The 72,089-nt window shown below is 44.0% G+C and overlaps 2 protein-coding genes across 8 annotated transcripts; both read right to left on the bottom strand.

The window, feature by feature from the left end:
• Positions 1-14,606: 14,606 nt before the first annotated feature.
• Positions 14,607-69,267, bottom strand: ERCC1 (ERCC excision repair 1, endonuclease non-catalytic subunit). Of its 7 annotated transcripts, none has more exons than XM_069232904.1 (11): positions 69,175-69,267; positions 36,379-36,453; positions 36,152-36,282; positions 33,376-33,822; positions 32,708-32,811; positions 31,572-31,671; positions 30,845-30,921; positions 29,159-29,258; positions 24,319-24,390; positions 17,640-17,708; positions 14,607-16,625 (listed from the first exon to the last, which is right to left on the bottom strand). In XM_069232904.1, exons 3-11 carry the CDS (start codon positions 36,224-36,226, stop codon positions 16,572-16,574), a joined length of 1,098 nt encoding a protein of 365 aa, XP_069089005.1. In that variant the 5' UTR covers positions 36,227-36,282; positions 36,379-36,453; positions 69,175-69,267; the 3' UTR covers positions 14,607-16,571. The 7 variants fall into 7 exon arrangements, with proteins under 7 accessions (XP_069089005.1, XP_069089004.1, XP_069089006.1 ...); XM_069232903.1 differs by having other exon boundaries at positions 36,152-36,261; XM_069232905.1 differs by having other exon boundaries at positions 36,152-36,261; positions 36,379-36,450; positions 69,175-69,248.
• Positions 59,156-69,275, bottom strand: MRPL50 (mitochondrial ribosomal protein L50). Its single transcript, XM_069232906.1, has 2 exons — positions 69,175-69,275; positions 59,156-59,800 (listed from the first exon to the last, which is right to left on the bottom strand). The coding sequence occupies exons 1-2, from the start codon at positions 69,246-69,248 to the stop codon at positions 59,401-59,403; spliced, it is 474 nt and encodes a 157-aa protein (XP_069089007.1). The 5' UTR covers positions 69,249-69,275; the 3' UTR covers positions 59,156-59,400.
• Positions 69,276-72,089: the final 2,814 nt, after the last annotated feature.

The following is a 72,089-nucleotide window of genomic DNA, read 5'->3' as shown; positions in this document are numbered from 1 at the left end:
TGTATTAGAACATTGGAATGGCTGGTAGAAGCCCAGAGCTTCAACAGTCCAATGTTTGTCCTCACGTTTCTCCCTTTTTAATTTAGAACATTCTACCCTTAGTCCAGAAAGCCAAATCTAGATGTGGAAAATGTGTCAACCAGCGGCCATGTTAATGTCATTCAGCTCCTTGGACGCTCACCGGCCACTAGCAAGATGAAATCAAAAGTAATGGATATAAAAAGTATCACACAAAACTACAGAACCTATTAAAATCCTGGTTAACTACCCCTACATGTTGCATAGTCAGACAACTCTGAATAAAACTGATTTGGTTATTAAGGAATAATTCCTAAGATCAAACAGGAATGTGAAAATGCGTATCCGTCTCTACTCATAAGTGCACTTCTTGTGGTATCCTTGAAGTTTTGTGTGCTCCTACTTCACACCCATAAATCAACTTCAAACTCGCATAGTTCTAGCTACTGGGGAAGCCACCACCCATAAAAATCACTTCTAAAAGTATCAACACATGAAAACATATAACAACCAAGTACTGGCAAAGCCAATAGGTCTCGTCTATGCGAGGTTGAGTGAGCAGTGGACAGACGCACGTAAATAGGCAATCCTCCAGGGAAGGGACAGGCACCAAGTGGACATGGCAAGCTATTGCATGAAAAGAGGGGAAATGATAGCGACAGTAAAGCCAACCAATGGTAAGCAAAGGGCAGGCTGCAAGCCCTTCTCTGTTCTGCGTAAGACCCCAATATGTCTTTCACAACCAGACAGCGGTACTGTCTGGCAGGCTCAACGTAAAAAGCACTTCTGTGCTACTTTTTTTTATTTTTGTCAATTTACTGATCAATCTCATATCAGTATATTTTTTTAAAAAATGGTACTCACCTAATTCTGTAGACCCACGTGCAATTATGTGTACACATGCATACATCACACGTGTGCACCTACGAAATGATTCAGCCGAGTCATCGCCCCCCCTTTTTCTTTTTTTACTTTTTTTTTTATTTACATTTGGCTAAGCTGCACAGCATACTGCAAGGCAAGACCTGTTGCCTTTACCAATGCCTGTTTTTGAAGGATGATGTTCAAGAAAAGAATCTGCATGAAGCTCAACGCCCATTTAACTTTAAGCGTAAATGAGAATGCCCAGTTTTTAGGTTGAGCATGCAAGCGCTCTGATGTGTTGTAATCTATCAGTGGGCTTTTAACCACGCCCATCACTATCACTCATTCGTGAGCTTGCCTTTCAAAAATCCTTTAATGCTTTATGTTTGTCCCACCATGGGACAGTTTTGTTACTGCCTTGGCCATCGACCCTCTTACATGGATAATTGCATGTTTGCCGATCTGTTTGACTGCGGGCTTCTTTTTCCTTTTGTGTGTCTCCTTCGCACTCATGCTCATCGCTGCTGTGGCGTTTTGAATCGGCTCGCTTATGTCAACTGTTTTACTTTTTGTTTTCAATTTATGTGGCAAGAAAAGCCCAGTTAGGAATTTACAACACTAATGGCTCTAACTCGAGCAAACGCAAGACCCATTGCATTGAAAATGCTTGTTATGTATGCTTAACACAAGCCTTTTACCCATTTTGAAGATGTACTACTTTTGTTGCAAAATGCAAGGATCACACGTCAGTCAGGCTGGGGTCAGATATTTTGTGTCCTGTTTCCAAAACTGACAAAGTTACTAGCTCTCCTACCATTCACTTGGTAATTATACAGGTTACTAAAAAGCACGTGTATGCTGGCACTGTAGTTCAAACACCATAACCATTTCTTGGAGAAAAGCCTTCAGTGCCTATGGCTTGCGTTTTCACACGTTGGCTATTAAAGTCGTCAACATGCGCCATTTCAAATGGAAATGGTGCTGCAGCTCTACACAGCCTTAAGACTAACAGTGTGATAGTGAAACTGACCATCCTTTGAGATTACACAAGGCTTAATAACTATAGCACAAGATCCTCTGGGTTGGATTCATGGATGGGTATATGTGTTTGTGAAAACAGGGACCCAAGCAACACTTGTGCACACTTGGTAAATAAGTTCAACACAGTAACAAAACAAAAAATGAATAAAAAAAATATAAAATAGTAAACTAGGGGTAAAAGTTTGTATATGGTACAAATCTCACACGTGTTGTCTATCAGCACGCGTACCCCTATCATTCCTACAACGCAGTGATGGCGAATTTCCACTTAGCACAAAATTGTTTATGCTAAACTTGAAGACTATAAAAAAATATACAAGGTAACCCGTGAAGGCTAAAAAAAATATGCCATGTGATGGGACGACACTTAATCCCCTGCCAACTGAAGCGATGCAGTGAAGACGACGTGCATTGCAGAGCTCCCAAAACGGCTGCTATAATCTGTCGTAAACACTCACCATGCAAAATAAAAGACGCAACAAAACAATTCTAGTATTGTCATTGAAGAGGATGCAGCAATGAAAAGGAGTAAAAAAAACACCGACATCACCAGCAGATCTCCCAGAAACCAGAGCACAACATGGCAAATAGGACTGCGGGGAAAATCAAGTGAAATGCGACCGCTCAACTCATGGGAGTAGTGACAAGATGAACAAGCACTTGAGGGAGCAGTGGACAGGTGGCGTGGGAGGGGGAAGAAGTAGTACCTCAATCACATCTAGAGCAGCGGACTGGCATGGATTAGCTTGAATCAATCTGTGCTTGGTCCCTGCTCCACAGAAAGGAACGGACATGATGTTTCACCTGCACTGGCCAATTAGGAAGGCTGCTAAGAAAGGTGATGTGAAGCCAGCAAATAGAAGGTAAAGGGTGCGCTCCAAACCCTTTTTTTTTGTATACAATAGGGTCTCGCTAGTACATGCTCTTGCAGACTCGACCCTAAAAAAAAAAAAAAAAAAAGGACTATGACACGGGCAGTGCTGACTGTATTATATCACTTTTTTTTTATTACTGGAAGAAAGGGCGGGAGGCAACATGTACGGTGGGTGGGGAAACAGGCGATATAATGCAACCAACAGTGTCAGAGTACTTTTTCTGTTACTGGGTGGAGGGCAAGGTGGTTAGTGAGTGGGTGGGGGCAAGCAACACAAACGGTAATGGAGAGAGGGAGGACAGTTTGGGGGCGAGAAAGACAGTGTAGGTAGAATAAGGACACGAGGGAGCCAGGTGAAAAAGAACTGCTAACAGTGTGCTAATATATAAACAAACAAGTAACAGGCAGAAATGAGCAGAAGGACACAAGTTCATGCTTCCGGGGTGGGGCAAACACTCTTGAAATTCAATACTAAGCCAAAGTACTCCGAGAATAAGTTACAGCATAATCTTTTGGGAGCAGGCCCAGGCATCATTTCCGGTTAACTACAGGGCCCCGAGTTCCATCCCTCGGCTTGCAGAATGATTGACAGTAGGCCCCGTGTGTTGCTGCACCACATTGAAACACACCCCCAATCTCTATGGTCTTTTCCAAAAGTAATAGTTGTAACTGTGTGATATCTGAGACTTTTGCGCATCACTAAAACCTAGGATGCCCTTTAGGCCTCGCCTTCAGAGAAGCTCACGCAACCCGGCTTTACAAACAATGAAACAGCAATGACCTCTGCTGCAAGGAGCCTAATAAAAAACGCTTACTGAGCTATAAAACATGATGCAAGGCTGCAGCTCGAGCGGCCTGAGGTTTTATGGATGCTCTCAAGATCTTGTGCACTGTAACCAACATGTCTGCTCGGAAATCATGCTGCGGGTTATGGACAGAAAGTTACCAACTCCACTATCTGCAGTGCTTAATTTGTAAATAAAAACGTTCCGGTGCCCAAAGCCCTCTTCTTAAACAGGCAGCTACTGGATTTTAATGTGCAAACACGCGTAATCCTGAAGCCATCTCGGGCCTCTTCAATCCATTTACTGCCACTCCCTGCCCCTTCAGCTCACTCTTGCAGCTTTCTGCTTTCTCCCTTTGTAACGCTTTTCCGTTTTTCTTTTCCTCCGTCTTTCCCATGTGTCTTTTGCTCGCAGTGTGAGGCAGAAAAATAAGCGCCGGCCCTCAAAAATAAGTGGCGGAGTTCCACACCGGAAACAACAAGCACAAAATAAGCACTGACTATCTGGTACCATCAAACATTGCCTCTATTTGCCATCACGGCCGTTTTGTTATTAAAATAAAAACAATAAACATAGTCCGTGCGAACAGAAATGGCAACAATTTGAATCAGAACCGTAATCTTCATGGGTTTAACCGGTACTTCCATCTTGTGTCAAAATGTAAGATTATGGGGCATTTCGAGCCTGTATCCTGACATACCTGCTGCTTTGAAAGCACAATATTAGTAGAACTCACCGCATCACCGATAAATCAAAATCAGGTGAAACCGGCATCCACAACGTGTATTTGCAAAGCGCATGTTCACCTCTTCTAGGCGCTGGATAAGAGATGTTCACGTTCCCAACTAACTGGTACCTATTACAAACATACGGAAGATGAGCAGGACCCTTCGGGATTCTAACACACAACGTGCTAAGTATGGTTAAAACTGTGGTAAGCAATACTTTTTGGGCACCCCGCTTTATGTAATGTTAGCACGTGGGGGTATTGCCCACTAGGCGGCGCTCATACCCGTATCTAAGGCACAAGCCCCGCACGTGTTATTTATTACACGAGATGTATAACTCGTTTCATAAAGTGGTCTCGAATTAAAAAATGTCGGCGAAAAAAAAAACACACAAAAAAAATATATATATCACATTTTAAACACAACGTACCCTTGCTTTTGTATGAAAGACAACATTGTGAAGCAGAATAGACCAAACGGGCTTTTAGCGCTGACCCTATAAGGCTCTTCAGAAAACGCACGTGCTGACGTCACGGAGAGGTTACATTCACATTAAAAATTGAAGTTTTATCAAAATCTATTCAGACAAAAGTATTTTCAGACATTTCAAACCAAGAGGACATACAAGCTGGCGTGTGTGCTCGAAAGGCTCGGGCCACAAACAATGACCAAGAGGTGCCATCCTTGGAAGGGGTAGGGGACTTCACTTAGAGGTCGCAGCTGTGACCCCTGCCTTGCCCCCTTGCCTCCCCTGGCACTGCCAGCAACAGGGGCAAGCTTACAGACGATGGCAGGGACTCACTTTCCTTGTTTTCTGTCAGTGTTTTATTACACTAATAGTGAATAGGATGAATAACACAATGCTTAATTTGAGCCGGTGGGGGGCACTGGCACTTATTTATCTGCATAAGATTTTTACTGAAATCAACACACGGAAAAAAAAAAAATGTGGAAAGACGGAGGAAGCTAAAGATATAACAGGCATTTGCAATGCAATGGGTCTCGCGTTTGCTCAAGTTAGAGCTATTAGTGTTGTCAATTCTTAACTGGAGTTTTCTTGCCATATACATTGAAAATGAAAAGTAAAACAGTTGACATAAACAAGCCATTTCAAAGTGCCACGGCCGCCGTGAGTGCGAAGGAGAAACACAAAAGGAAAAAGAAGTTCGTTGGCAGACAAACGTATCAGCAATCGTGCAATTATCCACGTAACAAAGCAGTAACAGTACGTAGGAGGGACAAAAGTAAAGCATTTACCAATGATGATAAAGGATTTATGAAAGGCAAGCCCCTGAACGAGTGATAGTGATGGGCCTGCGGTAGGCGTGGTTAAAACTCCACAGATAGATTACAACGCGTCAGAGCACTTGCGCTCGACCTGAAAACCATCACACGGGGAGAAAGCAGGCACCTGCAGAAGTGCGATAAAGGCGAATGTGATGTCTGTTACTAAATTAAATATGAATGAGGTGGCTGTAGGGCTACGCAGCTTTGTAGTTCCGCGTGCGCACATCAGCAGCATGTTTCAGGGCAGAGCTTTGGGCACCTGCACTATTTAATTTACAAATTAAGCAGTGGAATAATGTATGATTCACTGTTAGTGTAATAACAAATGTAGTACAATTAGCTGTAATGTGACCCCCACAGTCCGCTATGTAAAAAATACTTTTAAATGTATGGTGTGTGCATGTTTGTGGGTGAGAACCTTTTTATGTGAGAGACATTGTGTGTATGTTTGAGTAAATGTGTATGTTCAAGTGTGAGTAAAGGTCAAATGGTGTGTGATGTCACTTCCACTACCCCTGGAATTTTCGTGAATCGACATTCATGGGATTTAATTTCCACGTCATCCTGTTGTTTGTGAAACATCACCCTTCATGACATACACCAGCAAGGTCACATGCCTTGATAAAGGGATGTGGTATCACCTCACAAAATCCAAGCAGTGCAGAGATGTTTGTTAGTAGTTCATTCTTTAACAAATTACTCCATTGATCGTTCCATCGCACCAGTAAAAGAAAGACTGCTGTTTTTATCTTTCTTAGATATTTTTTAAATCGAAATGTCCTTTTTATCTGATATGGTTTGCCAGGCTTGTATTTTATTCTTTTACCTATAATGCGTTTTTACACAACTATAAGGTGCGATTTTCCATGAGGGAACTGCTTATGTGTAAATATTTCTCTTTTCTTTTCCTTCTCCTTTTCAATCTTTTATGACTTAAATTGTTTATTATGTAGCTTGCCGTTTCTTTTTTGTGTGATGCGCTTTTATGGTATTTATATTTACCGAAATAAAGCTAATGAATGAAAAGAAAGACTGTATCCCTACAATCTCCACCTCTTTCAGAGTAAAAATTGTCAGAACAAACATGACACTATTCCACCATCATTATTACAGACACAAAAGACCACACACCTTCCCCACCCAGAAAAAAATGAACACACACAAACTAGGACAAACCAGACAAACTAACTAAACATAGGTTAAGGAAACAAACAAGCAACGACACAAAGAAATGAACAATAACTGCTTAACAATTAATGTGTGGTTTAAATTCCTTGAGCGAAGAAAAACGAGCAACACCACCAGAATGGGTACGATAACTGAATAATGACAAATGCGATTTAAATTCCAACGTAAAATCCAGTGTGCCACTGTCTTAATTCTTCATTTTCATCTAAACCCACAGTGGAGATACTATTGCACATGGTTTCCTTTCCCTAAAAAATTCACAATGTGTGACCCTGGTTGTTGAATGCGGTGGGCTCCTAAAAACCTCCTCACGTAACTGAATTTCTTTTCTCCAATCTTTTCTTACACTCCTAACAAACTGAATACTCTCTTTCACGGTCCTATTAAACCTTTCCAGCATACCATTAGTCTGGGGGCGGTAAAGAGGGCATTTTTTTAAATGTGTTATGCCTCTTTATTCCCCCCCAAAAAAAACAAGCTCATGTGAAGTCAGTTGACCGCCATTATCAGCAATAATACTTTTGGGATGGCTTTCCATTCCAAAACAAAACCTTTCTCCGAGAACCTAATAATTGAACTGGTGGTCACATCTCTGACCACATCCACCTCCGGCCAATGGGAGACCGTACCTAATAATACTAATAGATAGGTACGCAAATTCCCTGGTATAGGTCCTACATTATCAAATGATATCTCTTCCCAGGGACTGGTCGGCAACCATCTCCATACTGTTGGCAGTGTCCTAATCTTCTTCACTTTAATCGCTTTTAATGCACTTAATACTGTTTATCACTCTTTCGACATCCACGTCTAATCCTGGCCATCAATAGCTAATCCTCAACAAATCCTTAGTCGTACAAATGCCTTGATCTCAAAGTAGCTGGAGGAATCAGCCTTGCACCACGAAGAAATTCATCTTTTACTCTTTCAAACACTTTTAGGTGATCACCATCGTTTCCCTCTACTAGCCAAGACATTTTTTTCAAATAACTTTCAGGAATTGAAATGACACAATCTTTTGAGACATTGATATTTAGTGCATAGATCGATTTAGTTTGGAGAAGCAAATTTAGGAGTCTCTATTGTTAATGTAACCTGACACTTTAGTCTGAGGATGGTCTTGAGTACTATTTAGATGCTATGAGATCGAAACGCATTGACCACTACAAGTTATCTGGAATGGACATTCAAACCCTCCTACAAGGAAAAGGACCCTGAGCAGGGTTGCTAAAACCACTGTGGTTATGCTGAGTGGTCGCCACACTGTTCAGGGTGAATTAATATATTTCACATTGGTTTTGGATATCTTCCCTACCAATCCTTTAACAGTGTTATTTCTGGTACATTACTCTTTCAAGAGCCCTTGTGTTTTTCAGACTATGGTACCCCACCTCCATATGGTTTATTGCGTTGTCCTTTCATGTGTAACTGATTTGGAAACTTCCTACAACAAAAGATCCCTGATTAACTCACTTGACACACTTCTGGGATACTCCAGTAAGAAATAACACACACCTTAACGGTGTCATCCGACTGCCATTCCAGAGTTAATTAGCCCCTGACATTCTGTGACTAATCCAGAAAGACAGTCGGCAGTCTTGTTTAGAACACCTGGTAAATATTTGACAGTAAATTGAAAATCATGTAACACCACGATCCACCTACGAATTCTGGATGAAACAGAGTTGAGCCCTTGGTTTCCAAATATTGCTTGAAGCGGCTTATGGTGTAAGTGCACTTTTAAGCTGACACCCCATAAAACGTTTTTTAATTTTCTGATAGCCCCACACTCTGCCAATGACTCAATAGTGGCATATTTATGTCCCACTCCTCGTAATACTCTAGATGCAAACGCAATAGTGGACTCCCAGACTCAAAATTGCTTAACTTAGGAGCTTCTTAAGACTTAGCCCATTGGAACTCTGCCTCTCAATCTTTAGTCTAAACAAGAGACAAACCTTCCCTTGCTAAATGATAGATGGCAACTGTTCCACTATCAAACTTAGAAATTAACTGAGTGTAGAATTTCCTCCATGCCTAAGAACTTCTGCACTTCCTCTTTCTTGGTTGGACTATGTAGATGCTGAAACTCTGTTTTAGATTTAACACCTTCACTAGAGAGAACATGTCTCAGATAGTTTATATCAGTCTTGACAACTTTATATTTGCTAACCTTGAGAGTCAAGCCTAACTCAGAAAGAATTTCTAACACATTCCTGACTTTGTCCACATGCTGTTCCAAGTGCGGTAGAAACAAAATGAGAAAAACTTGGACCCTTGTCAGTCTTTCAAACAGATAAGCCATAAGCCTCTGAAAATAAAACCGGCCAAACATTACCCAAAAGACATCCAATTTAATCTATAAGTGCCAAACAGGGTTATAAAAGCTGACACGTCTTTAGACTCCTCACATAGTCTGACTGGATGGTAGGCCGATGTCGGGTCTAATGTACTGAAATACTTTTTCCCCATCAAGTATGCTAACCATTTCTACAATACTTCCTAGAGGGTACCTATCAGCAAAAACCTCCTTTATTGAATGCCCTGGGGTCCACACAGAGTCTCACATCACCATTGGACTTGTGTGCTACCACCACCAGTGCCAACCACTGAGACAACTCAACTGGCTCAATAATTCCTTCATCACATAGCTTGTTTATCTCTGTTTTCACGGCTTCCCTGGCACTAAAGGGAATACTCCTGACTTTACTTGCTACAGGAGCAGCATCTTTTAACCTAATGCGACAAATGTACCCTTTAAGTCATCCAATATTATCTAAAAAATACCTTGGGAAATGAATTTACAACTTCACTTGCAAGTCATTTACACAATTCATTGCACCTGAGGTTTAGCACTGGGGTTGAGACAAATACCCAGCAGTTTTTGGCGAGGCCAACTTAGCACAGTGTTCCGTACTATAGGAACACAGACGTTTGCTTCAATGACCTTCACTTTCATTGCAATGAGGTCATAAAAATATCCCCACAACTCAATAGGATTACCACCATAGATGTGCAGCCTCACATCTGGATGTTTTAGCAAAGCTGTATCTTTAGATTTCTCTTTATAATCCTTGTCCAATAGTAGAGAACGTTTTGCGCCTGAATCCATCATCAGGCTAACTTCTATTCCATTAAGACTAATTAGGTTAGTGGGGTAAACACAACTTTTGTCATTGACACTACTCACATCAACCTTTACTTGCAAGACAAATTCATCTGAATCATTAACAATATCAGTCACGTTATCAATATTTCTTGTACTCCAACTGCATTTTGTCGAATGTCACTGCTTTCCACATTTTTTTGCAAAACAATTTGAGAGCTAAACTCCTTTGGGTAGGCAAATGACCTAGATTGCCACAATAGTAGCGCACACCTTTGAACTTAAGGTTTTGTTTATAATTGAAATAGGACTTGAGTTTGTACCAATAGCATGCACACTCACACTTAGCAGTCTTTCCTTGTGTAATTTGGCTATACACGCAAGTGTATGCTCAAATTGTTTTGCTACTATTAAAAAGCCTGACAGGGATGGATTATCTTTCAACTACAATTCTTCTCTGACCCCGTCATTGCTGCATAACTACATAAATTGATCGTGTATCATTACATCAGTAATGTCATCAAAATTGGAAGTGGCAGCTAATTTAAGGGGAGAAGTAACATTTTATACTGATTCAATTTCTCTTTGCACACGTCTGCCGAAGTGGTACCTCTCTAAGACTCTAGGAATTTTATGAATGTAACGTCTGTCTAGTTTTTCTTTTTTTTTAATGCAAGCAGTACATTTGTTTGGATTAGTAGAAACACGCATCTTCATCTGTGAGGTCCGGAAGGTTATCAAATATTTCCTGACCTTCTGAACCTAGACAGTAAATCAACATAGATAACTTTTTTTCCCCTCAGCTGATAAATGGGCCCCAATACACATAAATATTCTATTTTGACCACTTAGGTGTTGGTTACCTAGGCAAAAGGAGGCACAATGGAGGTGGATTTATGTTTAGCATTTTTGTGAGCACACAGTTTTTTAATACACAATGGACACAAAATTGATATGATAACAAACCAGTACTCGACGTCTTAACCAAAAGCTGCCTATAAGTAGAAATGAAATTAGAAATATAGAAAGTGTCTTTCCTTTATTTTATCCTTTTTTGCTTTTACTGCAGTACTGAAATAATCGTCACTAGATGAGGGTATGAAACTGAGTCTTCCTGAAATTTTCGAGTGCCTGTTTAAAAAGAACTTCCCACATGAGAATATATTTGACAGGAAATGCAGTATGAGAAAGAGCAGGAGTTTCATGAGCAGTCAGGGTGAGAAGTCTTTATATTTTCCTCACATTGACATCAGTTACATTCTCCCTTTGTATTCCATAAATGCCATTAGAGGATTTCAGCGAGTACTAGCTTAAACAGCACGAGGTTTAGTTAAACATGCTCTAGGACACGGGTGAGGGGGCACAGGCTAACAACAAAGATGGGAGGACAAGCAACAACAACAGAAGGGGACAAGGAACAACAATGGGAGGTGAAATCAAGGAGCAACAAGAACATAAAGAGAGGCTATAACAGATTGCAAGGCTGCAAGATAGGGGACAAGTGCTATCAGAGACAACAATGGTGGGAGAAACAAAAAAAAAAAAGTACCTTAATCCCAGCACAAGCAGTGGAAGGGCACCTAGAAAGAAATCAATAAGTACTTGGTCCATGCAGCATCGAAGGGACAAACACACAAAGAGGAAGAGAACACGGGACCCAGTGACCAATGAGAAGCCTGTAGGAAAGTAGGATCTTTCTGACATGGTTACCCCCACTTTTTCTGGTGTCAGTGTGTTTTTGACTGCAGTACACTGGGATCCTGCTAATCAGGACCCCAGTGTCAGTGTTCTCTCCCCTAAATGTGATCAGTATGTATTTGTTACACCCCACAATTGGCATAGTTGTGTACCCCTGTAAGTCCCTGGTATATGGTACTTAGCTTCCCAGGGCTTTGGTACACTGTTCTACCCATGGGAGCCCATGCAAACTGTGTCTACAGGTCTGCCATTGCAACCTGTGTGAAATGGTGCATCGCCCTTTCATCCTAGATATAAGGCTCCCCTTATATCACGGTCACTGCACTTTGACCCTACAAGTCACCCTTCAGCCCAAGGGCAAGGTGCATGTGTCTATAAGTGAGGGTACCACAGCACAAGCAGAGGTATCCCTAGAAACCCCAGACGCCACTTTCTGGGCTTTGGTAGTGTGGGGAAAACATTTTAAGGTATGTAGTAGACACTGGTCATCACGAGATGTCCAACTACCTAATAGTTTCTCGAAACCTAGTCACGTTTAGTATCAAACGTGTTGGAGTCATGCAACTACAACCGTTCCAGTATTAGTTGCATGATACCATTTACTTTGGGGGTTCCTTACAGGATCCCCCATGTCTGTCAGTTCAGCCTTGCAGGGTCTGCGTACAAGCCAGTGCTGCTGCCGACACCAGACACAGTTTTGCCCTCCTGCTGTTGAGCTTAACTCGGGCAGGTGAAGGCAGAACAAAGGACTTCCTTTAGAGATGTCTTAACCCCTTTCCTTTTATAGGTGCCTGTGGTCTCGGGTGGGGGGTGGGTGTGATCCAGAGCACAACCAGACGGCCTTAAAGAGCACATTTGGTGCCCTCCTTGCAAAACCGTTTTTTTCAGTGCAGGAGCCCCCAGGCTCCCGTCCTGACACGAAACACACAAAGGAAAGGGGAGTGACCACCCCCCTGCCCAGCTCCTCCCCTACGGCGGTGCCCAGAGCTCTGCTAGGTGGCCATTTGATTTTGGCATCTTGGAAACAGGATGAACAGAGACCCCTGGGATCAGCTGACTGGTCAGCCCAGTGGAGGAGCATCCCTGACCCCTCCTGATATGTGGGTCACAACAGCAGTTGTCCAACCCCCTTCTTGGGTTACTTAAGGGCTCCCCTTAGGATGGGACCCCAGATTCATCTTCATGACTTCTTCTACAACCTGGACACCAAATTCTGCTGCTGGACTTCTCCGGGAACCAAGACAAGACTGCAGTTGGTAGGAGGGCTTCTACTGCAAGTTTGTCCCCGGGTATTGCAAGAACCCTGCAATCTCTGTGCATCCTCCAGAGTTACAAGGACTCTGCCTGCACTAAGGATATCCAGAAGGAATGTCCCTTGGTGTGGAGGAGTCACTCCCCTGCAACCGCAGGCACCTCTATGTTGATGACTGGTTTGTTGATCATGCTGTCCCACAGGCTCTTCGAAGTTCTGCAACACAGATGGAGGTTCTGTGGCTCTCTGGAGGTCTGACCTGACTTATTTGCAACTGGGAAGACGGTGGTCTCTCGTTGGAGCTGCTGGGAGGGAAACTCCTGGGCACTGAGTCTGTTGTCGTTACCAAAGGTTGTTGGCTCTTCAGCCCAAACACCCTCTAGCACCAAGAAGCTTAAGCCTCAAGCATCACAAAGGTTAAAGACCAATGTCCTCCCTGCAGCATGGGCATCCACCTTCTCTGTGCTACTTAGGCCTCCTCGCAACTCCCTGCTGCCAGAGGGTTCTCCTGGGGCCTCTTTCGATTCCTGCTGGCTCTCCCCACTGCTAACGGCTGGCCAGGCCTTACCCATAAAGGATGAGTCCCTCGGACCTTGCTGGTCCCCACTACAGCAACTCTTTTTGCATCACTCCTTTTGCATTTTTCAAGGCTTGTTGGCAGTCCTGCTCGCCACTGACCCCTCTGCACTCGACAACCGGCATGGGACAGATTGTGGATGATTTGTGGGATTCCTCTGCATTGCCTGGATGCCGCAGCTGCATCTTCACGACAACCGTCCAACAGAAAAGCCTCCCTCCTGCATCCCCTGGACGACTGAGTGTTTTGGACTCTGTCCCCTCTCTTCCTAGGTGCTCCTTGTCCGAAATCCATACCTGGGTTCCACCGACCTGCTCGACAGGTCACTGCAGTAGCTGGAAAGCCGAGGTCACCACTGACTTCAAAGGGAGGTTCCGACACAAATTCACACCTATGCACCTGGGCTCCCTGGATTAGGTACTCCACTTCTCTGGGTATCCATGGGTGGGGGCACTCTTGAACCTTCTTTGTCCAAATGGGTTACCTCTGGGAAGGATCTATCTCCAACCTTTTCCTACTGCGACAACCAAATGTTATCCTATAGGACACCCAACACTAGGTAACACCTCTGCACACGGGCTCTTGGGGAACACCTGCTACTTACCTCTGGTGTCCTAATACTTCCCCAGTTCGTAGGAGCCTTGAGTGTTAGTCTTAGTTAGATGTGTCTTTATTAACCAATTTTTTAGCATATGGTTTTCTCCCCCATAAGAGCCCAGGTTATTTTATGCTGTTACCTACCTGTTTCGAAGTATATTTTTTGGTGTACATATCTCCGGATAGGAGATACTAGCTTAGTGCATGAGTGTTAATAAATAATATTCAATTTTTCTAACACTTGGTGTAGTTTTTTTCCTTGTATGTGAATCATTGACTGACTATGTGGTTATTGAAATTGCTTTTCACTCTCTCTGATAAGCCTTAGCTGTTCTCCACAGCTACCCTTTGAGAGCTTTGGTTATTAGAAACCTCTAACACCATCACTAAGGGTTGCCTGGACTCAGTGCAGGGCACATCATCTATAGGTGTACTCCATATGCTGAGCAACCCCCCTACAAAGCCAACCAATGGCAACAGACGATTTGTAAGCTCTTTTAAATTTTTCTTTCCTTTTTTTTTTTTTTTAAAGAGCAATAGAGACAGCGCATATGCTGTCTAGGGCAAGATATTACAAAAAAAAAAAAAAACTAAACAAGAAGTATAATTTTATTACAAAGAAAGAACAGATCTGGTATGGAAGGTAGAACTACCGGGGAACACAAATACATCACTGACATTTTCACCCGCTTATCTGTAGTGAGAAGCTAGAGCCCTCATTTCTTAGGTCAAGACTTCAGGTAAAGCTATATATAAATAAACAAGCTGTAGTAAGTAGTACAAAATACACCTGAATGGTAGTTTTTCCACACAAGATTCTTGGATGTGCATCTGAATTATTTGGAGTAAATCCTAGGTCTGCGGAGCCATAAATGGCAGAGTGCAGATTCAGAAAGCATGGTCATATAAAATACAAAACATTTATAAATTCTACAACTAAAATAGGACAATAAGACTTTGGTTTCTGTTCTCTATTCTGAAAGCTTAGGAGACATCTGCCATGGCCCGAAAAATGTTGGCAGCCACCACCGGGCACAGGGTGCCCTCTGGTCAATATCTACTGTCTGGCAGCCCCCTCCCCCCATGAGCTCTGTGTGACCTTTAAACAGCAGCCACTGGCTTCCAGTGCGTTGTATGTGGCTATCCTAAGTTGCCATTCCAGTATATCAAGATGAGACCAGGGTTTCCCATTGTAAGAAATGTTTTTGCAGTCTCTACAGTTTATTGTAAGATTTTATTGTCATAGTACCGCTGATGGTCACCTCCTCTGTATGGAGTCATATGCAAACAAAGCTATCAAACGGGCCTTGCTGCAGTACCCATTAGATTGACTATTCGAGCTTTGATTTAGCAATATTTGTCTTCATTTCCAATCATAAAGTTCGCCTTCTGTCTAGAAATGCAGGTAGCAGTAATCCTCCTGGATATGGTAGCATCTTCTCAGCAGATGGTTGTCTGGTAGGCACTGGTAGCTTCACAGACTACCTTACCGTGGATGCTCCTCAGAAGGATGATGAAAGAGGTATCAAGTAAACTGAGCGAATAAGGAAACACGCAGAGCGATGGCATCATGTACAGAGCAGAGCATTTGGTCCAATTGGTGATGGGATTGAGATTTTAGGCTATTTCAATTGAGAGCTTTCAGTCTATAGAGCGACAACCCTCGCACTCTGGCAGCAAAACCAATCTGTCTGCACACAGACTGCAAAACTGGGTTTTGTTTGCATTCCTGTTCTTGTCGAGCAACACACTTGCACTGGTCAATTTGTGCTAACCTCTCCATCACGAACAGTGCAGCTGGATACGTTATGGATCTCGGCAAGTCAACTCTCAATCCATGAACATGCGGTTGTGGGATCAACCCTCATCCCCAAACATAACTTTTGTAGGTTATTTTGAGGTACTCATGGCTTACATCTCAAGCTGGCGCAACACAAACGTGCATATTTCTCGGCTCTGCACTGGTCACCTCTCAATCCATTTGCCACCAATATTGACTACTTCATTGTTCTCCAGTAGTTATACCTCAAGCCGCTAAACGCATCCCGTGCTGGTTGTTTAGTGGCAGCCTCAGGGTTCATCCACAGAAATGGAATACGCCGAAAGGCACTTGAGTAAAGTTATTTTGGGAGTGGAGGCTGCCACTGGGGATCCCTCACTCCGCTGATTGGCTCTCATGTTGGGTTGCTTAGTGCACCTTCGTCAATTACCTCTCAGTCTGCTGAAAGGGGTTGGTTATCTCACAGATCTTTTCCCATGAACTGATTTCACTGATCGCCATATTGGGTGGGTAAATTCAAGAATCTCCAGATTAAATTATTGGCATACTAGTTGACTAGGTGGATGGTCTCAATTGTATCTCTGTCAGTTATTTAATAACTTATTAAACTGGTTGGTTGCATCATAAAACTGTCTAACTATCCCTCGGTTAGAAATCCAGATGAAGGCTACAACCAGTCTGTTGTGCATAGTTCATTTATTGGGTCTCGCGTTTCGTTTCATGATCCGCTGATCATCGATTAGCTGCCCTGGTCATTCATCGGTTCCGCCTGTTGGCTACTTCTTGGTCTTCTGGAACGGTTCATGGAGGACATCGAACAGCCTCTTTGCCTATCAAGAAAATACACAAGTTGAGCTGGGGGGGGGGAGAAAACAGGTAAAAATTCAAAGACGACATCTAATCTGCGCTTTTGAGCATCTTGTGTTCCATAACAGTGATTTATAATTAATAAACTAAGCACTCACGCTCTGCACATGAGTAGGGTAGATGGGGATGAGGTGTATATTACACCCAGTAAATACAGACGTGCAAGGTAAGGCCATTTACTGGATGCAACAAACACCCCCTATTCCTTGTTTTCCCTCAGAAATGTGGGGATTACATGCAACACCAAATTGCACATGTAGTGGCATTTTTCCCCAGCAAATTTCAGGTTTGACCTGCCGAAATGTACCCGTGGAAAAGTATGGGAAGAGTTTAGGAAGGGCAGGCAGGGGATAGTTACCGCTGAGATGGAGTAACCTCTCCGCAAAACTAAATCAACCCCTTAGTCCCTTTAAATTGTCAAATCTCCAGTTTGAGCTTTACCTATGGGAGCGGACTCTCTTCCATTCCAGAGCACTACCCCCACCGAGCTCAGAAATGCCCCTTATGAAGCTACACACGTAATATTTTCTTTCGAGGTCACCATCAGAGACTTCACAGGCCTGGCAGATGGATCCCGATTCTATATATCGAAGTATAGCAGCGCAGTTTAGATCAGGCGCGTTCAGATGTGTTTTTGTTTCAGTTTCACATTCACAGCCTTTACCTAATAAGGTTTAAATGTTGCAATACATTTGCTTTAAATGCGAAAACACAAAAAATATATATTTTAACTTTAATCGGTGATTGGGTGGGAGGGTCAAGTGAGAAAGAACTTTGCAGCTTTTAAGATGGCGGCCTCTCTTGCTCTCAGTGTCACGTGCTCCTGCCCACCCTCCTCTGCGTGCCTGCTCTTGTGCAGTTACCAATACTCCCCCCTCAGACTGCTTCTTGCCTCAAGCCTTCAGCAATCTCTTGTCGCATCTTCAATCATCTTTCTTCTCCTCCTGCTTCCTGTTCTAGACTCTTGAACAACTCACCTTCTGAGGGCCCAGGCCAGGGCACAGAGAGAGCTCTTCACGCGCTGCTTTCGAGAGATCTGCCAGGGACTGCAGAGGAAAGAAGAGAAAACAGTGAACAATAACCAGAACAAAGTAAGAAGCTGGTGCTCAACCTCTGAAAAACCTGGAAGGGGAATTCTGAACTCCACCCTTGGATGGCTGGGGCCTGTGGAGTGGCATCTCCAGTGAACACCTACAGGGACCGGAGCAAACTATGGTGGTTCATCTTTATGGTGAGAGACTGGGAGGAGGGCGTCTACAGGGACAACGGCGAGGAGCTGGAGCAGACTGGCAACACTGTGTGATCTTCATAGTAAGAGTGACAGTCTGGTGGACACGAACATCTGCTGACATGCACAGAGGCCAGGGAAGGCATTACTGACCTTCTCATCCTCACAGAGAGGGAGAGAGAGAGAAGGACATCTATAGCGTGTATGCAGAGGACAGGGCAGGCTATGGTGGCCTTCTCATCCTCACAGAAAGGGAGGGGGGGCATTTATAGGGTCTATGCAGAGGACAGGGCATGCTTTGGCGACCTTCTCATCCTCACAGAAAGGGAGAGAGAGAGAAGGGCATCTATAGGGTCTATGCAGTGGGCAGTCTATGGTGACCTTCTTATCCTCACAGAAAGGGAGACAGGGACATCTATAGGGTCTATGCAGAGGACAGGACAGGCTATGGTGACCTTCTCATCCTCACAGAAAGGGAGGAGGGGCATTTATAGGGTCTATGCAGAGGCCAGGGCAGGCATTAGTGGCCTTCTCATCCTCACAGAAAGGGAGACAAGGACATCTATAGGGTCTATGCAGAGGCCAGGGCAGGCTATGGTGACCTTCTCATCCTCACAGAAAGGGAGGGGGGACATTTATAGGGTCTATGCAGAGGCCAGGTCAGGCATTAGTGGCCTTCTCATCCTCACAGAAAGGGAGAGAGAGAGGGGCATCTATAGGGTCTATGCACAGAGAACAAGGCAGGCTTTGGTGACCTTCTCATCCTCACAGAAACGGAGACAGGAACATCTATAGGGTCTATGCAGAGGACAGGGCAGGCATTAGTGACCTTCTCATCCTCACAGAAAGGGAGACAGAGACATCTATAGGGTCTATGCAGAGGACAGGGGAGGCATTAGTGACCTTCTCATCCTCACAGAAAGGGAGACAGAGACATCTATAGGGTCTATGCAGAGGACAGAGGAGGCATTAGTGACCTTCTCATCCTCACAGAAAGGGGGAGAGAGAGGGACATCTATAGGGTCTATGTAGAGGACAGGGCAGGCTATGGTGACCTTCTCATCCTCACAGAAAGGGAGACAGAGACATCTATAGGGTCTATGCAGAGGACAGGGGAGGCATTAGTGACCTTCTCATCCTCACAGAAAGGGGGAGAGAGAGGGACATCTATAGGGTCTATGTAGAGGACAGGGCAGGCTATGGTGACCTTCTCATCCTCACAGAAAGGGAGACCGGGACATCTATAGGGTCTATGCAGAGGACAGGGCAGGCATTAGTGACCTTCTCATCCTCACAGAAAGGGAGAGAGAGGGACATCTACAGGGTCTATGCAGAGGACAGGGCAGGCTACAGTGACCTTCCCATCCTCACAGAAAGGGAGACAGGGACATCTATAGGTTCTATGCAGAGGACAGGACAGGCTATGGTGACCTTCTCATACTCACAGAAGGGGAGAGAGAGGGACATCTATAGGGTCTATGCAGAGGACAGAGCAGGCATTAGTTGCCTTCTCATCCTCACAGAAAGGGAGACAGGGACATCTATAGGGTCTACGCAGAGGACATTGCAGGCTATGGTGACCTTCTCATCCTCAGAGAAAGGGAGAGAGAGGGACATCTATAGGGTCTACGCAGAGGAGAGAGCAGGCTTTGGTGACCTTCTCATCCTCACAGAAAGGGAGAGAGGGGGACATTTATAGGGTCTATGCAGAGGACAGGGCAGGCATTAGTGGCCTTCTCATCCTCACAGAAAGGGAGAGGGACATCTATAGGGTCTATGCAGAGGAGAGGGCAGGCTATGGTGACCTTCTCATCCTCACAGAAAGGGAGGCAGGGACATCTATAGGTTCTATGCAGAGGACAGGACAGGCTATGGTGACCTTCTCATACTCACAGAAGGGGAGTGAGAGGGACATCTATAGGGTCTATGCAGAGGACAGAGCAGGCATTAGTGGCCTTCTCATCCTCACAGAGAAGGAGACAGGGACATCTATAGGGTCTATGCAGAGGACAGGGCAGGCATTAGTGACCTTCTCATCCTCACAGAAATGGAGAGAGAGGGACATCTACAGGGTCTATGCAGAGGACAGGGCAGGCTACAGTAACCTTCCCATCCTCACAGAAAGGGAGGCAGGGACATCTATAGGGTCTATGCAGAGGACATTGCAGGCTATGGTGACCTTCTCATCCTCAGAGAAAGGGAGAGAGAGGGACATCTATAGGGTCTATGCAGAGGAGAGAGCAGGCTTTGGTGACCTTCTCATCCTCACAGAAAGGGAGAGAGGGGGATATTTATAGGGTCTATGCAGAGGACCGGGCAGGCATTAGTGGCCTTCTCATCCTCACAGAAAGGGAGAGAGAGAGAGGGGGGGGACATCTATAGGGTCTATGGAGAGGGGAGGCATTAGTGACCTTCTCATCCTCACAGAAAGGGGGAGAGAGAGGGACGTCTATAGGGTCTATGTAGAGGACAGGGCAGGCTATGGTGACCTTCTCATCCTCACAGAAAGGGAGACAGGGACATCTATAGGGTCTATGCAGAGGACAGGGCAGGCATTAGTGACCTTCTCATCCTCACAGAAAGGGAGAGAGAGGGACATCTATAGGGTCTATGCAGAGGACAGAGCAGGCATTAGTTGCCTTCTCATCCTCACAGAAAGGGAGACAGGGACATCTATAGGGTCTATGCAGAGGACATTGCAGGCTATGGTGACCTTCTCATCCTCAGAGAAAGGGAGAGAGAGGGACATCTATAGGGTCTATGCAGAGGAGAGAGCAGGCTTTGGTGACCTTCTCATCCTCACAGAAAGGGAGAGAGGGGGACATTTATAGGGTCTATGCAGAGGGCAGGGCAGGCATTAGTGGCATTCTCATCCTCACAGAAAGGGAGAGAGAGAGGGGGACATCTATAGGGTCTATGCAGAGGAGAGGGCAGGCTATGGTGACCTTGTCATACTCACAGAAAGGGAGACAGGGACAAATATAGGGTCTATGCAGAGGACAGGGCAGGCATTAGTGGCCTTCTCATCCTCACAGAGAAGGAGACAGGGACATCTATAGGGTCTATGCAGAGGACATTGCAGGCTATGGTGACCTTCTCATCCTCACAGAAAGGGAGAGAGAGGGACATCTATAGGGTCTATGCAGAGGAGAGAGCAGGCTTTGGTGACCTTCTCATCCTCAGAGAAAGGGAGAGAGAGGGACATCTATAGGGTTTATGCAGAGGAGAGAGCAGGCTTTGGTGACCTTCTCATCCTCACAGAAAGGGAGAGAGGGGGATATTTATAGGGTCTATGCAGAGGACCGGGCAGGCATTAGTGGCCTTCTCATCCTCACAGAAAGGGAGAGAGAGAGAGGGGGGGGACATCTATAGGGTCTATGGAGAGGGGAGGCATTAGTGACCTTCTCATCCTCACAGAAAGGGGGAGAGAGAGGGACGTCTATAGGGTCTATGTAGAGGACAGGGCAGGCTATGGTGACCTTCTCATCCTCACAGAAAGGGAGACAGGGACATCTATAGGGTCTATGCAGAGGACAGGGCAGGCATTAGTGACCTTCTCATCCTCACAGAAAGGGAGAGAGAGAGGGACATCTATAGGGTCTATGCAGAGGACAGAGCAGGCATTAGTTGCCTTCTCATCCTCACAGAAAGGGAGACAGGGACATCTATAGGGTCTATGCAGAGGACATTGCAGGCTATGGTGACCTTCTCATCCTCAGAGAAAGTGAGAGAGAGGGACATCTATAGGGTCTATGCAGAGGAGAGAGCAGGCTTTGGTGACCTTCTCATCCTCACAGAAAGGGAGAGAGGGGGACATTTATAGGGTCTATGCAGAGGGCAGGGCAGGCATTAGTGGCATTCTCATCCTCACAGAAAGGGAGAGAGAGAGGGGGACATCTATAGGGTCTATGCAGAGGAGAGGGCAGGCTATGGTGACCTTGTCATACTCACAGAAAGGGAGACAGGGACAAATATAGGGTCTATGCAGAGGACAGGGCAGGCATTAGTGGCCTTCTCATCCTCACAGAGAAGGAGACAGGGACATCTATAGGGTCTATGCAGAGGACATTGCAGGCTATGGTGACCTTCTCATCCTCACAGAAAGGGAGAGAGAGGGACATCTATAGGGTCTATGCAGAGGAGAGAGCAGGCTTTGGTGACCTTCTCATCCTCACAGAAAGGGATAGAGAGGGACATCTATAGGGTCTATGCAGAGGACAGGGCAGGCTTCGGTGACCTTCTCATCCTCACAGAAAGGGAGAGAGATGGACATTTATAGGGTCTATGCACAGAGGCCAAGGCAGGCATTAGTGACCTTCTCATCCTCACAGAAAGGGAGAGAGAGGGACATCTATAGGGTCTATGCAGAGGACAGAGCAGGCATTAGTTGCCTTCTCATCCTCACAGAAAGGGAGACAGGGACATCTATAGGGTCTATGCAGAGGACATTGCAGGCTATGGTGACCTTCTCATCCTCAGAGAAAGGGAGAGAGAGGGACATCTATAGGGTCTATGCAGAGGAGAGAGCAGGCTTTGGTGACCTTCTCATCCTCACAGAAAGGGATAGAGAGGGACATCTATAGGGTCTATGCAGAGGGCAGGGCAGGCATTAGTGGCATTCTCATCCTCACAGAAAGGGAGAGAGAGAGGGGGACATCTATAGGGTCTATGCAGAGGAGAGGGCAGGCTATGGTGACCTTGTCATACTCACAGAAAGGGAGACAGGGACAAATATAGGGTCTATGCAGAGGACAGGGCAGGCATTAGTGGCCTTCTCATCCTCACAGAGAAGGAGACAGGGACATCTATAGGGTCTATGCAGAGGACATTGCAGGCTATGGTGACCTTCTCATCCTCAGAGAAAGGGAGAGAGAGGGACATCTATAGGGTCTATGCAGAGGAGAGAGCAGGCTTTGGTGACCTTCTCATCCTCACAGAAAGGGAGAGAGGGGGACATTTATAGGGTCTATGCAGAGGGCAGGGCAGGCATTAGTGGCATTCTCATCCTCACAGAAAGGGAGAGAGAGAGGGGGACATCTATAGGGTCTATGCAGAGGAGAGGGCAGGCTATGGTGACCTTGTCATACTCACAGAAAGGGAGACAGGGACAAATATAGGGTCTATGCAGAGGACAGGGCAGGCATTAGTGGCCTTCTCATCCTCACAGAGAAGGAGACAGGGACATCTATAGGGTCTATGCAGAGGACATTGCAGGCTATGGTGACCTTCTCATCCTCACAGAAAGGGAGAGAGAGGGACATCTATAGGGTCTATGCACAGAGGCCAAGGCAGGCTATGGTGACCTCATCCTCACAGAGAAGGAGACAAGAACATCTACAGGGTATACGAACTGGAGCCTGGGTGGGCGTAACGACTGCCTCTGCAGGAAGAATGAGCCACGGAGGTACAGAAAGGTGTCTACAGCAGCACCCTGGGAGCTGAGAAGGGGCAGGGCCCTGCACTGCCCAGACTTGTGAATTCATTTTTCTTAGTAGGTATTTATAAGGAGATAATGTGATTAGCATTCAATTGCTATCTTTGGACATGGAAACCTAGATACCAACAGAACTCTAAGCAAGCAAATAATGCTTGGCAAAGCACTACATTCTGGTGTCTGAAATTGTAACTATGGGTAATCTAAGTACAAAAAAACAATCTTGCAGTGCATTCACTAGACCTAGTTACACTGACTACATAAAAATGGAGAGAGGGCACAAGAGAGGAAGAGACTAAAAGAAAAAAAAACAGATCACAAGAGATAGAGAACAAGAAAGAGGGTGCTAGGAAGGGAAACACAGGCTTGCAGGAAGAGCACCGTCCAGAGAAGCTACAAGAGATGGAAAGAAGCTAAAAGGGAGGGAGCGATGACTCCGGGAGGAAGGAATAGAGCGAGGCTGTGAGGGAGGTGTGTGAAGGCTACAAGAGAGACTGAGGATACAAGCTATGAAATGAAAAAGGAAACAGGAGAAGAGGAGATGTTACAAGACAGAGAGAGGATAGAGGAGAGAGAGAGGGGGGGATATGTAATACAGAGAGGATACAAGAGAGGGGTGAGAAAGTATCCATGAGGCTACCAGATGGGGAAAAGAGGAAGGAGGTAAAGTGAGGTTGCAGGAGAGGGACAAGGATCACCAGAGAGAGAGAGACACTACCAGAGTTAGACATGCTAACATAAGAGGTGACCTGTTAACATAAAATGCGAGAGAGGCTAGATGAAAGGGAGAAATGTCCTGAGACTGTAAGAACTGAAAAAGTAAATGATGCTGACAAACTGAATGTCCATCCACGAAAACGAGACAAGATGTGAAGAAATGATACGTCCAGGAAATGCGATGGCAGCGGCGCTGTGCTGAGAATGCCAGGCAGGGCAGGGGTGTACTCCAGTTTCACAGTGCCACAAAACACAGATACTCAGAGTGAAATCTTACCCCAAAGGTGGAGAGGAGTGTGGTGCAGTCGGTTTTGTTGACCGATTTCACGGTTGTCAAACAGTCAGTAACCTGCAATAAGAAACAGTAAATAAAAAATGAGTCCAATTTAAACCCGAAAATGAAATTCGTGCTGCCTTTTCAAGGAAATTCACTACTTTCCACAAAAATACATCTGATGTGTACAGGGAGTGCAGAATTATTAGGTAAATGAGTATTTTGACCACATCATCCTCTTTATGCATGTTGTCTTACTCCAAGCTGTATAGGCTCGAAAGCCTACTACCAATTAAGCATATTAGGTGATGTGCATCTCTGTAATGAGAAGGGGTGAGGTCTAATGACAACACCTTATATCAGGTGTGCATAATTATTAGGCAACTTCCTTTCCTTTGGCAAAATGGGTCAAAAGAAGGACTTGACAGGCTCAGAAAAGTCAAAAATAGTGAGAGATCTTGCAGAGGGATGCAGCACTCTTAAAATTGCAAAGCTTCTGAAGCGTGATCATCGAACAATCAAGCGTTTCATTCAAAATAGTCAACAGGGTCGCAAGAAGCGTGTGGAAAAACCAAGGCGCAAAATAACTGCCCATGAACTGAGAAAAGTCAAGCGTGCAGCTGCCACGATGCCACTTGCCACCAGTTTGGCCATATTTCAGAGCTGCAACATCACTGGAGTGCCCAAAAGCACAAGGTGTGCAATACTCAGAGACATGGCCAAGGTAAGAAAGGCTGAAAGACGACCACCACTGAACAAGACACACAAGCTGAAACGTCAAGACTGGGCCAAGAAATATCTCAAGACTGATTTTTCTAAGGTTTTATGGACTGATGAAATGAGAGTGAGTCTTGATGGGCCAGATGGATGGGCCCGTGGCTGGATTGGTAAAGGGCAGAGAGCTCCAGTCCGACTCAGACGCCAGCAAGGTGGAGGTGGAGTACTGGTTTGGGCTGGTATCATCAAAGATGAGCTTGTGGGGCCTTTTCGGGTTGAGGATGGAGTCAAGCTCAACTCCCAGTCCTACTGCCAGTTCCTGGAAGACACCTTCTTCAAGCAGTGGTACAGGAAGAAGTCTGCATCCTTCAAGAAAAACATGATTTTCATGCAGGACAATGCTCCATCACACGCGTCCAAGTACTCCACAGCGTGGCTGGCAAGAAAGGGTATAAAAGAAGGAAATCTAATGACATGGCCTCCTTGTTCACCTGATCTGAACCCCATTGAGAACCTGTGGTCCATCATCAAATGTGAGATTTACAAGGAGGGAAAACAGTACACCTCTCTGAACAGTGTCTGGGAGGCTGTGGTTGCTGCTGCACGCAATGTTGATGGTGAACAGATCAAAACACTGACAGAATCCATGGATGGCAGGCTTTTGAGTGTCCTTGCAAAGAAAGGTGGCTATATTGGTCACTGATTTGTTTTTGTTTTGTTTTTGAATGTCAGAAATGTATATTTGTGAATGTTGAGATGTTATATTGGTTTCACTGGTAATAATAAATAATTGAAATGGGTATATATTTTTTTTTGTTAAGTTGCCTAATAATTATGCACAGTAATAGTCACCTGCACACACAGATATCCCCCTAACATAGCTAAAACTAAAAACAAACTAAAAACTACTTCCAAAAATATTCAGCTTTGATATTAATGAGTTTTTTGGGTTCATTGAGAACATGGTTGTTGTTCAATAATAAAATTAATCCTCAAAAATACAACTTGCCTAATAATTCTGCACTCCCTGTATTTAGAAGGAAGTCTATCATCATACTGATGTGATTCTAGATTCATGCCCCCACCCAGACACCAGATCTGAGTCTACCCTGCACTGAAAGCACATGCCCCTGCTTAAAGGAGGTGGGATATTGGGCACCAAGTTCAGATCTGAATGCAGTGGTAAACACAGTCCGCGTACTCTGAGAATAGCAAGCCTGGGAAAGACGGGATTTGGAAGTCAAGTGGTGTGGAGCTCTCTTGGTGGTGCATAGCCAAAGAGTCTACTCTTCTTCCAGCTCCATCTTTACACATCGGGCTTCAGGAAGCAACTGAAAACACATCTATTCTAATATCAAGCAGGCACACAACATCTTGGAGTGGAGGTTTACCAGCGGGGGGAAGCCCGTTGGGTAAGCATGAGCTACATAAATCCCAATAACAGAACAGTTCCCAGACCTCCTTCTGGTTGCTAGTACTTTGTAACCTATGTCCTCACCTACTCAGAGCACAGGTTCAAGCCTTCGATGTCTTCTACACCTATGATGACAGCACCTGGGGTCTGATAACACTTCATGGAGGCTAGGTGTGGTAACCTATGAGGATAAGTCCAGGCCTCTCAGGGCTCAGCCAGTGGTAGGTGCTGAACCATCTTAAAGTGGGACACCGGTGAAAAGATCCCGTCCTGCATCCTCAACAATTCCTTTTTACTGAGGTTCATTTGGGTTTTCAGGCTCACCTTTAGGAAGCATTCACTGATATTGCTTCTCCAAAATTAATGCTGGAAGAACCTTAGTCACCTAGCATATGTCCTTTAAAACTGCAACTTGTGTAACTCATGCACTAGAGTTAAAGAAATGTGGATCCCACACTGACCCAAGTCAGCAATGTCAATGCACTCTTGTCTTCCTCATAGCAGGTATGGAAAGGGTTTCAGTTGTCCAGACTGACACCACACCTTGTGTGCTTGTGACTGATCACTTCTACAGGGTTACTTGGAGCTCTTTTTGTATCTTATCTGTCAGTGAACAGTACTGTGACTGAACAATAGCCCATCACATTTGCAGTCCTACAAAATATTTTTGTTCTTCTGTTTCAAGCAGCTAGGCGCCCAGGACTATTTTAAATGAATGAAGGCTGGGAAGTTCGCAGATAAGTGCGCCAAGAGTTCACTATTGAACTTCAACTTAATTTCCCAAGGATGGAAGAAATTCTGTCTGCCTGTTTATTCTGTCCATTAATTACTTCCTCAGACAAGTATGCACACCGATTCCACCTTCAGTGAAATTCGAACTTTCCATGAAGGACTTTTAACCTTGGGCAAGGGCTATTGATGTATATAATGCACTCATCCCTCTGTACTTATCGTGCTCTGTTCATGAGTTCCCTGCATGCATTTCGCTGTCTTCAGACACTGCACAGACCAACTACTTTCTTGTGATTTCAGCGGTATTAGTTTAGGGTGGATTGTCTATCACACTTGTCAACCCCATCCACATCACCCCCTATACATCTGGGCACGACGTGTCACTAACATTCAAGCCAGACTTCTGCACTCCTGGGCCTTACTTTAGACACCGCATTCAAACCCAACGTCTGCACTCCTGGACCATACTTAGCATTCAAGCCCAACGTCTGCACTCCTGGACCGTACTTTAGACTTAGCATTCAAGTCCAACATCTGCACTCCTGAACCTTACTTAGCATTCAAGCCCAACGTCTGCACTCCTGAACCTTACTTAGCATTCAAGCCCAAAGTCTGCACTCCTGGACCTTACTTTAGACATAGCATTCAAGCCCAACGTCTGCACTCCTGAACCTTACTTAGCATTCAAGCCCAACGTCTGCACTCCTGAACCTTACTTAGCATTCAAGCCCAAAGTCTGCACTCCTGGACCTTACTTAGCATTCAAGCCCAAAGTCTGCACTCCTGTACCTTACTTTAGACATAGCATTCAAGCCAAACGTCTGCACTCCTGGACCTTACTTTAGACATAGCATTCGAGCCCAACATCTGCACTCCTGAACCTTACTTAGCATTCAAGCCCAAAGTCTGCACTCCTGGACCTTACTTAGCATTCAAACCCAACATCTGCACTCCTGAACCTTACTTAGCATTCAAGCCCAAAGTCTGCACTCCTGGACCTTACTTAGCATTCAAGCCCAACATCTGCACTCCTGGACCTTACTTTAGACATAGCATTTGAGCCTAACATCTGCACTCCTGGACCTTAATTTAGACATAGCATTCAAGCCCAACGTCTGCACTCCTGATCCTTACTTTAGACATAGCATTCAAGCCCAACATCTGCACTCCTGGACCATACTTTAGACTTAGCATTCAAGCCCAATATCTGCACTCCTGAACCTTACTTTAGACACAGCATTCAAGCCCAACGTCTGCACTCCTGGACCATACTTTAGACATAGCATTCAAGCCCAATGTCTGCACTCCTGGACCTTACTTAGCATTCAAGCCAGACATCTGCCTTCCTGGACCTTACTTAGCATTCAAGCCTAACGTCTGCACTCCTGGAGCTTACTTTAGACATAGCATTCAAGCCCAACGTCTGCACTCCTGGACCTTACTTTAGACATAGCATTCGAGCCCAACATCTGCACTCCTTTACCTTACTTAGCATTCCAGCCCAACGTCTGCACTCCTGGACCTTACTTAGCATTCAAGCCCAACGTCTCCACTCCTGATCCTTACTTTAGACATAGCATTCCAGCCCAACATCTGCACTCCTGGACCTTACTTTAGACATAGCATTCGAGCCCAACATCTGAACTCCTGAACCTTACTTTAGACATAGCATTCGAGCCCAACATCTGCATTCCTGGACCTTACTTTAGACATAGCATTCGAGCCCAGCATCTGCATTCCTGGACCTTACTTTAGACATAGCATTCGAGCCCAGTATCTGCACTCCTGGACCTTACTTTAGACATAGCATTCAAGCCCAACATCTGCACTCCTGGACCTTACTTTAGACATAGCATTCAAGCCCAACATCTGCACTCCTGGACCTTACTTTAGACATAGCATTCAAGCCCAACATCTGCACTCCTGGACCTTACTTTAGACATAGCATTCAAGCCCAACATCTGCACCCCTGGACCTTACTTTAGACATAAAGTCCTGATCCACTTTTTCCTTCAAGACATCTGCTGGCTTCTGCTCATAGGATTTATATGTCTCAAGGTATCTCCCGGCCTCTTCTGCACTGGAGAAGAAAGAGAGGGGTTAGGGTGAGGCAGCAATAGGACATAGCTCATTTCCATCATGCATTAAGGTTAAGTTTGCAGTTCCATTCTTCAGAGAAGATGTTCAGTTCCTGGCTGAAACATCACACACAGCTTGCAGAAACTCCATGAGCTGCAAAACCCCACCGTGTGAAACGTTGCGAAACACAACAGGGAACAAGTGGAGCACTAAAAACCAATCAAAATGCATTTATTTTAAAGAGTAAAAAGAAACCAATTTTGGACATTTTCTTCTGGCCAGTAATGCATCTCTTGTTGTTAAAAGCAAGACAAAGAGAAACCTTGTGGTGGCCATTTCTACTTTTCTGCCACATATCAAACACATGGAAATTCTGAGCAGAGTAAAACTTATGACCCTCTATACTTGCATCTCTTTTTATTCTTTTACGATGTACGTTCTACGCTGTATTCTATTTACTGAGTATGTTGTTAATAGTATTGTATATAGTTTTAATTTCTGTTTTCTCTTTGCCTACTCTTTTTCTACCTTCTCTATCTCTTTTTTGTCGTTTGTTGCACTTAAAATACGATAAATCAGTTCCCATTAAACATTATAAATCAGTATTTCAATATACTGTGATCCATCTTATTACTTTTTGATACTGTGTTTTCTAAGTGCATTACTTTCAACAACATCATTCTTAAAATAGAAAAAGTACTCACAGCAAGCGCAGCTTTTTCACAAGTACAATTAACTTCTTTGATGCAATGCCTAAAATTTCACCCGTGAGCTGACGTTTTATGTCGAAGGGTAATGATTCTGCGTAAAACTAAAATGACTGCCATGGCCGTTCTCGCTGTTTTTAGTGAAAATAGCCAAGATTTGTTTCTTACAGAATTGTCATCTTCAAAATGATGGAAAGAAGGCTTGAATTAACCTCAGCCACTGGTGATCCCAGGCCTAGGTAGGCCAAACCCAGCCTGATGTTGCTAATGTTCCCACCTGTAAGGGTCATGGTCTGTGAGTTGGAATTGGACAGTTGTTATTGAGGAGGGACTAAGGAATATTTGCATTTGGCTGGTCTCTGTCTACAGTGACACAATGGGCGAAAAAAAACTGGAAAGCAGCAAAGAACAAGTACGAGCGCCAGTGGCTGATGCTAATTCAAGCATGTTTTTCATCATTTTGTTGTTCGGTTCCCTGAACCCCCTAAATGCACCAGGTATGCCCCAAATTGGTTCCTGTGCTCACTGTGGCTCAGACCTCAAGCTACACCTCACTGACGATCCCTACATAGGCCAAAACAGTCTGTAGTTGCTTATGTTCCCATTTTTAGTGAACATGGTTTGGAAATTTAGGCTGAACTGTTCCGACTGGAGCAGGACCAAGGATGCTTTGCATATGGCTGGTCTCTGTCTAGAGTGGCAGAGTGGGTGGGGCATCTCCAATGCAACTCCCAGCGATCACCGAGGCTGACATTTATTCAAGCTCTCCTTCCATCAAACTGGTGCTTTGTCTCTTGTCCATCAGGTGAGCCAAGCAACAAACTCTAGTTCACATTTCATTGGACCCATAGTGACTCTCTTTAGCGCCTCTGTTTCTTACGTCCAAGCCAGGATGAGGGTACAGTCTGCTAGGATGCAAATTTTCGCCAACTCCTTGAGCGCAAAGTGAGGATCTTTCTATTGGTGTAAAGAAAAGAGCAGAGATATTTTTCTAGTTATTTCATTATTAATGCACCAGATGTCAGTGAGTTGTACAAAAAGATGTATATCTCATGTATTCAAAACATGCAAATAGAAAACCCTCCAAAACTTGATTCACAGTAAGAAATAGCGTCACACAGATATCTTTACAGTACAAATGCTTTCAGTTTTTTTTTTTTTTTTTGGATCTCAAGAACTCTCATCGCTTCCAGATCTATAGGATGAGAGATACTACTTTTGTTTGGTATTTTAGTGAAAAAGGAAGCCTGACCTCCAAACATTCCTAATCCCACGGATTACTTAATTTTGCTTACTACATATTAATGAAATGCCTAGGAGCTATGGATACACCTGTAAAATGAAACCTCTCTCTGGGGGAGGGAAGGGGACAAGTTCAGGTTTTCCAAGATGGGACTATCATGGTGTAACTAATTAGTGGATGATGCTGATCTATATGCACCAAGAGAATGGATTTCATATGGGAATGATCACAGTAAGTAGTCTTGAGCATGCCAAAATTCATTATTGCAAAAAAATTCTGGATTTTCCCTCCATCACACGCAAATCACAGCGCTCCAGGGAACCCCGCAGACAACCCCAGAGAACTTCAAGTGCTGTCCACTTACCACATCGACCAGCACCAGGAGGACTCTTAGTGCGAACGACTGTCCCAGCACCTTCAACCGCTCGTGGATGTAGTTTGGGTTCAGGTTGTGATACCGAAGGCTGCACCAAAGAGATAAATGTCAGAATATGTGCCGGCACAGCTCAAAGGCGACATCGACGACACTACCAGTGCGCCTCAATCCTGCAATCTTACACACCTAACTCTCCACGTGCTGGAATCTCACATACTGTTCTGGCAATGCCCACAGTTCTGATGTGCAGCACCCCTACTATTCCAACACTGGACGCCACACCCTTTTGCCCTTGCACCTAGATCCTTGCTGGGGCCTAAAACAGCTTTGATAACACCTATTTCCCTGGAACTGCAGTAACCGCTGCTAATCTAATTTAATGCACACAAATCATGCTACCAAGGCACCTTCTTCCTCTCATACATTCCTTACAGATCCCCTTGCAGTTCTGACAACACATTTCAATCATCTACATTATGATACACCCCTAACACACACTAAGGTCAGGAGACATTTAAATACAAATAAACCTAAATAAAACAAACGTATACAGCTGATGGTCTGGCCCATGTCTGGCTGTCCTGGAGCTATGATGTAGACAGGCTGGCCAACCTGTTAATACATTGCACTGTGTGAGGAGGGGACGAGGCCCCATGCCGGAAGCTACCACCAAGCCCACCACCCACTCCCCACCTCCAAAAAAAAAACCCCACAAAGGGTCGCTGAGGGCGTCGCCGGTGCCCTGGGGTGTTTTTACGGTGTTTAATGGACATCAGCTGCATACAGCTGCAAAAGCCGAGCTGGAAATCTACTATGTGCAGTGGTTTTCAGCTGGCCTTGCCTGCCATTGTATGGTTTGGGCTCCTCACCTAGTGACCGTGTGAAGGGAGCTGAAATCATGTGACAAATGGTGACACCGTGTGAGTTGGCAGGTCTATGCAGATCGCACTCTAAAACATTAGTTGTAGGACCCAGTACACACCACTATGCATCAGGGCACCTGGCCCCGAGTGGCAGCATCATGCTAATCCTATTTTCCTATATGTGGATCTCCACAACCATTCAGAGTGCAGGATTGATGGAATAATAACAAGCGGACCATTCGTCTTTACAGTCTCACTCGCCTGAGAAAGAGGGCACATGTTGTGGGACCCATGACATAGTCAGGGACGATATCGTCAAACTCCCATGGAACATTGCGGACAAACTTCAGGATTGGGTTTCCTCTCTGAGGGAACAGAAGTTTGAAAGTTATTTCTGTTACAGAAATCTGTACAGTGAAACAAAATGGTGACCCCAAGAAAGTGTGAACAACATGAAAGGAGGGTCAGACAGCAAAAAAAAAAAAAGCAGCAGTGGAAAATGGAAAGGGGGAGACAACGTAAGAGTAAATGAAAAAGACAGGAAGTGGTAAAAAAAAAAAAAAAAATGCAAACAAAAGACATGGAGCAAAACAATATAGAAAGGAGGCCTTTATAAAATCCACTATTAACAGGAAAAAACTAATCAGAAAGTGGACTTACTAGAATGAGATACTGAAAAAGAAAGGAAAAACAAGAAAAAACATCAAAATAATAGAGGCGAAAGAGAGGGATAAATAAATTGAGAGAACTAAAGATGAGGTGGGGAAAAGGCACTGGAAGGCACAAGATGAGGAAGACAAGGGATGGAATATGGCATTAGTGTACAGAAACAGTGAAAAGGAGTGTGTGTTAAAGAGGACAGAGCTGGAAGACAACGACTGGTGGACAGAGGTCAAGGACACAAAGGGACAATACGCGTCTCGGCTCACCTGACGCGGGCTCACCACCAGACAGTTTCCTTTTCCAATGGCTTTGGTTGGGACAGTTGCCTTTACTTCTTCTGATGTAGTTCCGGCCTGTGCTACGGTCTCTTCTGCTGCATCCAGAGTGGGGTCTTCCACCATCTGACCTTCAGCACCAGTACGTGGCAGTGGCACAGGCCCAGCCTCCTGCACAGGTGCGGTTATGGTAGACACAGCCTCAACAGGGGCTGCTTCCCTCCCAGCTCCTGATTTGGGTACACCGCGTGTAGGTCCTGCTGTGGGCTTGGAGGTTCTCGATGGCCTCTGTCCTCCACCAACTGGGCGAACAGGTGCTGACACACCTGCTGCTTGCTTGAAGACATAGTCTGCATATGTCCCGGTATTCTGTGGCACCACCGATCCATCCCGTGCTGACGAATCACCTCCCGCCATGGACCTGAAGAGGGGTTTCACCTGGGGAAGAGAGAGAAAAAGCACAAATATTACCGCTTAACAAGTTGTAGAATAGAATTTTCATGGTGGTCCAGAGAAACTGAATTCAACGGAGGCTAAAAGTTGAGCCATAGGCGTCAGAGGTGCATTAAACGATTGTGCGGTAAGGATTCTGTGACACAATAATCATTAGCTCGGGTTGAATGAGCAGTAGCAACTTGAAATTTGGGGCTTTCATAAATAGAGATGATGGTATAATAAAAGTACTATTTGCTAAAGAAAATAAAAACAACATGAGTGTGTAATGGGTAGTAACAATTATCAGCTTTTATCCACCAGGAAGTGGGATGTAATGCTATTGTTAAAAAATAAATAAAAAAAAGGACTGGTGAGCATTGATCATCTATTAGATTCCACAATACTAAATCTATTAACATTATAAACAAGTACAAATACCCTTAAAAGGTGGCGATATGAATTTTAAAATAAAATCACACCAACATGAGCTGCATTGGATGGATAAACTGAGTACAGTAAGCCCAGAAGGATTGAATGATGAACAAAATTTCTCATGTTTTGTTTGATGGGAACGTGTTCTTAGTCCTTAACCTACTAGGCCAGGCATTCCACAGGAGGGGAAACTGATCATGAAGAGGTCTTCAAGAACTCAATACATCAATTATAATATGGAAGTAATAAATCAAGACATATTGATTACGGGCTCTTACTGAACTGCCACATGATATGTGCTCGCTGACAGCGAGGGCCTTTAACCAGGGAGCAGGACTTTAATGGCCGATAGAGCCTAGCCTGGAAGAGCTATAAGGCTATTAGAACATTCTGCCACTATAGAGCACAAAGTTCCAATAAATTAAACAAAGTCCTCACAGAGCCCGAGGGGATTATGATCCCCTCAGGCTTCGTGAGGCTTTTTTCCACAGCTGTTGCAGTGAAGAAAGAACATTGAAATGTAGACGCTCCGGGCTTTTACCGGCCATTATAAGTCCAGAGCAATCCAATGTCTCCAATGGAGCTCGCAACATTCCAATGTTCTAAAATTATTTGCACTCTTCAAAAAGTGGGCGATATTGTGAAAGGCTCTATAACCCTCCTCACCTTACACTTAGAAAACGTTCTATCGCTATATGGTCAATGGAGTATAAAGAGGTAGGAATTAACTCCACATGTACCTATCTTGATTCTGTACACCTGTATATGCTTAGATTAGTGTTATTCAATATTCCAGACAATATTTCTGTAGGTCAATAGAAAAAGTAAACTGCTAGAGTGGTGGAACACAGTATAAGGCAAGATGTATTTAACTTATAAAAAAGGCCCAACACCAAGAGAAGGGTAGGTGGAGAACTGTACAGTGCATTTTCAGAACACATTAATAGCTTTTTAATATTTTCGGGAAGGTGTTTAGGGAAGGAACAGCGAAAGCTTTATTAAGTATTTATTTTTTTGTAGAATGAATCTACAAGATAAACTTTTATAGCCTTAGAGCCCGCCATAGCGGGCTATACTGGCCATTAAAGGCCAGAGCCAAGGCAAGGGCCTTTAACAAGGGAGCGGGACTTTAATTGCCGGTATAGCCCAGCTACGAAGGGCTATAAGGCTACTAGAACATTCTGCCACCACAAGACAGAATGCTCTAATAAATACATTTTAAAAAAAGCCCTCACGACGCCCGAGGGGATTGAAATCCCCTCCAGCTCCATGAGGCCTCTGTTCACAGCTGTTGCTGTAAACAAAGAACATTGGACTGTTCACGCTCCGGTCTTTTACCGGCCATTATAAGTCCAGAGCACTCCATTGTTTCCAATGGAGCTCGCAACATTCCAATGTTCTAATGTAGATTATGTCACTGATAGCAATACGAATACCAGCATAATTCAAGCCTAGACCTATAAATCCGAGAAGTATGGTTCTTGTTTGAATATGGGAAGGTAACATTTACTTGTTCGATGGAGGATCCTGCTAAACTCTATATGGATTCTCACTGCGATGCAACTCATCATTGACAGTTGGACTCCTTTCATTCCATCAGTGCAGGGGCTTCTTCCTCAATATAAGGGACCACTCTCAGAGATCAGGTCTGTAATTTCGATTAGGTCTCGACACCTTGAAGTCAACCATGGAGGGAACAAAAACTAGGGGATGCTTTTCACTCCAAACCTAGACAAAGTGGCCCAAAACACGGCAGCACAACCGTCTTTCAATCACATTTCTCATGAAGCTCTACAAACAAGACACAACTAAAAGCAATATCCAGGTGCTGCTACACCCTGCCCACACAGACATTGCAGTGGCAGGTCTGAGACATGTAAGTGGGACTCTTCCGTCTCACCGGGGCAATGTCGACATCCTGGGATAGAACCACAAAGCGCTTCTTCCTCTCCGCCGGGCCATCGTCTTCATTCATGGTGGCAATGCTGGGGCAGGTCTCAACAGCAGATCCTATGAAGGAACAGAGAACAACTTCAAAGGCTGTAAATTTACAGTGGAACTACTTAAAAATAGAGCATTAGTACATTTTGTGATGGCCTAGCACACTCTGACAACACACATGCTCACCACTGGTTTTGCAGAAGTCTTTGGCTGAGTTGCTGCTTCCTCTTCTTTGTTGGTTTGCTGATGAATCAGGCACTGCTGAAAAAAGGAAAGCAAAACCACATTAAAGAGTGAATATAATCTCAACAAAGGCATGTTGTATCATAATTTGACAGTTTCTGTTTTTAGCTTCACATAGGATCATGTGTTTTTTCTGCAAATCTTTTGCTTTTAGGCTTTGAGCTAAAAGTGACCATCTGTGCAATGCGAATAACTCATGCTTTCACCAGCTAACTCGAAACCCTTTCCATTCACCCTCAAATGATCTGCTCGGCGGACACTCTCTCAAACGCATTTGTGGCAACTCCTTGTTGCCTGGTGGGCTTTATTGTTTCCAGGGACAAAGAAAACCAGCGTTGTCCTTCCTGCTCGAGGAGTTTTGGAGAAATGAGTTTAATGCACAAACCTCGGAATGACCAGCACTGATTTATAGGAAGGAGCACTGGAATATGCAGATCTGTAGCCGCTACATGTTCCACGTAGATGTGGATTTGCTGCCCCGCCACGTGCTACACTACTTGGTGCATAATTTGAAGATTTCAACAAAAACATGTTTCTGTTTCAAACCGATTAGAAGTTACTTGGTGGAGGTTTGCGGGTCTCCTTTGAGTTGCTGACATCTTTGCTCCACTAGTAATAATGGGTGTTGTAATTACAGAATAGTGAGGTCATTCTGCTACAGGAGGTGTCGCATTTTGCTGCTTTGTGTGTTTTTCCTTGCTGCATCATTTAATCAACCCTGACAAATGAGTTGGTCCCACACTGCCGCATATTTCAAGTGGCCCTGTTTACTGGACCTCTGCAGAGCACTGTTGAGCGCCTTGGTCTTCGGACTTCCCATTGTCTACCTGTCTACATTCACTGTGTTAAGAAGAAGGGTGGATCCCTGAAGCAAGAGATACACCTGATTGCCTCGCTACAAGATGACGGTGGCTTGTAGGATCATGAAGGTTAGGTGATTAAAGATAAGTTCCTGAACAGGTTACAAACAAGCAGTCTTGACCTTGCAGGAAATCCTCCTCTGGGTAGTGGGTAGTCCAGTTAACCCACCAGAGCTGCTTGCTGCCCAGCACTTGTCGTCAGAAGTTAGTGGTCTGAAGATGGATCTCTGGGGCATCTGATTGGAGTTTACGTTGTGTGTATAGAGTCTTCCCTCGTGGGAGGTGGTTCTGTGAGTGTGTCCCACCAGGAAACCGTGGTACAGATAATACGAGGCCGTCTGAGGTTGGGAGAACAGTGGCTACTAGTAGGAGGTTTGCATTGACAACTTCAGAAAAAATGATGTGCCTGTAAATAGTTGTTAAAGAAGCATAAATATGTAGTGACAGAATATCTGATTTGTGTTTTTGCAACAAGAATGACAGAATAGAAACCTAATTAGGAAATGCACACCCTTGCAGGTCCTGGAGAAAGCAGTATAAACAAGGGAAAAGCAAAGAGAAGGCACACAAAAAAATGGGAGGAAAAGCAAGGAGAAAGCAGTGAAAACGAGGGAAAAGCAAGGAGAAGGAACAAAAAAAAACGGGGAAAAGCAAGGCGAAAGCAGTGAAAATTAGGGAAAAGCAAGGAGAAAGCACAGAAAATGGAGGGGGGGACCAAGGAAAAAGCAGTAAAAACGATCAAAAAGCAAGGAAAAAGCAGTGAACAGGGGAAAAGCAAAGAGAAGGCACAAAAACGGGAGGGGGGGGAGCAAGAAGAAAGCGGTGAAAAACAAGGAGAGCAAGAAGGCACTAAAAACAAAATGGAGGAAAATCCAAGAAGAAGACAGAAGCAAGAGTGATGCAGCAGCACGGGGCTGCTGAACCACAGCTCACAAACGATAATCTTGCCTCACCAAATATTTATCATTTGCAGATCACAGAGTAAAGCGTCTTGATTCTTTTGCACTCTATTTTAATATTTGCATCCATTACCCTTCTAAATTACAAAAAGTGTGCTTCATTTGTGCTTTCGAACCGATTTATTTTGAATATTTGTTCAGTGGTTCATTCACAGGTATTTACATTTTGGTGAGTATTAGAAAGAAACGAACATCCCACGGCATTTCCTTTCCCACTCCCTGTACCCCAGCAAGTCTGCCAGATAGTAGTGAAAGAAGCATAAATATGTAGCAATGCTCTGACTTCGAAGTTAGAAGCACGCATCACCATGTTAAAAGAATAAGCAGCAAATTGTCAGAAGACAAAGACTGACATTTGACCTCTGTCTCTGCATGCACCAGGAAAGTGTCAAGATAAAAACAAAATGTAAAGGGATTTAAATTGGTGGTGAGAGAGCGTAGCTTATATATTCTATATTAACATGAAGTGCTTATGAATTAATGTGTGGTAATGCCGCATAGTAACTGTGATAATGAATTTTCGCTTAAAGGTGCACCTGAATGTGACCACGGGGAGTGGCCGCCAATATATACGTGGACTAATAAAAATGACTAATGTTATAAATTATTATAAATTGAATACGTTTTATACTAATTATTAATGACTGTATCATTGAAATTGTGCTAAAATCCTTGTAGGCCTTAAGTTAGCATGAGCCAAAGCTTAGCTGCCTGGCTCTCATATTAAAATGTGTTTCTCTAACGTGCAGTGTGCTGACTCACAAAAGGACATGACCTCTTGTTTTTTCTTCAAACTAGAAGCTGAATGTAACCATAGCAGATCCGTTCACACGAAATTCACATTGCTTGTAGAAAATATTAGACAAAATGAAACAGTGTAGATTAATGTAATGTACAAGGTCGTTCAAAGCGGTGAAGACAATTGAGTTACTGACCAAAAGATGTGCAAAGAATTACAGAAGGATGAAATCATACCGGACGTGCTACCTCTGATGGACCAATAAAAAGCCTGTAAACTAATATGGAGTGAAAGATTAATGACATAATCTGTTTTCTAATTGGGTAAAGATAGTGGAGTATAACCAAGGACTAATGAAATTTTAGGGGAATGTACTACGAAAAAGGGATAAAAACCCATGACACAGAGAACCATTAGAGGTGGGTTAGGGAATGCTATTAATTTTATCCAGAAACTTTGTCACTCTGTTTGGTGACGTACTTTGGTTTGATTAAACCATCCTTTTCTTAGATTGCCCATTTTACACTTTACCTCCTTATGAGGGAAGTGCCCCTTTTTGCCTCAGAGCTGAGCTTTGACTGATGGCGAATCAACTGATGTCCTGAAGACGAAGACTGAACCTGTGCGCCGACCTAAACCTTGGAGGATAACTATGACAATGAAATTGTGATTTGTCTGTTTGCTTTTCCTTTCTAGGTACCAACTCCTTCCTTTGACAGGGACCCTAGTTTAGATGTTTTCCAAATTGGTGTTCTAAATCATTTTGCATGAAGCCCAACATGCCAATGCTAATCAGTGGTTAGGGTAGGTGTTCACTAAACTGACGCAAATAGACAAACAACTGAATCTATGCTTTGTTGAAACTGACGCGCTAATGACATTCTGCTAAAATTGATCTATGTTCACGCTGTGTTATGTTCTGATGTTCGTGATCTTTGCTTTGATGAAATCCTATCAGAGTTCCCATATTGTGACTATGCTACTTTGTTTCTTGGTTTTAAGATTAACGCATTTGCTCTTAGAATTGTAACTAATAGGGAATAAAACTCATAAAATTCTACTAAACTGGTGTGGTTATTCATGACTGCCAGGTCATGGTGGTGTCTTGAATTGATTAATGTCTTTGACCAAAGTGAAATGCATTGTTGCCATAAATCTTAATGACATTATTGACGTATTGATTGACATATTGATTAGCTATCTCGTCCTAAGGTGTCTCTCAACTGGGTCAAAAGATTCATTGGCCTAAAACGAGTCCTGATGTGTAATAAATTATCATAAAGGGACGCGTTAGCAGTGGATTACCTTCTGAACTCTAGCAGAGTAATTCTGTGGGTACTGCAGCACCCCGGTACTCCTCAGACACAGGGGAGGCAGGGACCCTCTGGGGCCTTGTAAGAAGCCCTTGAGTGCCTCATGTGACAAAGAAAGGAGCACTGAGAGGTACAGGCACAGAGGGAAATGTACTGGTCAGGTGCACTCTCTGGCCTCCCCCTGCCATATTGAATTGCCTGAGAACTGTTTTGCTTTTACAGCATGCTGACTTGTTCTGGTGCTGTGGACCTGCTAACTGCACAAGTATAATTTTTACTTTCTCTGTAGCCCAGCAGTGGACTGGTGGTTTTGATAAGATGTCAAGCTAACAAGAGGATCACACGATGTCACTCAAGTGGGAGATCCGGACTGCCCCATGAGCACCATGTTAGGGATGTGACGATAAAAAGTCTGGCACCATGAAGAGCTGAAAGGGAAGGAGGCTGCTTGGTGGCCAGTTCTGAACACTGTGCTGGGTGTGCTTGGCCTGCTTTGTACCATGGTCATAATCTGTTCTTTCTGTACCCCATTCAATCTTTACTGCTAGCCCTTCCCCTGCCGGTAACCCCGACTCTGTCACAGAGTGACTGCTAGAAGGTGGAACATTATATGATAATAGGAGATGCTGGCATGACTTGTAACAATGCAAAGAACACCACTGTGATATCCTGGCGGGGGAAGCAGAATCCCACAGAGACAATAAGAAACTCTTAAATCACATGAGCCTCAGCTTTTCAAATGCAACCTAAGTGACATTATTAGCATTTACAGTGTATTCTTTCAAACAATTAAAACCATAAAGTAAAGAGTGTCATGACAATAAAAAAATGCCCAAGGCACAGAGCTTACAAGAAAAGGTGATAAAGCATTCTTTGGAGCTGAAGTATCATCCAGTTCTAAAACTTAGACACCACACCCAAATCCCCCTCGCCCTCCCACCTGTTTTTTTTTTTTTTTTTAATTAAGATGTACTCGAGTTGCAGAGCTGGTGACCAGCGCCTAGGGGCCCCGTTGGTGAGAAGGCCAATGACAAACATGCAACTGAGAGATGTGAAACCCCACCTCGAATGGGACTTTAAGGGACTTTTCTTGAACATTAATATAATCTGGCCTCAATGTTAGCTTCACTTAAACTGCAATATTGGGTTGGCTTAATCTTATAAATAATGTGATGCACTGTATAATATGCAAGATAGATCACTAAAGGTATATTTAAAAAAAGAACCAATGGTTGTTTCACTGAAGTGGGTGCAGTTTCAAACTCTTATTCGAGCACAAGCCGAGGGCTGCCCGGTGAGAGGAGCCTGTCTGGGAACATTTGAGTGAGAAACCTTCATTTGGATATCCCTGCAGGGGAGGACCAAACCATATACTAAGAAAGTGGAATGGTGAGAGAAGTCCCCCCACCCAAGGATGTGGAGTCGTTAGAGGGGAGCTAGAAGAACTAGGGACCCCAAGAGGTGAGTACCTGAGTGACCCCCAGAGACCAGCAGAGCAGAGGTAAGTACCTGGTCTTCCCAAAGACTAACAGGAGAACTTAGAAAAAGGATTGTGCAAGACCCAGACCAAACTGGGAGAAACCAAAAGGTGGATTCTGGCAGAAGAGGACCTGCAAAGGAAGGAGACAGAGTCCAGTTCCTGATGGAGTGTCCGGTCGTGGCAAGAGCGACTACTCACCCTTGTGTTGAAGTAGGATTAGGTCGACGGAGGAAGAAAATGACCAACTGTGCAGCGCAGGAGCTGAAGAGGAGTCCCTGGGGCAGTGCAGATGCCAGTTGTCAGGTTGCAGATGGTCAGTGGTGCAGGAGAACCACCAACAAGCCTTGGCAAATGCAAGAGTAGCAAAAGAAGAGCTGCAAGGCTGAAGAGGACCAGCAAGGCCCAGAGGAGACTCGACCCTTGGAAGGTAGTCCGAGGTGACCCTCAGCAGTCGGAAGAGCCAACAGAAGCAGTCACAGCCCGCACCGGCAACCCACTGACAGTAGGCACAGTAAGTCACAGTGAGGCCCAGTCAGCACACCTGGAGAGGAGTCCCATGTCGCTGGAGCAGCAGAGAGGAGACTGTTCTTGGCAGGATGATATGCTGGGGGCCAGGGCTACATGGAGCCTGAAGATTCCTTGCAGCAGAAGCAAACAAGCCTTGTTAGCTACAAGAGTCACGGTGCACAGGGGTACTGTTCTGAAAGGAGAAGCAAGGGCTTACCATCTCCCAAAATGGACAGTGGGCAGAGAGGACCATGGGGACCACTCCAGACCACCACCTGTGATGCACGATCCACGTAGTTCCAGCGAAGAGCAGGCCCACGCAGCAGGACGTTGCTGCAGTTGGTGCCTGCAGATGCAGGGAAGCAACTCCTTCACTCAAAGGAAGATCCCTTCTTGCTGCAGGCTGAAGTCTTGCCCACCTCAGAGGATACACAGCCAGGGAAATGTGGCAGTTGCTGGAAAGAGCCAGACAAACAATATTGCAAAGCATAGTTGTCGCCGGAGTTGCAGCTTGTCAGTTCCTGAAGAATCCAGGTGCGGTTCCAGTGGCCAGAAGATGAAGTAAATGATGCAGAGGAGTCCTGGTGGAGTCTTGCACGTCAAATCTGAGGACCCACCAGCAAGGGAGTCCCTAAGTAGCCCTAAAAGGGGGATTGGTCACCTAGCAAGGTGACCACCTATCAGGAGGGGGCTGTGACATCACCTGCCTGACCTGGCCACTCAGATGCTCCCAGAGGCCTCTGCACATCTTGGTTTCAAGATGGCAAAATCATGTGGCCACCTAGGAGCTCTGGGCACCAGCCCTGGGGTGGTGATTGACAGGTGAGTGGTCTCTCCCCTTTCCTTTGTCCAGTTTCACGTCATAGCAAGGACCAGGGGTCCCTAGACTGGTTCAAACGGGTTTATGCAAGGAGGTCAGCAAATATGCCCTTTAAAGCATACCAGTGGCTTAGGGAGGCTACCCTTCGCAAGCCTTGTAACACCTATTTCCAAGGGAGAGGATGTTGCCTCCCTCTCCCACAGGAAATCCTTTGTTCTGCCTTCCTCTCCTTGAGATGGTCAAGCAGCAGGAGGGCAGAAACCTGTCTGGAGGGTGGCAGCAGCACTGGCTGCCTGGAAAACCCTAGAAGACTGGTAGGTCCTCTAAGGAGCCTCCAGAGTGCATGGAATCATACAACCAATACTGGCAACAGTATTGGGGTAGGATTCCAACATATTTGATACCAAACATGCCTAGGTTTGGAGTTACCATAATGTAGTTGGACACAGTACACTGGTAAAATGGCTTCCCTGCACTTATGAAGTCCAGTGCAATGGAACTGGAGTTCGCAGGGGCACCTCTGCTCATGCACGGGTGCCGTCACACACAGGGACCTGCACCCTGCCTTCTGGACTAGGAAGGCCTACCATAGGTATGCCCTGGTGCAGTGATCTGTAGTGAAAGGGTGCATGCACGTTTTCGTGCAGGCTGCAATGGCAGGTCTGCAGACACATTTTGCATGGGCTCCCATGGGTGGCACAATACATGCTACAGCCCATGGAGAACCCCTGGTACCCCAATGCCCTAGGTACCCAAGTACAATATACTAGGGACTTATAAGGGGGCACCAGTATGCCTATTGCAGGGTGTGAAAAAATCTAGGCATTCAAATTTAGTGGGAGTGGGGGTAACCATGCCAAAAAGAGGGTACTTTCCTACACTTGGCAAATCTAATTTCCAAACTTTTTCTTGCTTCTGCATAGATGTCTTCAATGGGATCACCATTATGTGCAGTTGCTATTGGTAAATATTTAAAAATATGCTGACCCTCATTACCTAACGCATTTCATAGAAGTACTTTTTTCCTTGATGCTTTAAATTCTTGATCTCCTAAAACAGTGGTTCCCAACCTGTGGTCCGGGGGCCCCTGGGGGTCCGCGAAGCCTTCTCAGGGGGTCAGCGACTGATCAGAAAATTAAATAATATTAACAGTTTAGGTCCCCAATGAGTCATTAGGGGGGTCCCAAGATTCCAATAATGATTCAGTGGGGGTCCCCGGGTTCCAGTAAAGATAAAATGGGGATACACAGAAGTCAAAAGGTTGGGAACCACTGTCCTAAAGCTTCAATATAGGTTTCAAACATACACACCCAAGCTTCCCATACCATGGAAAGTCTGCCTGGCTGTGCAAGAAACTGTGGAGGAGCATTAAAGTTATTGAAGGATTGCATGTTACCACTACCAGATCAGATTTAAAAAAGAAAATTGTATTGCGCAAATTTGTGGTGAGAAGTAAAATAATATTATGCGTATCAGCGTATTAATACTGTATACATCACAGTTTTTGGGGAAACATCCTGAGCAACTAGGTCCTAAACAACTACTTGCCTAAACCACCACTACTAAACAACTAAAAAGTCTCTACATCGAAGTACTGAACAACTACTGTCTAAACAATGATTTTGCCTGAATAACGACTGCCTGGACAACAAATTTTATGGTACGTTTTTCATGTTTTTAAATGGTTTATTAGTTGTTTAGAATATATATATATATATATATATATATATATATATATATATATATATATATATATATATATATATATATATATATAAATATATAAAAACTTCTAAAAAACTAATAAACCATTAAAAAAAAAAAATGAAAAAAACTTACCATAAAATTCGTTGTTCAGCGCATCACAGTTTTTCTCCCAACATGTTATTGACGCAATGCACACAAAGCGTTATAATTATGGTGTGCTCATCACCGTGTTTTGTTTTGCCTTCAAAATACTACATGAGTTTTTGTGCCGATGTGCATATCACTGATATGAGCCCAATATAGCATGGCGCTCATGTACAACGTGATGTTCTTCCGCTGCGTATCAGTGTATGAATGGGGTGCACATCACCTTTTTTTAGCATAACTTGCCATTCGGTAGCGTGGTGCACTTGATAGTACAATAATAAGGTGTGCGCATTACTGGGTTTTTTCGAATGTGTTGTCAACGTGATGTACACACAAAGAGTTATATTAATGGTGTGCGCATCACTGTGTTTTGCCTTAAAAAAAAATTGAAGAGTTGTAATGCTGATGTACATATCACCGATGGGAGCCCAATCCAATATGGAGCTCACGTTCCTGTACAACGTGGTGACATATTCCCACTACAATCCTGTAGCCGTGGCGAGCGCGTGTCCTTAGAGACAGAGTCGTCTATCGCCACCTTTCTCTTGCACCGCTCATCTCACGCGTTGGGGGTTCATAAGGCTGATTACATGTGCTGCTTGACGGTTAATTAATTAGAGCTGGTCAGAAGGAAAAGGTAGCAGGGTTGACCTCATCATCAATGTCTACGTTCGTGTCGACTTGATCTGAGCTATCACATTCCTTTGACGCCGATGTCCTTAAAAACGGGTGAAGGGCCACCTCGAATGGTTGTAGATGCTGGCTACCACTGTCGCCAAATCATGGGTCGGTAAGGCAGAGACCAAGTCAGAGACCACCACCAGAGGTAAATTAGTTTCTAATTTATTAAAGTATAGTCCCTACGCCCTGAGCTTGGCCATCCCTCAGCCAGTCAGCTGCCAACTGACATCCCTGGAATGCTCGCTCTAGAGCTGGAACTCCATGCACAGCAGCGCTCTAACTTCCAGGTTTTTACATACAATGCACACCTTGTAAGCTTACAACAGGGACCTTCTTCAGATTCAAATTCAGCTCTTTCACGCCCTTTTTGGCCAGGTCACTACAAATTCTAAATGTGTCTACATCTAATATTCAGGGATACTGTCTGCGGTTTCAATATTGCGGCAAATATTATGAATATTAAAAAAAAGTTAAATATTTGTTTTTAATTGTATATATGTATATATATGAACTATTGTAGCGGCTCACTAATATTACTGCAAATCTCTATGACACTCCCATTTCTCATATGCGGGGTCCTATTGTGATCTAAAAGAAACCTTTTCTAATGGATGCTGCATGAGAATTAAAAACAGTCTGCAAAATGTTTGTAACAGACTCACACATCACCCACATTAAAAATAAATGAAAGGAAAACGGTATTTAAATCAATCTGTTTAAGAATGATTCAGGGCCATCAGGGCAAGATTCTCTGCAGTGCAGAGCTGGCTCTATCATGGAGACCAACCCCCCCCCCCCCCCCCCCCCCCCCCGAGTGGCTGGGGGCAGGTGGTGGTGCTTCTGAGAACTGATTTTGTTTCCATGGCTGCTTTGATGTTCCAGGGTTCAAAAGTGTTATCTCTTCTCAAGTATTTTTTATGTTTCAGTTTGAATGTTCATTCCTTTCCTCAATCGCCTTCATCTCAGTTCATGGTCTTGATTTTACATTCCCACTTTCCGCACACCCTTGCTTTTCTTTACTCTTCAGGGTGGAAGAGACCCCTCTGTTCTTGATGGTAAGAACTCGGGGCACAAAGTAGCAAATTCGTGCTAAAATAGCATTCCTGCAAAACTTGTATACAGAGCAGCAACGCTTATATCGAGGAAAAATACTATTTAATAGGAAGAAATGTGGCTGATGCTGCAACAAATAGAACTGGCTCTAAAACCCCGAGTTTTGACTAAAATCCCTCCGACCAGGGTGTGAGAGATTTGAGGACTCGAGCCTGCTCCTCCCCCAGAAGTCTGGCTGCACTAGCATAGGGCAGTTGTTCTGACCCTTTTGGCTCATGTGGACCCCAGATTAATCATTACCTGAACTCAAGTATTTCCCCCCCCCCCCACCACCTTCCCCCCCCCCCCCCATAAATAAAGATTACAATCCGGGGAACCGCACTGAGTCATTACTTGAAGCAGGACCCCCCCCTCCCCCCCAGCCTAAGCATTTTCGATGATCTGAACCACAAAACATCACATAAAAAATTCAGAAAAGAACATTTAGCAAACAATACACAAAAATGTAATTATTTATTTAATTCACAAACAAATAAAAATGTTAATGGAAAGGCTGGACCTTGCCTTAATTCAATTGAGGCCACTAGTCGTTCATACTACATTATGTTTGATGCACGTGCACTGTTTTTACAAAACAAAATGAGGGTACTAACTTAATTTTTTGCTTCCAATTTTAAATTCCTTTACATTTATAGAAAATTTTAAGTGTTCAGATTTACATTTTGCTTTTTTTTTAAAATGTATATACCCTTTATTAATCTGGTAATTTTCTAAGCAGTCGCAGACCCCCTGAGGATGCTTCGCGGACCCCCAAGTGTCTCTGGACCACAGGTTGGGAACCACTGCTATAAGGAATTGATGGTGTTGCCAGTATGGCCCAATGTTAAGAGGCCCATTCAACTGGCATGCCATAGGTTTTGGATTTTAAATTTCCCAGCTCCTATCCGAGTTTTGCTTAAGGCACCTTCAGCCAGCCTTGGTTTTGATGCCGCCATCACTTTAAATGCTGGGATTTTAAAACACCATATTTACGTTGGGTGGAGCTGGCCATGGATGTCACTGATCGCGTGGGACCACAGCTCCTGACTGCCTTCATGAGTGTGATAATGAGTGTTGACCTCATTATGGGCTAACAGTCTGCGAGTGACGGCCTTCCAAACCAGGGCTAGCTCAGTGACCATGGCATTGTAGATCTCAATAAAACAACTTTGGTTCACCTTACAATCTGTCCTACAGACTTTGTCTGCAAGACAATAAAGTATGGGGTAAGACGCTCCGCAGTCAGCAGCAGAACTCCATTAACCATGGGGTACATGGCACCAGCAGCAAGAAGACATCAGAATGAATCTAAAAGCATCCAAAGAAAACAAGGCAAACCATAATTAGGAAGTTTTACACTGTTGCATGCAGGTAAAGGACAGAGAGGTTAAGGGTGACCTCTGTGGCATACTCCCTGTTTGGGCGTGAAAGGGACTAGCGGCAAAATTTCTGCCTTTGGCCTCTCCCTCACTTTTTGTAACACCACCTCCCCGCAGGAGTCCCTGGCCGGACCACATACTCTACTAACATTTCTAGGCTAAGCTTTTCTCAAATGCATCTATCTTGCTTAATATTTTAAGTCCTTTGTTTGAAGTGACCAACTTATTGTTTTTCCCCCATACCTGAAACTCACATGTATTTTGCTCTAAACTAGACCCCATATAATATTCATTGGCTGCCTACATGGACTGGCCTTCTCTCCTCCTGGGTAGACTCCTTGTACTACCAGTGGCTCCACAATGCCATAAACATTTAAGCCCCTGTCACTCTTCAGGAGAGTGCTCCCGTGTTTGGTCTACTGTTGCTCTTTTTTGGGTCTCCATTGAGTATTTACTGGTGGCCTGACAGTGCGTCCTGGGGTCAGATTTCAGTCTCGTTGGGTGGACTTCATATTGCATTTACTTGTGGCTCAGATTTGGGCCTCCTTGATTTCTGGGTGTACTCACTACAGTTTATGTTTACAGCTGAACAGTGCCTGCAAGAGTTGGGCTTCTGTCACATTTGGGTGAACTTCTGAAAATATTTACTGGGATCCTAGCACTGCTTCCAGTAACAAAGAATTTGTCGCTAATGGAAAGACACCATACGGTACTTCTCAGTGCACTCACAATGCCGTCAGGAATTTGACTTATGTCACTGCTGTGTGGCCTCTCAACAAAGCCCCCCATTAGTAGGATCCCTTTCCTGATCCAGACATGCAAGTCCTAGTACAAGCTCCCAGAGAGAACAAGGGTTAACAGCCACCACCTAGGATTCAAAATAGTATTAAATTACTTGTTTCCGAACCAGAGACTGAACTGACTCCACGACTGCAAGCTTTATCATTTGATATATATCGCCTGTAAAAATATTTTTCACACTATGCTTGCACGTTGACCAATGCATAAAATGCTGCTGCACCAAGTCTGGTGCACATTCTCCACGTGTCACGCACGACACGACAACAGACTTTTTATAGGTGCTCACCACCACCCTGTTCCAAGCATACACAACAGATGGAGTAGCTGCTTACTTGACCTACCAGAAAGCACTTAGAGTCTCATCAAGAAGTAGGAAAGCACTACAGACACTCGGCCAAGCACTAAAACAGTGGTTCCCAACCTTTTGACTTCTATGGATCCCACTTTATCATTACTGAAGCCCGGGGACCCCACAGAAAATTTCTTGGAATCAAGGGACCCCCAACGAGTCATTACTAAAAGCTGGTAACCTAATCTGTTAATATTGTTTAATTTTCTAAGCAGTCGAGGACCCTCTCAGGAGGCTTTGCGGACACCCAGGGGTCCCCAGACCACAGGTTGGGAACCACTGTACTACAATGTCCACACAATGTCCAGCACTGTGAGAAAATCCAACCTTTTGCTATACTCCCCTGGTTTAATTCTGCTCTGGTCTGCTGGTATTTTGCCCCGCGGAGGCATGCCGACCAGGCTCCAGATACACCCTGCTTGAAAATGAAAAACGTTCTTACCCTGGAGCTGCATTAACTGACATATTATCAAATCAACTTGAAATGCGCGGAAAGGTTTTCTGCAATTCTGCAAAGTTCAACGATAGCACGCAGAAATTAACGGAATTTTTACTCAAATGCTTCTAAATAAATAACGTGCTTAAAGAGCCTATGTTAACTGAAGCTAGCTTAAGAATCTGCTTTTAAAAAGTGAAGCAGCAATAAAAACCTAGTTGATGATCTTCTCTTAGCTCAGGCTGCCCAGCTCAGCAGTAAGTCATACCTAGCTCACCTCCTTTAAAAGGAAGCCCACGCAAACAACTCGAGAAAAGGAAAACATGCTTTGTGTATTCCAGCCACACTGAATGTGAGTGAATTGCTCCAACAACTTTGTTTAACATCCTTACGAAGATAAATATACAACCAACATCCTTTGTCAACCTTGCAGTCCGATGAGAGAGATTAGCAGAAATAAATAAGGTCTCTCTCATTTTGTTTTTCTGTGAACTGGACTCTACCAAAGCTTTTTCCAAAAAGCATCTCCATTGAACTGGAACAGAGTCCATACACTTACATTTTTTGGTGGATTTGGGTGGAGAAAGCTGTGGTAGATGAGCTGTAGATGTCATCACTGATCAAACACAGGTTTGACCCTTTGAAGTGTCAAACTTTATGACCTCCCAGGAGAGGGCAGACAGTGACTAAAGAAGAACACCTTCCTGCTTGCTTCATGAACACTCCATTTGCCAGACATGGGCCAGTGGAGGGATATTTAACACAGTCTTGGATCCCGGGGACTGAGCGGCTGCTTTAGGAGTTAGTGACACAATTCCTTCTGAACTCTGGGGATCAAGGGGTACAGATCTCAGCAGTAAAGGTTGCTTGCCCCCACTGAACTCTTCTCCAGCGGACGAAGAATCAACATGTCTCTAAGGACTGATGAGTCTGCAAACCTCAAGGAGAAAATGAGTGCAGAAGCAGCAACTAGATATTTCTATTACTTGTTTCTATGCTGCTTTAGAGACATCCTAAGCACCAGTTGTAACCTTTTGCTCTGGATCTGAAGATATAGAAAAAAAAGAGCTCACCAGTTGCAACTAGATATTTCTAATGGCTGTTTCTGCACTGCTTTAGAGAAAACCCAAGAACCAGTCCTAACTGGAAATTTTTGCTATGGACTTGCACTGGAGTTGTGAGGACCCTCCAGCAACTGGAAGCTGACTTGGTGTCTCTTGAAAAAGATAATCAGATTTGACATTCACCATCAAGGTACAAGATTTGTTTTTACACATACGAATAACAATTTCCTTAAAAAACAAGACTAAAGACATGTTTTTCTCCTAAACAAGCTGTCAAGGGCATTGTTTTATTTCAGTGCTTACAACAGCATCTGGGAGGAATTCTGAGGAAAGACCTGGTCACTAAAACTGAAAAGACCCCTTTAACTAACAGTAACCACAATTTTTGCTAAATCATCAAATCCTATTCAAAACATACTTGGGCCATTTAGTTTAGACTTTCTCAACAATAGTATTGCCTTAGTGGTTGCACATGGAGGAAGGATGTGGTTTCCTAGCTAACTCTTGCTGCTAACTAACCTCCCAAAGGGAAACCATTGGATTCCTCAAAGTGACTAGTTTGTTTTTTACCGGGTCATTTATTTGGACATGGGGAGCGCTCACTCACAGCTCCCGCAAAGTTGAGCGATGCAATATTCTACTGGGGTGAAGTACATCCAGTATGCGGGGTTAAGGTTCTTTTGTTAGGGGTGGTAATATAAGAGCACACATGACTGGGAGTCAATGTTTTTAAAGAGGTCATTAAGTAAAAACTTTAAAAGTTGTGTCCTCTTATCAAATCTGACATGTTCATTAATAACCACTAAGAGACTGGACTGGTCCAATAGTTCAGGGGTAGTAAACTCTATTTTGACATCATTCACTGGACTGGTACATTTTTTCTTACTTAAGCAGGCAGGGGCAGGGTGTTGCTCTCAGGTGCAATAACATAAGGCTAAACCTCTACAGTACTGCAGAAAGGAAAAAACATCCATTTTAGCAAAATGATCTCTCAACCTCTGTAATACGGCTTTGCCAAGTTGTGCACCTCTCCAAAGAATCAGGATATCATTCAGATACACTATAAAACGAATCTAAATATTGCCTCAAGAACTCAGCAATAAAGTAGTGGAATGCTGAAGAAGCATTACAAAGCCTGAAAGGCATGACCTGATATCTGAACAACCCTAAGTTAGGGTTAAACAGGAAGTGAGGGTCAGTAAGAGCCCTCCTTCCTGTTGGGACCGCAAGTTAGCGGTCTAGTGTTAGGGAGCCGATTCTGGGCTGGGCCTCATTCCTGCAGGCATAAATGTGCCGGAACGTGCGACCGCGCAGCGGGCGCGCCGCAAGCCCGTCTGCGCCCGTCCGGGCTCAGAAATGCTGCCCTTTTTCATAGCTGTGCAGTATCTGGGGGAGAGGAAGATTACAGTAAACTATCGCCTAATCCCACTAATAATGTAGTATCTAAGCCTCTAAGGAAGGGTGGAGCTATTTGGACCTGTGAAACCTGTAATTGGGCTCTTCCAGTCCCTATAGAGGCAACAATGGTAACAAACCAAGACATTAGGCCGGCAGGGTTGGGAGAGAAAAAAAATGAAAGAAGGCATTTCATAATTACAGATTTCAGTATGCCTTAATAAATGCTAGGTCCCGTCCCAAACAAACAGGAAATCTGCGAAATGATTGATAATTGGCAGATTGATTGTCTATTTATTACTGAAACCTGGGGTAAAGTAGAATCGGACCCAGACTTTATTGTCGCCTCTCCACCATGTTTTACCTTCCACAGACTTGATAGACCTCAGAACAGGGGGGGGGGGGGGGCGCGCTGGCCATTATCTATAGGTCTACGTTGGTATGCACATGCGCTATTTCTTCGACAGATTCATGTGAGGCAATGACATTTACAATTTCTCAAAACAGTGGGGTACTACTAGAGGGGCTGTTGACATATCGTCCACCGGGACCAACAAAAGATTTTTTACAGTCTTGGCCTAAGGTGATAGAACCTATGGATCTGTCTGCAAAAGCTGTGATATTGGGTGATTTTAACATGCACTTTGATGAGACGTCAACTCCTAAGATCCGTGAAATCATTGACTTTATGGAGGCCCTGGATTGGACCTCCAGAGTCTCGTCGGCCACCCATATTGCAGGGCATATTCTGGATGGGGTGTTTGCACGAGCTACTTAACAGGTGGAGGTAACCATGATACAGTTGAGTTGGACGGATCATCATCTGCTGAAATTTAAACTCGCCTCAAAGAATGTTTGGGCCGCTAACGTGGAAACGAACAAGGTAGCCAGGTTATGGAAACAGGTTAAAGTACAGGAATTAGGCCCAGCTTTAGAAGCTTGTTGGGATAAGGCTACAGCTATGGCCTTGCCCCTGATTGACAGCTTTCTGAAAGGAGTGGAAATGACCATGGAAGAAATGGTAACCCCTGTAATTAGAAGGCCCAATAGTCAGAAGAAACCAGGTCACCCTTGGTTTACAAAAGACCTCAAACTCCTTCAAAGAAAGTATCGACAGCAGGAAAGACGGTGGAAACTTAATCCAGTACCTGAGGAAAGGGTGGCCCTTAAGTCCACTCTAAAGGCTTATAAAGCAGCACAATTTATGGCCAAATCTAAATTTTATACTACCAAAGTAAAGGAGGCTATTAATGCCCCCAGGGAACTTTTTAAGACTATTAAGGCCCTAACTCTGCCCATGAAGCCGGCTGGTCTAGAAAACTCTCAGGGTTTCTGTGACAAAGTTGCTTTTCATTTTGAAAATAAGATATTGCAAATACATAGCTACTTTGATACCCAGATCATTCCCGAAGTATTACCCCTCACGATAACAGAGAGTGCTACAGCAGATGGCCAGTCACTAATGTCATATTTTCAACCCCCTTCCATGGATACTATTAAAAAGAAGATTCTTGAAATTAAATCGGGCTCCCCTCTGGATCCGTGTCCTCCTTCCATTTTTCACTTGGTTCCAGATTTAATGGCACAGATGTTGGTCCCCATTTACCAAGAGATAGCTATGTCTGGGGAGTACCCATCTATCTGGAAAGAAACTATAGTAGTACCCCTCAAGAAAAAAACAGAGGGGGATAATCAGGACATGAGTAATTTGCGGCCAATAGCACTTCTCCCGTTTTTGGCAAAGATTCTAGAATTTTGTTTCAACTCTGAATTGATCGAGTTTTTAACAAAAGCGGATGCTCTTGATATCTCCCAATACGGGTTCAGAAAAGGGCATAGTACTGAAACTGCCCTAATCTCATCCTCTGATACTATTCGAAGGATGGTTGATGAAGGCAAGGGGGCCGTTTTGGTTCTTTTAGATTTATCCGCTCCCTTCGACACTATCTCTCCCACACTATTAATGTCCTGTTTGCATCATGTGGGTTTGAGGGACAAGGCGCTTAAACCTTTGAAGTCTTTTCTTACAAATAGATGGACCACAGTTAGCTGTGGTGATTTCAAATCTAGACCTCATCTTCTGCCATGTGGGATTCCGCAGGGATCTTCCCTCAGCCCCACATTGTTTAATGTGTATGTAGCGCCTTTGGCTAGTCTAATTCGTACTTTTGGTTTCATTCCATCTTCCTATGCTGATGACTCCCAGCTTATTATTCCTATTAATCAGCCATGGGAGGAGGTTGCAGAGCGGTTTAGTAATTGTAAGGTGGAAGTGAGTAAATGGATGAAGACCAATTGGCTAAAAATGAATGCCACCAAAACCGAAGTTTTATGTTTTGGACCTGGAAAGAATTTATGGAACTCACGGTGGTGGCCCTCTGAATGTGGTAACTGCCCTGTGCCCACTACTGTTACTAGAAACCTAGGCATCTTGTTCGACGAACATCTGTCTTTTAAAAAACAGATTAATCATGTGGTAAACATCAGTTTATGGTCAATTAAAATGCTCAGAAAAAGCTTCCCCTATCTGTTACATGAATGGAGAGTATCTGCTATCCTGACATTGGTAATGTCCAAGATAGACTACTGTAATGCACTGTTCCTTAATCTGGATAAGGGGCTGATAAAAAGACTCCAATTAGTTCAGAATTCCGCTGTCAGAGCGGTTCTTAATCTCCCACGATGTATATCAGTTAGAGAGAGTCTCAGGAAATTACATTGGTTACCAGTGGCGCAGCGTATCCAGTTTAAGTTGCTCGGTCTTACTTTTAAGGCAGTTCATGGAATAGGACCACGGTACCTGACTTCCAGACTCCTCCTGCATGTACCTAAAAGAAGCTTCAGGTCTTCCCAAGCTCACTTGATTCAGGTCCCTCGCACACATAAAGCCAAATGGGGAGACAAAGCTTTTACAGTAGCTGCAGCCAGAGGATAGAACTCTCTCCCACAGAATATTAGGCAAGAATCAGGTCATATGAAATTTAGGAAAATGGCGAAAACTTGGCTCTTTCCTCGTTAATTTCTTGGTACATCAAGATCAGGGCCTTTGATTCAGTTTGTTTCAGTTTCTTCTACTGGATGTCTTTCTATCTTCATTATTTCTGTTATTTTTCTTATCCTCTGTCTATTTTTTTACTACGTGCTTTCTTCCCAGCGCTTCAATGCTCTTTGAATAGGAACGCGCTTTATAAATCTCGAATTACATTACATTAAAGACCGTGTACTGTTCATCGACTTCTCAAATTAAGATTACGTGGTATGCTCAGGAAACCTAAATTAGTGAACAATTTTGCATTTCTAATCGTTTCACAGGCGTTTCTCTCATCTGTTTTCTGAATCAGTAAGACCCTTCACCGTTACTATGCAAGTAAGCAGTTTTTTGGCAATCTATAGAAGTGGAGCAAACATTTTGTTTTTAGAGTTAATGATTTTATAGTTCTCCTATTTTGCGAAATTTCAATGTCAAGTGTCCATTTATTGTTAAGACCGCTACCTCTCATCACGTCATTGAGTGTTTTGTCTTCGAGAAATTCTAATACCTGGCAACTTCACCCAGTAACTTATTTGCTTATTTTTCCTCAAACAGAGTTGAACGATAAAATCAGGGACAAAAATCTTCTAGCTATAATGGGTCGAGAAGTTATTTGCTGGAGCCAAGCACACTGTAGTGGTATGCACAGATCATAGGAGCCTGTCACTCCTAGGTTTTAAAATCTTAGGTTTTTGTTTCCAGCACCACCATGAAAAGCCTGGCAGAGAACTGGTGTAGGGGATGGGGGGAGCTGCACTTGGCATGGGCAGTGGAGGGGTCCCCCTGCTAACGTCCTCGCAACATTGCGAGGGTGCTGGTGCACCCTGCATCCTGGACCTCCCACACATCACACATGCAGAGATTTAAAGAACATAAAGGCAAAGGAAGAAAGGTTACACTAAAGCACTAAAATAATTCTGGTACATGTAAGGCCGGCAGTGACTTCTGTTAACATCAGTCATTCAGTGTTGGACCTCAGATGCTCAGCTAATTTTAAAGTTGTAGTGTTTATAGCTTTGTTTTCTTCGTCTGAATAATATACTTTAATCTTGGAAGGAACCTCTTAAACTTCGGTCCCCAGCATATTTCACTCCAAATCCTGCATAGGTTTGTTTACCGCTATTAGCCCATATGCTATTGGGGCATGACATCCACTCTAAATAAGAGCAGTACTCACTCAAACACACAGCTGTCGTGCATGATTTCCTGGCTCTAAATAGAAGGTGTTGTGTTGGATTGTTACCTGATCCTTTTGTTCGGTGCTCAGTCACACTAGCACATGCATAGAGCTGCATATTTGACTGGCACCGGAACCATTTACTAGAAACAAGTTATGTTACGTTAAAAGACACTCACTCAAGGAATACCCCGGGTCGAACATAAGGCTACCACGTACAACTGCCATCTTTGACTTGCACAGGCTCCTTTACCAGGGACACAGAGCTGCCATCTTATACGAGTATCCCTTTTATGTATCTAACATGCAGCTACCATCGCGAGTACGTGGAACCCATTTACCTTAAACACCACGTTTGCAGTTTTACATTTGAGCAAAGTAGTACTATTAGATGGGTGGAAAAAAAGTTTGTCAGCTACCCTAAACCCAACCAACCAGGTTTATCTCTCCCCTGTTTACTGAGGCAGAGAGTGATGAGGCTCCTGCAACTAGTCTATACTCATTCCCACGTTAAGCCAGTGACCCATACAGCGTTGTAGTTTACAAATGTGTCTACACATATAATCCACTCTGGATTCCAGGCAGGAGGGAGGGGCAGCACAACCAACAGATCCAACACAATCATCTCTCTGCAGTCCAACAACACCTTTCATATTACTCGCACAGTACATGAAGTGCACACACCTTCTACTCCAGTGCTCTGAACACGCATCTCTTTTTGGTCTTTTGCAATCTACAGTTTTTCATCTCACAATTTCAATGCATTGCAATTCTTGTTTGCAGTTACTATATCTCTGACCGCTCATCACTCCTACATCTCGGGATCCTGCCTCAAACTCTTTTCTTCTGCTGCTTCCCAACCGAGCCTATTTCAATGCATTGGTAGTTTCTCGCCACACCAACACCTGGCAGTATAGTGTGAACATCTCTTGGATCTGAGAAGGCCATGACCATGTTTTACCTTTGCCAAAATAAAGGTTTGTGTGGGGTGCGAGAAGGTGGTTCACTGCGAGCCCATATGTATTCAGGTCTTAAAAATGACATAGCTGCATTTCAGCTGCAGTAGTAGGTTATCTATTCCTTTAGCCAATTGCCTTCCTTGGATATCTCTAGTTGCAGTGTCCTCATTCACCATTTTCTCCCCTTTACCCTCCAAGCATCTGTTACTCATCTCACGACTGGTTCACTACCCACATTAATGTACATGTTCCTACTTTATCCTCCTGGAGTCATAGCAATGATTCTTGCACATTTGCCTGAGGTTTGAAATGTGGGAGAGTTGGGGCCAGGTGGGCCTGATGCTGTCCTCCCTTTGGCTTCGTGATGAGGCAATAAACCTACAAATACAATGCTAACAAGGCCCGTTCTGAACTGTGAATTGGGCAAATGCGATAATTTTTCTGGGATTGTGGCGTTAGAGGAGAGTATTGAGCTCCTGAATCCTACCCATAAAGGACATGGTAGGGAAGGGATGAACACAATGTGCACTGATTTACGTCTGAAGTGTCTGCTTTGAGTGTATGGGACACAGTGGTGCACATCCTTCAAGCACTTCAAGAACAACACACAAAATCAACAAACGCTCATTCAGACAACAGAAAAAATATAACTTGACAAACTGAACTCCCATCTTGTAAGAACCCTAATATGCAACTTCATGACATACATACCTTCTACAATTGGATCGCCACTGCACTTGACAAACCGGTACCAATAAAGATGACATCCAGAGTTGACCACAAAAAGAAAATCCATGGATTACCGATAATATCAAGAGAATGAAAACACAACTCGATATACTACAAAGCAAGTAGAGAAAATCAAGAGAAGAAAAAGTCAAAGTCAGACTAAGCCAGTATAAAACAACCTACAGAAGAGCAATTAGAACAGCGAAAACTCACTACTACCCCACAGCCATATCTGAAGCTGACTGCCCTTCCAAGGAAGGCCACAAGATTCTAACAGAATATCGCAATCCAGAATTGAGAAACTGCACAATTACAAGACTTTTGGGACATCCCCATTGGATTTTATTTAAACAAAACAATAAAAAGACAGAAAATGACTTTAAGGAGTACACAGACACCAACCAAGATAGAAAGAGATGAAAGCAATCTTTTGCCTCTACATATTTTCAATACTCTCTCAGGAACAGATTTTCTTAACATTATCATCGCAAGCAGACCACTGGAACAACCTTCAGATCAAGCATCTCTAAAGATATCCTTTGCAGAACCTGTGCAGGGGAGGTAACTAGATGCTCACTCAAGTCCCTGTAACAAATTTCATTCCGTCACAAGCGGAAATCTTCCTACATTTGTCAAAAACAAAAACCTACACCCATCTGACCCAGCAAACTACAGGCCATTATCAAATGGACTATATTGTGAAAACATTTAAAAGAACAGTATTTATACAACCTTCGAAATTTACTGGAGAACACTGCTTAACATCAAACAGTTCAGCTTCAGACCTGGTAGAGGGAGAGTCAGCCATTATATCTCTTTGGTATGACCTCAAACTCACAGTGGACAAGAATGGAGGGCAGCTGCCTTACTCAAATTCTAAATTTAAAAGCACCCAAAACCAATTCAGAGAGCAAAGTGCACTGCACTTCTGCTAAATATTAATAGCGGAATCTAAATATCTTGTGCCCTCTGTAAAATCATCAAGTAAAAGAAAAAACATATCAATACCTAATCCAAAATTATGCATAAAGCCTCCCAAGGAAGCACGTGCATATACATCCCTAGTCCAGAAAAACCAACCAGGTTCCACACACATTTGTACTGCATCACTCTTTATTACCATCACATTCTACCAATGTTTTCTGAAAAGAAGCAACTTTAACGAAACCAGAATATGAATCAGTCGAGGCAGTGAGATCCATCCAGTTTCTGTTTGCTATTCATCTCAGTGGTGTTTTTAAGCATGTCCAGTCCAAACTGCAGTCGGTGAAGAAGCCGCAGTTGAGATTTGTAGCTCACACAAGATAGAATAGTATGCAACAGGCTGTCCAGTCCATCCCTCAGTAGCCCCATTCAATCTTGAGATTCGCTGGTAGGTCAGCAGCTACAAGTTCATCAAATTTGGAGGCATCCTTGACAGGGGTCCTGTAGAAGGCAAGCAGGTCAGCAGTTGTCTGAATATCACGCAGTTGGCTGTTCGGCACAGCATGGCCCAGCTCAGATGCCAGCCCTGCCAGCAAATTGAATTTCTGTAGACCATCTTTAAGGGCTACACGCTGCCAGTCAGCAGAGACCCCGAACACCTTCCTCACGTTTGTCTCCAGGAGTTTTTCCATGTCTGGGGGAGGGTTATACTTCCGGCTGCGGGGAGGAGGGCTCACCAAAGCAGGCCCTGCATGGCTGGAGGCTAGCTCTAGATGTCCTGTGACCTTCACAACCTCGGGGTCTGCATTCTTCTTCCTGCCAGAATCAAGGGGAAGAAAATGGGTTTACATTCTCTGCTGCGTTCATCTTTCTCTCAAATCATGACTAGCAATACATTGCTACATTAGACTCAGCCATGCATGACACAGTCAGGGGGCACACGGCACCCTACCTCAAAACGATCTTGCACCAGCTCAAAATGTCAGCAGCCACTAAAAGCAGAGAATCTAGAATAGAGGATAACATGGCCACTGGAATTATGAGATTTGTGGCGGTTGCTTTTTCTACTCAAATATTCCCTTAAGAAATGTGCCCCACATTCAACTGTCTGCTACAAAAACAAAGAAAAAAAAAGTTACCAGCACAAGCATGTCAAAGGTAACAAATAAACTAATCATTCGTGGAGCAACAACATAACGTCAATGGCCACCTTTCATTTGCTGGTTGCTCTATTCTGGTATAAGCTACTAATGAAGTAAAACCGTATACCCAGCAGATTGGCTGGAAAAAGCTTTTGACTGCATCATGAAAGAAGTTCTTCAATATCTAAATTAGGATGGAAATGATGATCCCTTCTCCGTTATGAAAATGTTTTGTTTCAGTATTAGCACATGTTTTTGCACTCCGGAGACACTATTCTTAGAGTAGAAGATACACCACAAGGGACTTAAGATTACAGAAAATGTTCAAATATACCAAGCACACCAAACCAATTCCTACGTTTCAAGAGGAGACTGTGTTAAAAAACTATTAGGGGTGTGTGGGCCTTGTTGCAGGAGGAGTAATACTTGGAGCCAGTGGCGACTGGTGAGTGGCGCTACCTCTTAGTAGTGGGGAGAGGGACTCCTGAAAGAAGGTTTCACAGACAGCAGTGGTGTCATATAATGGTCTTTTACTTACTACTGACGCAGTGGTGATATTTATGGAAAAATCAAATGCATGTAGAAATGGGATATTTTTAGAGCGCAAATCTAGCCAAATGCAACGGAGAGCTTTACATGGTCAAACACAAAAGAAGTGAATGAACGATAGGAGAAGTAACTAGTCTGTGGACGGTTAATGCACTGTGATGTGGTATTCTTTAAAGAGGTGCATCTTCAACTTTTTTCCGGAATTGGAGCTGTGTTATGCGGGTCCTGATAGATACAGGTATGTTGTTCCAGATCTTGGATGCATAGAGAGAAATATTTTACACTTAGCCTGCATTCTGATAGTGTCCTGGTTGGGGGTGTGCTTGGAGCCACCAGAGAATACTGAGATTGTCTGCAGGATAAACAGAATAAACAGAAATGCTGGTTATAATGGCTCTGTAAATGATGCAACTGGTTGTGGAGCTGGTGCAAACCTGAAAGGGGAGTTAGTGGAGTTCCAACAGGATGGAAGTGAGGTGATCATATTTCTTCTTCAGGGCGCTGATGAAATCTGCTGTGGCATGTAGGATGTCCTTCTAATGTCGTTATTTGTATAGCACACAGCTCACCCAGGAGGGTCTCCTGGGGCTGAAGCAGGAGCTGTATGTCTAGGTGAAGAGCCGGGTCTTCAGTTTTATTGCAGAATTCATAAACCAAGGAGGAACACAGAAGATGGACGTAGGAGTGTGGAGAGTGCTACCCAGGCCAGTAGGTTAATCAGCAGTAAAGAGACCTTTACACTTGTTTTTATCTTCTCACATTTGTTTACCTTCTGAGACAGAGGACAAATGTTAGGCTATAACTGACAAATTGCAGGTTATTCTGGGAAATTGGTGTTTACTTCCTCAGACGCAAAGTGAGAGGATTTTATGAACGAACTATGTGATAATCTTGCTGGAGACAATGAGTGTGAAAGGAAAAGCTGTAATATGTCAATTTTATACTAACACACAATATCATTTAAATACCTGTAAATGAAGTGTACAAATATTTTAAAATATATCAACCATTAGGAAAGCACACACGGCACACATATGCAATTATGAGTTATGATGGAAACAACAACTTAATAGGATCAAAAACAAGAAACGTTTCTAGGTGAGATACAAACGATAAATATTTGCTGAAACCCATTTTCTACATGTTATTTTAAGTGTCATAGAAAGTTTTATTAGTAAGAGTGCATGCCTGTACAAATTTAGTGGCCACTTGTTGTCTGTAAATGACAGTGCACTACCTCTATGCTTTAGTAATAAATCGGCAACATCGTGCGCCAGAGTTTAACACTGACTATATACTACACTGTTACCACTCTCCTACTGAATCAACATGGCTCATTTGCTAGACTTGCTCTTTGTGCAATGCTTGAATTTTTCACAATCCCCAAGACTTCAGTGACGCAACGTTGACTGCCACAACCCCACTCTGAAAACTGTTCCAGCACCACAGAGGAGACGGCTCTGGTGTGCGGGGCAGGTCATTCACGCTTTTAGGACTGAGACAGGAGAAGGCACGACCTCCTGATCTGGTTCTGGGCATGTATGATGTGTGTGCAAGTAGGCGTTCGGATGAACAGAGGCCTCAGGTAGGTTTGTGGAAGTGTATGTGATTGCTGATGTATATCAATGCCAATGTTCTGTAAGGAATCGGATGTGTATGTGAGGAGTTTAAAGAGTGCTCATTTGTGGATTGGGAGCCAGTGGAACTCTGAGGTACAAAGTGATGTGAGTGCGGGGAAGGAGACTGAGGGTGAGCCTTGCACCCCTGAGTTTTGAATGGTCTGGAGTCTTCTGGTCAGTTGAGCATTGATTCCAGCATAAAATGTGCTGCTGTAGTCCAGCCAGCCAGGGATGAAGGATTGGGGAATGGTTCTGTAAGTGGTGGTAGGGAGCCACTTGGAGATATTCTTGAGAATCTTGCATCTGTGGAAGAAAGACTGAGACTGCCTTCACTTGGCAGTCATGGTGAGCTGTTGATTACTATTTCGATGGCCCTTGCCTGGGTTGCTGGGAGAAGCGCAGGTCTGAGTTTGGTAGGACACCAGTGGAGTCCCAGAGCGAGGTGTTTTTGCAGAAGATTACTTTTTCCTGGTTGTCAGTCATGAACTTCAGGCAGTAGCTTTTGATCCACCTGGCATCTTTCATCATGCAGGGGAAACAATTGGTCTGGGTGTTGGGCATCTTGTCAGAGAGAGCAAGTATGAGCTGGGTGTCATCGGCACAGGATAGGAGAATGTGCAATATCAAAGGCAGGAGGAAGCGAAAGTGTCAGAGCAGAAGGAGGGAGAACTGACACATACAAGAAGGAAAGTAGTCAGGCAGATGAAAGGGATCTATGTGTATATTGATATCTGAATTATGTGAACTTACCAGAGTGCTGTGAGACGATACAAGATCAATTAGGGATTGCCGCTTCAGTCCCGCACACCACCACAATTCACATGCATAGAACTCCATTACATTTCACACATATTTACAATTTTAGGCACAGGTGGATTAAGTGATTTAGCCAGAATTTCAGGATTTCAGTCAATGACTGTTCCAGGACTATAACTCCTGGTTCCAACATATTCAGTTTTGGGGCTAAACTAACTCTCCTTTTAAGGAAGAAAAATGTAGGGAATGGAATACCTGTGAGAGCATCTGTTTAAAGAATGATGAATACAAGAGGGGATATACAGCGAAGGAAGGACAAAAAGAGAAGGGTGAAATGAAACAGTAAAAAAAGAGAAGATAAATTAAAGAAATTAACACGAAACATAGCAAGAAACGATATTCCACATAGTCATATCAAAAGGCATGAAATTGGCAAACTAGAGAATTATTTAGAATACATATTATAAAGAGAAAAAAAGTCCAACGGTATGCGTAGCTTTGCTATCATCCCTGCAATGAGCTTCCATTCATAAGCAATCACTGCACTGCTAGCTTTAAAACAGGACGTTTGAAATTGTATTTAGTTCTGTCCCATGCAGGAAAAACTATTTCCAAGGAATCTTCCCACTTATCAGGTCTTCTTGTTTTTTATATCCAAAATCTAATACAGGAGACTTGTTTGTAACAGATGGCACCTTTTGCCTGTAACAAAACCTACTTCTCCAGTAGAACTCAAAAACACCTACCTCAGACCAGCTACTTGTGACTACTTTACATTAAAACCCTGTAATACTGTTGTCCGAGAAGGCAGTGTTATCTATCTACAAGCACAAAAACTCTTGTTTGTCGTGACCATTTCATTAAAACTAAGGCTGGATCATCTCAACCAGAATGCAGAACGTTCTTTCCTCCTCCGTTGGCTAGTAAAGCAACATTAAGAGCCGCATGGATTTTAAAATATTCAAAGCACACAGCTTCCATGAGATGGTGCTGGATTCAACAAGCAGTCAAGAACAGATGATCAGTGAGCCAAGTCGAAAAGGGTATTTTTATATTTTGTTCAAAAGGTGAGACAATCAGTGAACATACACAAGGAAAGGCTGAGAGCTTTCAAATGAGAAGCTGTCTGGAAGGAAAAGAAATGTCCTCTTGTTCAAGTACTTCAGATAAAAGGGGGTTTTCAGCTAGGATAAAGTGGAATGCAAAGAGTATCAAATCTCTTTGTCAAGAGCCAAATAGATAAAATAAACGATTTTTCAGTATCCAAGAGGAGGCAGCTATCCTGCAGTCAAGGCAAGTCTTTTCACTAGAGTTGGCAACTTTACAGCAACACATCAGTAGATATCATCTACTGATCTACGTGTGAACCTTGCTTCACAACATTTGATAAAACTGACGAACTCAAGCTTCAGTTCATCAGAAGTACTTTACAATTTCACAAGACACATCAACTCCCTCCCAAGTTCTACTGAGAGGGCTGCACTTCACAATTGTCTGAGTTTGGCCTGTGTTGCTCCAAACAATGGTAACATCGAAAACCTGAACAGAATAAAGACATGTGTACTCTGCTTACAAATGTAGCGGACACATAATTTTAGCTTTGTGTTTGTGTCACCAAAATGCAAAACAACTTTCACACATGTATAATCACCTGAGTAATGAGCCATCGCTTCACAGATAGATATAAACTGCTATCCCAATTGAATACTATCCAAGCGTCAAATATATACCAATATTGATGGTTCTCTTGGGAGGACTATAACCAGAAAAATCAGAAACACACACCTATTACCTTAAAGCAGTCTTGCATAAAGCTTGCACAGAATCCTGAAAAATCATTTTAGTCTACATAAATCCTGAATATGCGACTAATAAAGTGGTCTTGTAGCTCAGTGGGCTAATGTGTCCAATCCAGGAATCTGTGCTTGACCTCATGGTCACATGTTTAAATCCCCGAGGGTCCACGCAGCCTTTCATCCTTCCAAGGTCATTAAAAGGAGTACCAATGAGTTGGGTAACATTAAACATGGGTTAGTCTCACCCAATAGGTTAATGTGCACTTTACAAATACTTGTTATGTTTTACAAGGCACTACATTTTGAGACTTTCATCAAACTATCCACAGTCACCCACTAGATCTAGTGCATCTGAGACATCTTAATAAAAATGTGTTTTGGGTACAAACTATGGCTTCCAGAAATTGAAAGGACTGGTTACATGTTGAGGATGAGCGCTGCTCTTTTATGCTTAACAACTGTGTGCCTAAAGTGACCTAAACGGTTAATCTCTTCTCTTAAACCATCAATCTTTTTAACAGCTTGCAGCAGTCGATGGGGGTGCATTTTTTTAAAAAAAATCTTTGATATTTTCAATGTCTCCAAAACCTATGGCCATTGCGACAAACATTTTGCAACAATATAATTTATTTTATTAAGGTGACTTGTTCTGATCATTTAAAGTCTTGGTGCTTATTATTCAATCAAATTTCTTATGCGCACTACTCACCCAGTAGGGTCTCAAGGCGCCATGGGGTGGGGGGGGGGGGTGGGGGGGAGGGGAGGGTGGAAGGGGGTTACTGCTCGATAAGCCATGTCTTGAGTGCTTTCTGAAGATTAGGAGGTCCTGGGTCTTATGTAGGTTGGTGGGGAGGGAGTGCCAGGTTTTGGCGGCGAAGTGGGAAAAGGATCTGCCGTCTGAGGTGATGCGTTGGATGCAGGGGACTGTAGCGAGGTCAGCAGAGCTGTCGAGTTGGTTTGTGGAAGTTGATTAGTTTGTTGAGGTAGGCCGGTCCGGTGTTGTGGAGGGCTTTGTGAGCGTGGACAAGTATTTCGAAAATTATCCTTTTGTTGATGGGCAGCCAGTGTAGGGATCTGAGGTGGGTGGATATGTGTTTGTGGTGAGGGAGGTTGAGGATGAGAAGCGCAGCTGCGGTCTGGATTCGCTGGAGTTTTCTCTGAAGCTTGGCTGTGGTCCCTGCGTAGAGGGCGTCGCCGTAGTCCAGTCTGCTGCTTATGAGGGCGTGAGTGACCATCCTTCTTGTTTCTAAAGGAATCCATTTGAAGGTCTTACCTAGCATGCAAAGGGTGTTGAAGCAGGAGAATGATATGCCGTTGATTTGCTGAGTCATGGAGAGAGATGAGTCCAGTATGATGCCGAGATTGCGTGCGTGGGTGGTGGGTGTGGTCCAAGGGTGGTTGGCCACCAGAAGTCGTTCCATGCTGGCTTGTTGGGACCGAAGATGATGATCTCATTTTTTTCTGAGTTCAATTTGAGGTGGCTTGCTGTCATCCAGTTAGCAATGGCAAGGAGTACGGCGTGTAGGTTATTCTTGGCGGTAGGTGGGTTCCTTGTGAGGGAGATCAGCCGAGTGTCGTCAGCGTATGAAATGATGGTGAGGTCGTGGGGGCAGATGATGTTGGCGAGAGGAGCCATGTAGATATTGAAAAGGGTGAGGCTGAGGTAGGATCCTTGGGGGACCCCACAGATGGTCGTGGTGGCTGTAGACTTACCGGATAGGAGGGAGGTGGACTCTGAGTTCTTTTGGAGAGGAAGGAGGTGAGCCAGTCCAGGGCTTTGTGGCGTATTCTGGCGTCGAAGAGGAGTGTGCGGAGGGTTTGGTGGAATAGTGTCAAAAACTGCAGAGAGGCCTAGGAGGATGAGAGCGCCGGTTTCGCCCTTGTCCAGTCTGGTCCTGATGTCGTCTGTGCAGGCGATGAGGGCGGTCTCGGTGCTGTGGCTTTTGCCGAATCCAGACTGGGAGACGTTGAGTATGTTGTTGTCTTCTAGGAAGCGTGACAGTTGTATGTTTACTATATTCTACGTGGTCTTTGCGGGGAAGGTGAGTAGAGAGATGGGTCGATAGTTTGTGAGGTCTTTATGGTCTGCTTTTTTTTTTTTTTTTTTAGAAGATCGTTGATTTCGGCGTGTTTCCAAATATCTGGGAAGGTTGCGGTCTCAAAGGAACTGTTGATGATGGCCCAGAGCTGGGGAACGATGATTTGCCTAATATTATTATTTAATCCTCAGTCGCACTGTCTTTGTGATAAAGGGATGCATGATTGAAGCCTAATTAATCGAAGGGAGCTCCAGTTCCTATGAGACGAAAGAGTAGTTTTCAGTTTAATACAAAGATCGTGCACATAGATAAAATCACAAGTTGTTGGAGCACTCAGGTCAAGCACAAACATCAATTCAAAATATAAATTAGGAATAGCCTGAAAACTCAGAAGGGATGAGCAGTTGCCGAAGACCAATAAAATGACGTACGTTTTTAACAAAGGTTACAATTCTGCGGCAAACCCGCTGTCCAGTTCATTTAGTGTTCAACGTAGCGTAAATTCTCAATTATTGGGCAGGAGTTTTAGACAATGAAACACTTTCATTTGTCTCCCACTTTAAAGCACTTTACCTTTCACAAAAGATATTTCAAAGCTTTAAGCGCAGTCTGACTCACAGCATGTGCTCTCAAACTTTGAAACAGAATTAATCCCTCACTGCGATTCTTATGCCTCAGGGCAGTTTCACTCATGTATAATGTAGTTTAAACATTTTAGAGGATATCTGGCGCCAATCTCACACTTACAAGAAGTCTGGCACTCATCTCGTCTACGTATCTTGCGCTCTGAAGCACTAGTTTGCATTTCCTTGATGGGAGTTGCACTGCTTAGGCAGTTTAGCTGACAATGACAAACTTAGAAAAACACCATATTTTATTGTCCGTGAATCTCACTCTTTAGGATAAAGTCTTGGTTGTTAGCAATAAGCCATATGCTATGTAAAACAGCTTCTCACTGGAGTGAGACTTGCACTTTCAAGCACTACGTGCTAACAGGGAGCTTCACACACAATGAGGTACTGAAAAGACTTGTTCATTATGAGCATCTAACCTTCAAGCTCCACCCAGTGGGAGTGGTGTCACAACACCATAAAGCGACCTCGCTATTTGGGAGCCAGTCTCTTAAAGCAGGATCTTGAGTTGGCGACAACTATCAGCGAAAACGCCCTGGAGCGCAGTCACCTCATAGTTTGGAAAACTGTAATACTCTTTCTGCAACAGTACTAAGCTGTATCACTCACTGGACTACAGTTTTCTTCAATGAAGCAATCTAAATGGTTGTTTCTCACTCCTTCAAGCATTGGCATATTTTGGACACAAGCACAGATGGCAGGTTATAAATGCTTGTGGTGCCTGAGCCCAGCAAATAATTTGAGTGAGGAGTTCCAGGTTCTCAGAACAGTAACCCTTAACCACTTGACATCTGTGGATTTTCACAGAATCATTACTGGAATCTGAAGGCTTGTAGTTTCATTAGAATTGGCTCTAAGCTCCGTATAGAAGGAGAATCTAGGTATTGCTGCGTATTAAGCAGCAGTTGGTGAAGCTCTCTCTAGAGCAGGGCTCTCCAACGAGAAGCTCGAGGTACTGGCAGCGCTCCAGCAAGTAGATCGCCTCTGTGCAGCCTGACCTACTATATTTCGCTCCAAGCTTTCGCTTGGTTGAATTAACTTATGTAATCAAAAGTTGAAAAGCATTTTTTGAGACGAAAAGGTTGGCCTTTTCAAAACGCAAAAGCTGAAGTTTACAAAACGTGTTTGAATAGCCATAATATATTTAACGTTGATAGTTCGGTGATAAATCATGCAGTTTTGGGGGAACCTATTACTCATATTATTACCTGGTGTCAGGGACACTGCTGTTACGTATTAAGAATGTAGAATACATGACAAAGCCTTTGCATACACTACTAGTGGTAATCAAGCCTGCTTCATCGAGATAACCTACGTTGGCTACTGTGGGGTCCACTAATAAAATCTAGTCTGATGCGGTCACTGCTAGAACAATAACAACATCAGCATCTTCATTGGACACAAGTGGCTCTTCTTGCAGAAAAAGGCTGGAGGTCCCTGGTCTAGAGGGGCATTCACACCACTCAGGGCTGCCAATAAAGGCTTGTTGTGCCGCGAGGCATCTCTACAGAGACTCGCCCACGGGCGCTCTCACTCTGTCATTAGAATAACGTTCGGTCCGACCTTCAAATCTTAATTTGAAGCTTTACAGCCGCGGCATCTCTGGGCCAGCACCTCCCCCGGCCCTTCTGTATTCCCTTCGGAGTCGGACCAGTACCTCAGGCCGTCCCACAGCGCCCTCCGGCATCCACCGGCCGCGGCAACCGTCCGCAGGAACCCAGCCGACAACATTGTTTGCGACCCGCTGACCTTGCCGGAAAGAATCCTTTCGGCCGGAAGAAATCCTTTCGGCCGGAAGAAATCACCCGCCATCTTGGAATGGGTGTCGATGAGAACGCAACTCCTAGAGACCAGGAGCGGAGAGGCTACGTACTGAGGGCAAAATCACAATGTGTGCCAACTGGCACCAGATTCTGAAACAGCACCCTTTGTTAGAGAACCCCCTACTATCACGAACCGTATTCTCAAAAAAAGATTTTCCAAGGTACGGGTTCCCGTTCCAAGATGGCGGCAGTATTAAAAACCCCAAAACAAAAAAAGACCAAGTAGTAATAGACATGAAAAACAGAATGACCGACAGTTGGCATCGAGGGCGCTTAACGGGGTTTGCAAGTATGTTGCAGGGCTTTGGATATTATGTGTGTATTTTTTTTGTAGTTCTGTACTTGTAGTCTGCTACTTGGTGATGAGATGTTGTTTTTCTTAATAAACCAAAAGCAGGAAAGCATAGCTCCTCCTCTGAGCCTTCATTACTAGCTTTTAGACATCAGGTGGAACTAAGCAACTTTGTATTCTCAGCCTCAAACAAGCGTTGGCAAAACCAATAGCTCACAGGCAATGTGTTTTTGCTATTTTGTACACCAGCATAGCTGCTGTTCTGCATAGCTCAAAGTTAATGGTATAGAAGACAGTAGAGTGTTGTGGAATGGCGTAGAGCTAAAAGTTAATGGTATAGAAGACAGTAGAGTGTTTTGAAATGGCGTAGAGCTAAAAGTTAATGGTATAGAAGACAGTAGAGTGTTGTGGAATGGCCTAGAGTGCCATAGAGTGCACTGGAGTATGGTGGAGTACAGCCTCATAGAGTCATAGCTGCTAAGTTTCCCAGGTCCCTGTGTTTTGTTCTGCTCCAATCCAGGTTTTTGTCTTGGAATTCTGGGGGTTTTAGTCCTGTTTTATGATGGAATAAATAAGACTGTGTAATGATGAGGAGACGGAAAGTGAGGTAAACATCTCCTTCTTTATTGATTTCCTCACATGAATGCCCCCAACCGTCGTTCTCCCCCTCTCCCTCCCCCCAACATTCCAAAATCCCGCGCACAGCGTCAGCCGCGCGCACAGACACATGAGGGAAGGCTGAGGGAAGAAATAAAAGACACAACACACAGGGGAAAATGACAACACCACTGTACTTCTATGGAACATTACATCTTTTCCCTTTTATCAACGCTTAATTCAGTACGTAATCTTTTAATCTGACAGGTGGTACAATAGCTCTTTTGGTCGTTACAGTGCCCTTTGGACTGGTTACAACTGTAGTTGAAGACATGTTGGAAGGGTTACTTTTTGCAGCATTTTCATGGCTTGTTCTACACTGTTCACTGTGGTTTGCAGGTTGGCTGTATTCAGGCAAACTATTATGAACAACTTCATGGTCCCTGCCTGGTTCTGGTAACTTAACGCTGACCACATTCGATCCATTCCACCATTGACCATTATCCAACAAGACAGCTGTGCCCTTAGTTTTAACCACCCGCCTTGCCTCACTGTATTTGCTCATATTAACTCCTTTCTTCCGATATCTCACTCTCACCAAATCACCAGCACTCACATTCATTTCCTTGACTGCATTTCTAGCAATATAGTTGCACCGCATGCGTTTTTGACGTTGGTCAACTAGCTTCCTCATCTCAATCTCCTTTTCCTTTAAGCTCTTTGTCTCCCATTTCTTCCATGCACTGACCAGTACGGCTGCAATTGTGTGATGGCGACTCTACCCCTGAGCAACTCAAAGGGTGTTCTGCCTGTGGTGTTGTGTGGAGTGGTGCGATACGACCATAGTCTAGTTCTAAGAGCTGCTTCAATAGGAATGTGAGACCTTAATGCCATTTGAATAGTTTCTTTGACTAAACGATTGGCCCGCTCAACCTGCCCATTACTTTGGGGGTGGTATAAGGATGACCGTATATGTTCTATATTATTTTCTTTCAGGAACTTGGTCATTTCTTGTGACAGGAATTGCACTCCGTTGTCTGAAACCAGCTGACGTGGAAAGCCCTCCTTACAAAACACCTCCTTCAGGAGTGTCGTCACCTCAGACGTGGTGGGTTGTGACACAAACTTTACTTCAATCCATTTACTAAAGTAGTCAATAATAACAATGGCATAACACATGTTTAGGGGAAGAACATTCATTGGCCCGATAAAATCGATTCCAATTTTTATTCACAGGCCTTCGGGTAAGTCAACAGATAACATTGGACAATGGTGAGCAGACATGGTTTTGTCCGCTTTAGCACATACAGAACATTGGCTGACAAATATGTCAACGTCACGATCCATGGCTGGCCACCAATATCTTTCCCTAAGTTTTTGTTTAGTTCCTGTCATTCCTACATGACCTTCATGTGCTAGGGCCACCAACCTCCCTCTCAATGACATTGGTGCAATAAGGGTTTCACTTCTGAGGAAGACCTCATCAACAATGATAATGTCATCTTTAATTTTCCAATATGGTTGCAATGTTTCATTCAATCGCTTTTCACGCGGCCAGCCTTCCATTATGTACTTTTTCATTTCTGTAAATACATTGTCATTTCTAGTGGCCTCCTCCCATTCTTGTTTTGTAATAGCACTATGGGGCTCTTCACTATTAAACAAACATGCAACCAGAACATCATCATCATACTCGTTTTCTTCACAATCAGTTTCACTAATACATGGTGCACGTGACAAGTAGTCAGCAGTAACATTCGCTTTGCCACTAATATGCTATGTTCTGAATTGGTACTCTTGTAATTTACACACAAGCTTTGCTATTCTTGGAGTAGGTTTACTCGAACCTTTTCCATCTAG

This window comes from Pleurodeles waltl, chromosome 4_2 (genome assembly GCF_031143425.1).
Source record: "Pleurodeles waltl isolate 20211129_DDA chromosome 4_2, aPleWal1.hap1.20221129, whole genome shotgun sequence".
NCBI lineage: Eukaryota > Metazoa > Chordata > Amphibia > Caudata > Salamandridae > Pleurodeles > Pleurodeles waltl.
The sequence above is the reverse complement of the archived record's forward strand: the minus strand, read 5'-3'. Positions and strand labels throughout refer to the sequence as shown.

Excerpts from the sequence above, each read along its gene's own strand:
- ERCC1 (XM_069232899.1), bottom strand. The coding sequence starts at position 58,127 with ATGGATTTTCTTTTTGTGGTCAACTCTGGATGTCATCTTTATTGGTAC. Across the intron at positions 32,812-33,375 it reads TGGTGGTGAGCCCGCGTCAG|AGAGGAAACCCAATCCTGAA; the intron begins GTGAGCCGAGAC and ends CTGTTCCCTCAG. Across the intron at positions 16,626-17,639 it reads CTGGCCTGGGCCCTCAGAAG|GCAAAGAGGCTGTTCGATGT; the intron begins GTGAGTTGTTCA and ends TTTTCTTGATAG.
- MRPL50 (XM_069232906.1), bottom strand. The coding sequence starts at position 69,248 with ATGTTGTCGGCTGGGTTCCTGCGGACGGTTGCCGCGGCCGGTGGATGC. Across the intron at positions 59,801-69,174 it reads GCGCTGTGGGACGGCCTGAG|GAAGAAGAATGCAGACCCCG; the intron begins GTACTGGTCCGA and ends TGATTCTGGCAG.